Here is a 72089-nt window from a genome sequence, read left to right on the forward strand (position 1 = left end):
CAACACCTAAGACATGCAATTTATGACAGGATGGCATCAGGTTCACTGATGTTAAGCTGAAGAAAGCACTTTAACATCAGGGGAAAGAGATCATTTATGTGAGAGACACAGTGGGTTAGACATTGATCTGTCACCTCTGAGGCCTGGGTTTGAATTCAGCCCCCATCTGTTGGTTGTTAGAGTCCTATGTGGAATGAGTTTGGCCCAACTTCAATTTTGTTCCTAGTAGGCAAAATACAAGAGTACAAAATAAGTCCCTAAGTTGGCACCATGTGGGCAATCTCACTCAGAGACGTGACAGGGATTGCTGATGTGGAGAGTGGAAAATCACATCGCTGTTAGAGGGTTTTCTGAGGTTTGGGCTGAGGACCATTATTGTGGGAGATAAAGAGTGCCTTACTCTATAACTGACTGTACTGCCCCTGACCTGGAAGTGCTTGATGCTGGGTGACAAAAATGGCCCTAAAATCTACACTTTAATGAGCACAAAACTCAAGACATACATTTCTGGGATCAAGGAGGAGGGAGTTCCAGAGAGTAGGTCTGAGACAATTCGAGGCTCTGCTACCTGTGGTGGAGTAAAGGCAGGGGGATACACAGAAGGGTCTGAGTCAGAAGACCAAATTATGCAGACTGGGACACGGGCTGGGGTAGGTAGGGAGGGGAGGGGCAAGGTGATGGAGGGATTTATAAACATGGATGAGGATTTTGACCTTGATTCATTGAGGGGACAGGGAGGCAGTGGAGAGCAGGGAGGATAAACATGCATTTATTTAATATTCCTCAATGTGTCAGAGCACTTTGCAAGGGGAGGATGGGCTATCAAGCAAGACATAAAGGAATTTTGTGGGAGAGCAATGCCTCAGTTGAAGAGATGGGAGTTCTGAAGGCTTTTGAAGACAGGGAGAGAAGTAGCAAGACAAAGTGGTTTTGGAAGCAAGTTTGAGAAAGCAGGGGGTTGTAGGTGAAAGGTCGGCCTCTAATGGGGAGCAGAGTGGGTGGTGGGACAAGAGGGTGGAGAATGCGGCCTGGAATGTGTGGCTGGAGATTATCTAACAAGAGTGGGGCGGGAACATGGAAGAGTTTGGAGACAAGATCAAGGATCCTGAAGTTCATTCACTGGGACACAGGACGCCAGTGGAACTGAGTGAGGACGGAGGTGATGGGCGTGTGGGACATTGTGCTCGGAGGCATTTGTATTTTAGTTTTCTTTTCCCTTCTCTTCTATTTCAGATCTTCACATGGACCTCGGAGCCACTCCACCGAAGGCAGTGGGAAAGCTGGACACCAAGCAAGTTCCACTGGGAGTATCTCAACTGGGAGGTGTTCATACTTGGGAACATTTATTACCAAGCCAGCACTATTAGGAATAAAATGTAATCCCTCTTTTCTTCCCCATTTTCTTACTTTTTCTCTTCTCCTCTCCTGAAGGATCCAACTCAGTTCCAAAGTCACCAGCCACCCCATCTAGTCCAGTGCCCATTTGGCCATCCTTTGTGCGTGAGCCCAGTGTCAGTGGGTTATTCAACTGTGTGAGGCATCACTGTTCAATCCTGTCTGACATTTGCACGCTTTCTGGTCACTGGACAGTGATCAAGAGCTTTTTTTTTTACCTCCATAGCCCAGAGACACTGAGAACACTACCATACTTGGCTGAGATCAGCCAGCTCAGCACAGACCAGAGATGAATCTCGGGAGCTTCCTTCTCTGTATGCCTTAGCACCACACCCACGCCGCACATTTGCCAAATGAGCAGCACCTGGTGACAAAAGTCTGCTAGCAACCTCTGGCCAACGGTTAAAGGCAGTGAAAGCTGTCAACAAAGGAAAAATAAAGGACTTTAAAACCGTGCTGGTTTGTGGGTGACCTGATAAGGGAAGGAATGGGCTTTGGCCGCACGCTCTTTATGGTCGAATAGCTTGCCGACGCTCAACACTGAGGCTCAAACGTGACGAACGGCCAGTTTGGTGAGGTAACAAAGAGCTGTTTGCAACTGGCAAGCTGGTCCCCAGTACAAACTAACATGTACAGGAGAGGAGGAGAGGGGCAGGGACAAACAATCAGTTCTTGTAACTAGATATTAGAGTTCATTGTGTTTTATAGAATCTGGGGCCTGGAGCTCTCTTTAATCTAGCTCTTCTGTGAAACTATGAAATTCATTTTTTTCCAAAAACGTTTGAAATCAAGACTCCCACAGTTTCATAAATTCCTTGATTCCAAACTCCATACACATGGTGCACATGCATCTAATTAAGGTGATTTATGGGTCGTATTGGTAAAAAAAAGGGAATAATGTGGCAATATATCATGGTTAGTGTCAGTCTTTATTATACCATATTTCCTTTCTATGAGGACACAAGAGAGAGTCTGTTAATCAGCTTGGGATGTAAAAATAGGTAAGAAATAGAAGGAAAAAAGGGCACAAGATCTTTTATCTGGAAAAGTCGCTTGAGGTGCAGACCACAGGGGTAAAGGCAGACTCGAGCGTATTATTGCTGATAAACCTTGCACAAAAGCTATATTAAAAGCATATGGCCACCAGATCGAGGCACCTTAACATCAGCACCACTCAAACCGTTAAAGGATTAGCTTTAATATACTTTCACTGTCTTTTTTTATCGTTTCTCCATTCCAGTTTTCCCAGTTCCTCTGTCTTTTCTTTCTCGCCATTGTTCTCTCCGGAAAGTGTTGACTTTTCGCCAGGGCTTTGGTCAAATTCCACCAGTGGCCTTTATTCACTTGACTGTCGCTGTCAGCAGACTATTTGGCCACAGGGACGCTGAGGGCTAGCCCCGATCCCGTCTCATTCAACATTCACGAGCCCACCACTGGCTAGGGTCGCCGGGGACTGGGTAGGCCTCGGGACGCAGGCCAATTTTCCCCTTCCCGACTCCAGCTGTACTGACACCAATTGAGGTGCCCCCTCCGTACCACTTCAAACAGCTCACTCAGCCGAAACCAGGGACTGAAACTGGGCGGGGTGGGGAGAGGGGGCGCGGAATTTGCTGGCAATGTAACGGCCAGTTTAATGGCGCACGCCGTTGTTAGTGTGTAAATCGTCTGGCAATTTGTGGCGAGGAAGAGATACCCCGTGAGTTGCAAATCGCCACAAGTGGCTGGACGATTTACGCCGCTCCTCCATTAGCCTCGCGAAAACAGGACTTTGCTCTCGAATCTCCCCTGAGTTTCAAGAAATTGCTGAATTTGCGCCGTTAGAACGAATCAAACTCGCTGCAGAAAGTTAGGGCTGGTGTTTAACGACTTAAGGACCCTTTTAATGAGGAGATTTTTATACCTGCAATGCCACACAATCTCTCCGGCCCAGAAAGGCAACAACAGAAACTGTGGAATCTCACCCTTTGAGAGGCTTTTAAAAATTTTTTCTTACTTTTCCTTTCGGTCTTTTTTTTCTCTCTCTCTTAAAAGAAAGAAAGAGAGAGAAAGAAAGAAGTCTTTCTTTCCCTCTCTTTATTTCTCTTTCTGTACCCAATTTGACTCTAATTCACCCTATTTCCTTCTCCATCGTTCCTCTCTTTCTCTATCCTTCAATCTCATTGATTAAGGAGATAGACTGTTGGTCCTGTCTTTCACTAATGTCCCAAATGCCCCCTTTGCCCTCGCGCAAAAAAATTTCCGAGCAGAAGGGTGAGGAAACAAAATCTAACAAACGGGGCACGTTTGCCCCACTCCAGCAAAATCTGGGCCTGGGATCTTGACCAATGAGCGTTTGGTCTGGGGAGGGAAGAGATCAGCCATTGACGTATGTTGACAGGAATGAAGATTAATTCCCAGTGCAGCAACTTCCCAATCTCAGCTCTGGCATCGTAAGCATGGCACTGAATCATGCCACGCACTTCGACAGAAAGCCAAAGGAGAAAGCAGCAGAATTCAAATTAATTTTTTTTAAAAAAAGGTTAAAGCGAGTCTTCCCAGAGAGCGACAGCGCAGGCACTGAGAATGAAGTTGACCCATCGAGGGGCGTCTCCTTTAAACGCACATTTGATCCCGTTGGATGCGTTGCTGATCTCTGCTTCTCGTGCTGAGCAATCAGGAGCGGCCAATGTGGAGGGGGAGGGGGAGGAGGGGCTTTCTCTGTGAGCTGGGAACAAGAGACTGACTAATATCCAGCCCGGTAATGTAACCTTGCTTTATTTTCACCATTAAGAAGGACCCTGGAGAACTCATTAACTTCCAATTTGAAATCCAGGCTGAGAAAATGTTTGCAAAGTTACTCCCTGCCCAGAGAATTGGATTTGGAAAAAAAAAACTAAATTACAAATGAGTCACTGTCAGGGCCCTCTTCAAGAAGCAGGATTTCCACCAATTAGGATTTCCTGATCTTGCTTTCAGTGCTCACAATTCATGGGGATAGAAAGGAGTTGGAGCATGTTAGCAACACTGAAGAACTCTCAACAGTGTTTTCAAAAATAAAATTAATCTCAACAAATTCTGATTAATATCCTTCTGACCATTTAAAAAATATTTTAGTTTCACCAGTAAGTGCAAATGGCATCATTGGCAATTCAGGTTTAAATGAGTCAATGAGCCGACTGTGAGGGAGCTGAATTATCAGCAGCGAAGAGTGTCACAATCCCAGGGACGATTGAACATCAACTGAGTGTGTTCATTCAGTTCCACCGATGACTGGTCTCTGCAGCCTTTCCAATTCAGCAATACCACAGGTGCCATTTGCACACCTTCCAACTCAGCCATATTTTGGAACAAACACACAAACACCCACACACACACACACACTACAGAAACACACTCACACACTACAGAAACACACACACACTACAGAAACACGCACAAACACTACAGAAAAACACACACACTACAGAAACATACACACACTACAGAAACACATATGCACTCACACTCCAAAACACACATACACAGTACAGAAACACACACTCACACATACTACAGAATACTCGCACATACTCTCACTTCACACACATGCACACACAAACATGGAGACATGCACAGATGCACACACACACACACACACACACAAACACTGTCACACATGCTCACACACAGAATACACAGACCTCTCTTTTTAAACAAGAGCATTTCAAAAGTTAACCAAAGTGGACAGAACAAAACAAAAGGATGTTAGTATTAATTAAAATTCTTTCGTTCAATTTGCTAACCCCTCTCCCCACCTTCCCCAGATTAGCACAAGATTTATTTACTAAATCGTCCGAGTTATCCTGCAGGTACATGTTTGAGAGACTGGACACCTTCCTCACTAGGGGGAGCCCATTCTTCTTTCTTCAGTTGAAGCCTCTGATTTCCCATGTGGCAGGGAGCCCAATCCCAAAAGGAGCACCGGGGGGGACGGGGTCAGGGGGAGGAATGGGTGCAATGCCCAATCCCAAAAGGAGCACCGGGGGGGAAGGGGGAAACAGCTGCGGTGCCCAATCCCAACAGGAACTTCCCCAAGGAAATAGAAAGACCAAACAGAAATAGGACAATCATAGCAGACTGAACTTGTGCACCTCCTACCAGGCAATTACAGTTCGACACGGACAAATCCCTAGAAGAGGTCCCCTGTCTGCCTGTCATCTCGCACAAGGGGATTCAGATCACAGAGGGAGGTGTAAGGAAGAAGGCAAAATAATAAATTTTAGAAAACGGGGAATTTAATCTTCTATTTTTTTCAAAAAAATATAAACTATATCTGTTTTGCAGATGTTGGATGATGGGAAACATACACGGTGTCCATGAGCTGGAGAGGAAATCCCATATCTTTATGGTCAAGGGTGTAAACATCACAATTCGTCCTGTCACATGCAGCACTGGCGCTAAGAAGTCTGGACCTGAAAAAATCCATTCCTAACATCAGTCTGGAGTAGGGTTGCCAACCCTCCAGGATTGACCGGGAGTCTCCAGGAATTGAAGATTACTCTCCAGGACACTGCTACGAGCAAACTCGGGAGAAAAATCATAGGATCACTTAAAAACAAATTATGTGTGATTTTTTTCATTTTCTTTGAACATTTATTAGTTACAAAAATATTGGAAATGGGATAAAAAGGCTGTTTGACTGACAGTCGAGCGTCATCCAATTGGGTAATTAAGAGCATGTTTGCTTTCCGATTGGCCATGGGAAAGCAGAGAGGATGGACGTTTTGGACGACCACAGGCGAGAGTGTGGGGGCGGGGCGGTTGGAGGTGGGAGGTCATGTGAGGAAACCTCCAGGAATATGTCCAACCAGAGTTGGCAACCCTAGTCTGGAGTTGGAGTCAGCAAGTGTTGGGCACAACTCACTGTGAGGCACGAGAATGGCCAACGTAATCCAAGCGGACCGATGGTCCAAGTGAAGAAATCCCGAAGGCCTGTTCCCATTTACGGAAAATCCTGATTAAAGCAAAGTTGCTGCCTCTTTTTTTAAGTTTGGAGTCCTGGGTGAAGGGTCAAGGCCGAGGAGGAAACTGGACCAAAAAGGGTAGGAGAGCAGATGAGGTCAATCAGGAAGTAAAGAACTAACCCTGGGTTTTAAAAGTCTGTAGCTGGTAGGAGAAAGGCAGGACTGAAGCAGCTGAGGAGTTCCACAGTTTTGAGGTCAAACGAGTCCATTTTAGTAAGTCTCTCATGTCCTATCAGAGATCCATGGTTTATTGTTTGTGTCATTAAATCAGGAGGATCTTATATCAATTAAAACACAAAATGAACTGTAGATTTCTGAGTTGGCTGATCACAGTCAGACGTCAGACGTGGGTGAATCAGTGCTGAATCAGTATCAGGCCAAGGAAGGGGAAACATAAGAAATAATTGTGATGATGTGGAGATGCTGGTGATGGACTGGGGTGGACAAATGTAAGGAATCTTACAACACCAGGTTATAGTCCAACAGTTTTATTTGAAAATCACAAGCTTTCGGAGGAGAAAGCCTCCAAAAGCTTGTGATTTTCAAATAAAACTGTTGGACTATAACCTGGTGTTGTAAGATTCCTTACAAGAAATAATTGGCCTGAGTTCCCACCCTAATCTTTATCCAATTACCACTGGTATGTGTGTGGATGTTGGGTCAATTGTGTTCCCCCCAGTCAAATAGCCAAATGACATTTGCTGTCTATGCTCACACATGAAGAATGGTCGTGTGGGTCAGGTACCAAAGGAACCGACCACCTGTGGAACTGAACCCAGGAAAGGTCAGTGCCTTCGAGGGGTGTGAGTAAGAGGAGAAAACAAAAGATTAAAAATTGCTACATTTCATGGAGAAGGTTTACTGTCGGTTTTATATCACATAGGATGTATACTGTTGGTGTTATGGAGGGGTGTATACTGTTGGTGTTATATCATGGAGGGGTGTATACAGGCTGTGTAATATCATGGGAGGTGTATACTGTCGGTGTTATATTATGGAGGATGTCCTGACACTGAAATAGGAAAGTGTTCCATTTTCCAGCATTGATATCCTTAACTTTGATAAACAGAAAAATTCACTAGATTGCTTTTCATCAAAAAGGGAAGTGGACTCTCCAGAAAAATATGTTCTGAAGCTCACACTACAAACAACAGATAGCTGGAGTGTTTGCAAGGGCCGTAATCCCTTTTCACGGTTCAAGTGCTGGTTATAAAGCACTTTCTGATGACATTATCTAAAACCTCTCGATTACTGACTTGTAAACAAGGCCCTGGTATCAGTTGTTTTAAATTACAAATCTTGTGTCAGGCTGTGCCTGTCACCGACAGCAATGATGTGTTTGCACTGTACCAGGGTCATTTTGTGAAGCTCCACTCCAGCCCTGGAACCTCATTAGATGGGAGAACAGGTCAGAGATGGGACTATTACACAATAGGCCCAATTCTGCAACCCATGGCCCTCTCTAGTGGAGTGTTATAAAGGGTAAGGTAGCGTAGTGGTTATGTTACTAGATGTAACTAGTAATCTAAAGGCCTGCATTAATAATTCAGTAGAATGTAGGTTCAAATCTCACTGTGGCATTTGATAATTGTTTTTTAAAACTTTGGAAAAGTGATCTTGAACGCAATTGGATTGTCGTAAAAACAATGCCCTGGTTCACTAATGCCCTTTAGAGAAGAAAACTTGCCATCCTTACCCAGTCCGGGCCTGTACGTGCCTCCAGTCCCAACCAATGTGGTTGATTCTCAACTGCCCTCTGGAGTGATCCAACAAGCTACTCAGTCAAAACAAACTGCTACAAAGACCACCACAAGGATTGGAGAGGTTCAAGAAAAAGGCCCCCCACCACCTTCTCAGAGCAACTAGGGATGGGCAATAAATGCTGGCCTTGCCAGCGACGTTCACATCCTGAGAATGAATTTTTAAAAATGACTCTTATAATATCTTGCAAAACAAAGTCTGGAAGACACACATTGAGGGATATAAAATAGTAAATTGTATGGGTAAGATAAGCTCAGACTATTTCCTGACCAACACCACCAAAAACAGATTAATTGGTCATTCGTCGCTTGCCATTTATGGGATCTTGCTGTGTGCAAATTGGAAGTGAATTTTACCCACAAATAATCCATTCAATGTGAAGCACTTTTGGGTGTCCTGAGACATATTGAGATGTGATCATAGAATCATAGAAAGTTACAGCACAGAAGGAGGCCATTTGGCCCATCGTTTCCATGCCGGCCGAAAAAGAGCTATCCAGCTTAATCCCACTTTTCAGCACTGTAGGTTACAGTACTTCAAGTGCACATCTAAGTACTTTTTAAATGAGGTGAGGGTTTCTGCCTCTACCACCCTTTCAGGTAGTGAGTTCCAGACCCCCACCACCCTCTGGGTGAAAAAAATTCTCCTCAGCTCCCCTCTAATCCTTCTACCAATCACTTTAAATCTATGCCCTCTGGTCATTGATCGCTTTGCTGAGGGAAATAGGCTCTTCATAATTTTATATGCCTCAATTAAATCTCCCCTCAGCCTCCTTTGTTCCAAGAAAACATATGAAATGATATGATATAATATATGATATAATATGATATGATATGAAAGCAAATTGCTTCTTTTGTTACTTCAACATAAACCAGATAGGTGGAACCAAGGACAGAAATTTAAATGAATGGAAGATGGGGCTGGGAGATTTCAGGTACTGGAGGTGTGATTAACCATGTGGTCTAGGGTTGCCAACTCTGGTTGGACGTATTCCTCGAGATTTCATCACCTGACCTCCTGACTCCAACTACCCCGCCCTCACTCTCCGGCCATTGGTCGTCCAACATGTCCGTCCTCACTGCACACCGCCTTACCCCGCCAATCAGAAAGCAAAAATCTCTTCGTTACCCAATGGGATGATTCTTGACTGTCAGTCAAACAGCCTATTTTCCCATCTCCAATATTTTTCGAACTAATAAACAGAGGTGTTCAAAGAAATTGAAAAAAAACATTTTTTTATACCCCTATGATTTTTCTCCAGGGTTTGCTCGCAGTAGTGTCTTGGAGATTAATCTTCCATTCCTGGAGACTCCAGGCCAATCCTGGAGGGTTGGCAGCCCTAATGTAGCCTTTTCTTGAGTCTCTGCTCAAGTTTCTTACTCGGGTTTAGTAGCACGGCCTACTCAGAGACTTCCCCAGCCATCGCGGAAGGCCTGGTGGCCAGAAATGAGAGTCGCGGCCATGCCTGTTGAGCAGCTGTACTTGCGATGGGTACTCCTGGTGTCACACCATGTGAATGGGGCCGATTCCACAGCACCGGGAGTCCAGGCACCTCGCAGATACAATTCTACTTGAACAGGTTCCATAATACGAAGGGGGGAGTAACAGAAAAAAAAAAGAACAGAATCGTCGACATTAAAAGAGAGCATAAAATATAGGCTTCCCCCAGAACTGACAGCATCATTCTTTAAACCTTTCAAAATACATGTTTCTTTTACATGTATCACAAAGCATCCTTCCTTAGGGACCATAAATATAAGATAGTCACTAATAAATCCAATAGGGAATTCAGGAGAAACTTCTTTACCCAGAGAGTGGTGAGAATGTGGAACTCACTACCATAAGGAGTGGTTGAGGCGAATAGCATAGAAGCATTTAAGGGGAAGCTAGATAAACACATGAAGGAGAAAGGAATGGAAGGTTATGCTAATAGGGTGAGATGAAGCAGGGAGGGAGGAGGCTCGTGTGGAGCATAAACACCAGCTTGGACCAGTTGAGCCGAATGGCCTATTTTCTCTGCTGTAAATTGGAGGTAATTCTATGTAATGGGGGGAGATACACTCGGTACCTGATGGAGGACCCACCCAGCCCCACTCTGGTCTTCCCCCAGTCCTATCAAACAAGCCCTTTCCAACATCTGCTGTGCAATGCTCACGGTGGCTGAACAGAGCAATACACAAGGGGGAAGGGAGCAAACCCCAGTGGCACCATGGACTACAGATGGAGGAATCTCTGGTGGTTAAAATCACTGATATGTAAATCTTCCTCTAGAATCTTTCTTTGTAAATCAATCGTCTTGACAGTCCGTTGGCCTCTTGTAGCCTCTTTTTTTTCTGGCTGCGAGCTCTGAGACGGTCTCTGGCTGTCAGAGCTTCTGGCCAGCAGGGTTATTGAAAACAGCTGACACACTGCAGAGGGCAGTCTGCAGTCACTAAACATGCTATCCAGCTGTTTCGGACTCAATCCGTGAGGATTTCTCCCTCATGCTGCTGACTTGTCCCATCTATTTAATTACAATTGTTATGTAAATCAAGCCAACTGCAAAGGCAAGCTGCTCCGTGCTCTTTGCCAGGGTCGCAGAGAGACTGTATGGCACTGGATGCAATCGTAGAATCATCATAGAATGATGCAGCATAGAAGGAGGCTATCCAATTAGTCCCACTCCGCCGCTCTTTCCCCATAGCTCTATAATTTTTTCCCCTTCAACTATTTATCCAATTCCCCTTTGAAAGTTATTATTGAATCTGCTTCCACCGCCCTTTCAGGCAGCGCATTCCAGATCATAACAACTCGCTGTGTAAAAAAATGTTTCCTCATGTCACCTCAGGTTCTTTTGCCAATTACCTTAAATCTGTGTCCTCTGGTTACTGACCCTCCTGCCACTGGAAGCAGTTTCTCCTTATTTACTCTATCAAAACCCTTCATGATTTTGAACGCCTCTATCAAATCTCCTTTGAACCTTCTCTACCCAAGTATCTGGGATTTTATAGTTCGATTTCACAGCCATAAAAACTCATAAATATCTACATGTCACTCGGGGAAACAATTTCCAGCTGCTTTCCAAAGGCTGTACTTATTTCACATGTGTGAGCTGTGGCTTGGTGGGCAGCACTCCTGCCTCTGAATCAGAAGGTTGTGGGTTCAAGCCCCATACTACAGACATGAGCCCACACTCAAGTGCTGCACTGTTGGTGGTGCCATCTTTTAGATGAGATGTTAAGCTGAGACCCTGTCTGCCCTCTCAGATGGATGTAAAAGATCCCTTGGCCACTACTGGAAGAAGAACAAGGGGGTTCTCCATGGTCTCCTGACCAATATTTATCCCTCAATTAGCATCTCTAAAAAAGATTACCTGGTCATTATCTCATTGCTGTTTATGAGTCCTTGCTGTGTGCAAATTGGCTGCTGTGTTTTCTATGTTACAAGTGACTACACTGTACTTCATTGGATGTCCCGAGGTTAAGGTGCTGTATAAATGCAAATCTTTCTTTCTATATATGTATTTGTATGTGAGAAAGAGCACTGACTTCTGAGGAATAACACTGTTCACCATGTCTCCTGTCTGAAAAACATCCATTAACCATTTAGTCTTTATTTTCTGTCCTTTCGTCAACTTCCTATCCATATTGCCACATTCCCTTTAATAAGGTGCACCTTACTTTTATCAACATGCACCTTGACAAACGCTTTTTAAAAAAAAATCCATATACAAAGCATTCACTGAATTTCCAATACACTCCTTCAAAACTTTTTTAAAAAAACATTCAAAGAGTATTTACTTGGAGATCAGTTGATTTTAAATGACTTTTCTAATTTTTTTTTAATATACTGTGCCTAAAATAAAACAAGGGAGGGGAAGGAAAGGGAAATAAACTCCTCATTTACATTCGCTTTTGGTTCACAAGTCATTTCCCAAGTTTTTGGTTCGAGTCACAGAGAGGGTAAACAACACCGCGGAGGCTACCGGGAGTTGTAGTCGGCGGAGTCCGAGTTTGCGCAGTGGCGGCTGTAAAGGGGGCGGTGAAAACAACTACAACTCCCAGCGTGCACCGGGGCGCCAAGCCTCTTCACTTCGCCCAGCTGCGGGGTTTTAATGGTTTATGACGGAGTTCGCGTCGCATAAAAAAAAACTTTAGCTTTTTAAAATAAAATAAACTCCGGGGCCTGCAGCAGAGAAGTTTGTGTTTTAATTTTTTTTCCCCTCTTTAAATTTCTAGTTTTAATTGTACTTTTATCTTTATTACTGTATTGAGTAAGTGCGTAGCTGCGTGTTAAAGATTCTGCCTTTTACTTTCAGTTTGAACCTGGTGTCATCATCAGCGCTGTTTCGAAGAGTTTACTCCGGTAAGTTTGTAATAAGACTTTATTCTCTGGATACTATGGTTACTGACAATAACTTTGTACATAATGGTGTGAGGGGGGGGAGAGAGAGAGAGAGTGGGGGAGGAGAGTAAAACTTTTAAATATCTCCCAGGTACAGCTGGAAGTTTTCTTTCGAGCTCATAAAACGAAGATCTGGCTTGTGGTGAGATGCAATTGTTATCAAATGGTGATAGTTCTGAACGTGTTTTATTTTTTGCTTTCTCCCCTTCTGAATGCGTTGGCTACTTGCTGGGATACAGTTCCATGGCTAACCGATCCCTTCTGGTACTCTACCCAAGTGATATTTCCTTAAGTAACCCTATCCATTGAGCACCATGGGAGCAGGATCAAGCCATTCAGCTCCTGGAGCCTGCTCCACCATTTTATTAGATGATGGCTGATCTGTCCGTCCACTCTCTTTACCAGCCTTTGATGCAATCCGCTCAATACCCTTGCCCAACAAAAATCTGTCAATCTCAGTCTTGAAAATTTTGATTGATCCGCAACCTTTCTGGGTGAGGGAATTCCAGATTCCACCACCCTTTGCGTCTGCAGGATATTCAACTATTGAGAGCATCACAGCCTTGCCCGATCCTGCCCTCACCCTCCATCCGCACATACTTCCAAACAGGAATACACTGATGGTGACCTGGAGTGGGATTTTTAGCTGATTTTTCACCGTCCCTTCCCCTCCGTGTAAGGTTGATTTCTTTTTATTTCCCCCTCACGTTTGCTTTCCTGTATGTAAACGACCACCCCGATGCCCGCTGACCTACATCGGCTGCCAGTCCGGCAATACCTTGATTTTAAAATTCTCTTGTTTTCAAATCGCTCCACGGCCTCACCCCTCCCTATCGTTGTATCCTCCTTCAGCCCTACAACCCTCCGAGATTTCTGCGCTCCTCCAATTCTATCTTCTTGCGCGTCCCCAATTTTCATCGTTCCACCATTGGCGGCCATGCCTGTAGCTGCCTAGGCCCTAAGCTCTGGAATTCCCTCTCTCTCTCCTTTTAAGATGCCCCTTAAAACCTACCTCTTTGACCTTGTCCTCATCTCTCCTGATGTGGCTCGGTGTCAAATTTTGTTTGATAATGCTCCCGTGAAATGCCTTGGGATGCTTTACTGCGTTAAAAAAGCTACATAACTGCAAGGTGTTGAAGTAAACAAAAGTAAATTTGGAAATTATTACATTATTGTGCTCAAAATAATATACATTTGTTTGGATAATAAATCTTGTGAACTTTTCCGTAGAACAGTTAGCCAGTAGTGTTGTGTGCAGCTCATCATTTTGATACTGGGCTAAGAACAAATCCTGTTGATTTGATGGTTTTGCTATTTCTTCCTTGTACCCAACACTGATTCCCCTCCCAACTGCCAATCAGTGAACCCCCAGTCGGGCTGCTGTAATCTCACTAAAATGATGATTTTACGATTTATTCTTTTTCACACCTCTGACGATGGCTCACAATATTTCCAAGTTAGTTTACAGATACCCTGCAGGTTCTGTGAAGCACCCTGTATAAACATTATGGCCCATGTACCGTGTATTACAGGTGCTAGTGAATGATGAGTCTTCAATGTGTTTGGGGAAACTCTTATTATTCACCACTATCTGCAGATATCTGCTATTTGATTAACATTTTACTACATAAACTCTAGGGAGCTCCTTCTGGACGCCACTGGCGTAATAAATGAGAAAGAAAGTCTAGGGGAGTATTTTCTTATTTAAAGTGCTGCTCTTTTTTTTTACAGAGGAGCTCACCTGAAGGTTATTTTGATTTTTTTTTAAATGTCGATTTATCTGTTGGCATGGAGACCGTGGGGTATGGTCTCCCTCCCTGCTGGGCCACTGCAGTAACTCTATGGAGGGATGTATTTGTGCTTCCCAGAGCTGCTCTTTTGCAAATAACAAAAGAGAAGAGACATGACTTCCAACCAGCCTGACCCACGTGTATCACAAAACGTCTAGGGGTCGGGTGTCACCGGAGCAGCCCTCAGACTGGTTTGAACTCCAGGCCCTGCTTCTGTTTTCAATGAATCCGTTCTGGGGAACTCCTGATAATTGACAGCATCAGCACAGCCTAGCAGTGAGGTAACCCTAATTGAGGGTTTCCTTGCCAACGGGCAGTAAGACTATCTGATTCCTCCCCTTTCCGAATGCAGCAGGTCTGAGATCTGAAACTAAGCAGAGTAAGGGCTGGGACTGTTTTCTGTGACTGAGTATGGCCGTGGTGCTTTTTATTGTCAATTTTCAATGATTTTTCATAGTTTCTCTTAAAATCGAGCACCGTTAGACCTGCCCTAATGCGCATTCATCTCAGAGCGTGAGTGCAGAATGGAAATGTTTAGCAGTAAAAAAAAATCTGGGCAAAACAAACAAGTAAAATTTCACAGATCGTGTGATCTCAATATCCGTTCATCTGCAGTGCCATTTTCAAACTGCTTAGTCCTAAATTTAAAATATGAGTATAGAAGAGCATGTGCTGATTTAGTTGGCCAAACTTAATTAGCATGTTAAACAGAAATGGGATAATTTTAAGCTTTCCCTCCCGTCAGGCAACTCGCAGGATCAGGTAGAACGCTGGTTTTACATCACGTTCAATATTGACTTCAATGGAGAGTAAAATCAGGCGGGGTATAAAGCCAGTGTTTCACCCGATCCCGTTAGTTTCTCAATGAGCAGATTAGGTTAAAATTGCCCCCAGAGAGTTTCGGCCAGAATTTACCGTTGAAATAACGGTGAGGCTAACGACGCTCGCCGTTATTTATGCGCAACTCGCACAGCAACTTCAGGCGAGGGCAGATGCGCGGTTAAACGCAAAAATCCAAAAGTTGGGGTCGGAGATGTGCCGCTCCGCCGTTAGCTTCCTGAAAACGGTATCTTGTCTGCCTCACCATTCAGATGCATTGAACGGCGTGAAGTTCCTGTATTTGCGGAGTAGATACAAACTAAATTCACCACAGAAAGTTCGGGCTTGTCCACTTCAGACCAAGTACTCTTTTAACGGTGTGAAAAGTCTTAATTACTGCCAAACAACCACTCTGGCCCTGAAAATGATCTTTTACAAGTGTGGAGTCTCATTCCTTCAGATTTTAATTGTTGTTGGACCTGGTTTTTGAAAAATTTAATTACATTTTTTTGAACTTTTTCTGTCTTTTTTTTTTCTCTCTTTCTCAATCCAATCTTTCTTTCCCTCTCTTTATTTTGCATTGTGTACCTGATTGACATTGAATTCGCTATTCTAACTGACACGTCCTGGTTCAGACTTTGCATTGTTCATTAACGATGCTTCAGTCTCTGGTTAAGGAGATACACAGTTGCTTGCCCTGTTCTCACAGGTCCTAGATGCCCAGTAGAGGGCACAGTGCTGTTTCAATCTCTCACTTACAGCAACTTGACATGCAAAAGCTCATGGAAATTAAACAAGGGCAAGAGCAAGCCTAACTAACAGCAGGTGCTGTTTGTTTGCCAGCTACAGTAAATTCTGACCTCCAGTCTACCCTGTGACACATGGCGCTTTAAACTGAATCCTTAATTTTTTGCAAATCAAACCAGAAGGAAAATCTCCATAACCTGCCCAATCTGTACTCTCAATTCAAATTATAATGATACACCTGTATGACAATCAGAACCACTCGGAACTAAAACAGAAAATGCTGGGAACACTCAGCGGGTCAGGCAGCATCTGCGGAGAAAGGAAGAAAAGTTAACACTTTGTCAGAACACCGGGTGGAACCAGTTTAAGAGCGTTCCACGAGTGTTTTTTTGTTCCTCTTCTCCACCAGGGAATCCTGCTGATGGTCGGAGACAAAAGCCTCGTACTATCGATAAACACGTTTTCTTTTTCTGCGTTCCTTCAGGCTGAGCACCATGAACGAAAGCCAAGGAGAGCCACACACCGACACCTCGTCACTGTATTCCAGCACCTTTGCCCAGGTTATTTTCGTCAATGTGGAAAAATTGTACATGACGGACACTCCTGTAAGATGCAACTACACACTGACACCCAGGATTAATCCCCATAAGAAGGATTGGATTGGAATTTTCAAGGTAGGATTTTTAAAACTTTTTGAAAATATCAGGGTCATTATTTTGTGCTTTTCAATTGAAAATGGACAGAATCCTGGAATATGACCCCCAAAACACTGGGGTAAATCCAGTAATTGCATATAATAAAAATTGAATTTTAAAAAAAATTCATTCTCTGGATGTGGGCATCGCTGGTAACGCTGGGATTTATTGCCCATCCCTAATTTCCTTGAGAAGGTGCTGGTGGGCTGCCTTCTATTTGATTTATTCACCAGAAAGCAATGGCCCTATTTATAAATGGACAAAATGATGGAATGCAATCCCCAAAACACCAGTAAAAATCCTCGAATCCTACATCATAAAAATGGAATTAACCACTTCAAAACAGCGTCCCTGTTCCCCGTGTATCTAAATGGTTTTCAACTTTCTTCCCTGCGGCATACTCCTGGGAACCCCCCCACCCCCGAAAATACCGATATGTCCCGTCCTAACTTCCAAAAGATCATGTCAGCAACACCCGTGAAAATAATGTTAACGTTGCAAAAAATATTTTTATTACTAAATGCACCGCAACAGAAATATACAGAAATTAACGACCAGACTGAAATCTAATGACCTTCTAGATAACCTGGATCTCCTCGTGAAGCCCCAAGGATCTAGGAACTTAATCATTTATCTCACTTAGGCTAGTACCAACTACAAAAGAAAAAGAAAGACTTGTATTTATATAGCACCTTTCACAACCTCATAATCATAAAATCATAGAAAGTTACGGCACAGAAGGAGGCCATTTGGCCCATCGTGTCCGTGCCAGCCGAAAAAGAGCTATCGAGCTTAATCCCACTTTCCAGCACTTGGTCCGTAGCCCTGTAGGTTACGGCACTTCAAGTGCATATCCGAATACTTTTTAAATGAGTTGAGGGTTTCTGCCTCTACCACCCTTTCAGGCAGTGAGTTCCAGACCCCCACCACCCTCTGGTTGAAAAAAATTTCTCTTCAGGTCCCGTATAATCCTTCTACCAATTACTTTAAATCTATGTCCCCTGGTCACTAACACTTCTGCTATGGGAAATAAGTCCTTCCTATCCAGTCTATCTAGTCCTGTCATAATTTTGTATACCTCAATTAAATCTCCCCTCGGCCTCCTTTGTTCCAAAGAAAACAACCCCAGCCTATCCAATCTTTTCTCATAGCTAAAATTCTCCAGTCCTGGCAACATCCTCGTAAATCTCCTCTGCACTAGAGAGAGTGCAATCGCATTATTTCTGGAATGTGGTGACCAGAACTGTACACAGTACTCAAGACGAGTACCTCAGGACAATGAAATAATTTTTTTTTGGATTGGAGTCACTGTTGTAATGTAGGAAGCCCTGCGCAAATTTGCGCACAGCAAGGTCCCACAAACAGCAATTAAATAAATGACCAGATAATCTGTTGTAGATGTTGGTTGAGGGAAAGATATTGGCCAGGACTCTGGGGAGAACTCCCCTGCTCTTTCTCGAATAGTACCATGGGATCTTTCACATCCAACTGAGAGGGCAGACAGCGTCTTGGTTTAATGTCTCATCCGAAAAATGACACCTCCAAAAGTGCAGCATCCCCTCAGTATTGTACTGGAAGTGTCAGCCTAGATTATGTGTTCAAGTTTCTGGAACGGGGCTTGAACCCATGACTTTCTGACTCAGGCAAGAAAGGCACTGACTCTGTGCTTCCACTGAGCCACAAGAAATAATTATGTACTACATAATTAGCACTGACAGTGGATGTTTTTCCCAACCCGATTTCCTCTCCTCAACCCACTAGCCTAGATTTTCTGATCATTATTAACCACTTTATTTTAAATGAGTTAATGGTAGCTTTACAATAGCAGCAATCAGAGCATCTCATACACCAGAACTCAGAGGTTATACCTATCAAAAAAGGTTGAACAGGCTGGGGCTCTCTTTTGTGGAAAAGGGAAGGCTGAGGGGTGACCTGATAGAGGTCTTTAAAATTATGAAGCAGTTTGATAGGGTAAACATAGAGAAGATGTTTCCACTTGTGGGGGAGACCAAAACTAGGGGCCATAAATATAAGATAGTCCTTAACATATCCAATAGGGAATTCAGGAGAAACATCTTTATCCAGAGAGTGGTTAGAATGTGGAACACGTTACCACATGGAGTAGTTGAGGCGAATAGCATAAATGCATTTAAGGGGAAGCTAGGTAAACACGAGGCAGAAAGGATATGCTGATAGGGTTAGATGAAGAGGGATGGGAAGAAGCTTGTGTGGAGCATAAACACTGGCATGGACCAGTTGGGCCGAATGGCCTGTTTCTATGCTGTAAGTTCTATATAATATTGGGGTATAGTTCCACAGGCACTGGCTGGCCTCCAGGACTTCACTCAAGTAGCCAGTCCTCGTGTGTGAGTCACGTCAGTTAGTATCAGCAGGCTATTCACCTTTGAGGGACATCACAGCCAACCTGTAGTCGCCCAAAGTCCAACTGTGCATTTTCCAACAGGAGTCACTGGATACTGATCCAGAATGCAAATCCCGGCCGATTTTTCACCCTCACCCCCAATGATACCATCCCTCCTGTGACTCGTATTAATATCAGATAACTGAGCACAGATTTGATATTGAACCTGAGGCTTTTCGTTTATGGCTCCATTGAATTGGATGACTAGGGTTCGAATGTGGAATGTGTGATTCGGGTAACTGGACACCAATGATAATCTCAGAATGGGTTTAAGACAATAACCGAGATCGAGCTTTTGGGAGCAGGAATGTCCCAACAGTTTATAACTCTTGACCCAAATTCTCAGGAGTCCCACCAGATGCTGTCAGGAATGAAAGAAAATCCTCTCTGGAGTTCACACTGCTTACAGACCTTGAACCTCCAAATGGCATTTTTTTTAAATACTCTTCGGCCAGGAAGGTTAATTTTCTAAGAAAAATGGTAGGGTTGTTTGTATTTCAGTCTGTAGTGATGGTTTCTCTCGGTTTGTTATATATCCTAGACCTAGAGTTTTTTCCCTTAATCATCATTTTCATATTGTTTTGCAAAGATCAGAGAAGGTGTCTTGTAAAACTCTCAATTATCTATTCTAAATATAAACCAACCAAACCTTGATTAGATTCCAGCCTGTGACTCATTTTCCAGGTATTCTTTATTTTATAAAGGAAACATCTAAATTCCTCGATTAGATTGTAGCCTGTAACTTACTCCTGTTTGTCCAATATCTGTCGGGCATCCATTATCTATCTCTCTATCGGATATCCATTACCTATATCTATCTAGCCATCCATCTGTCATGTATCCATAACATATCTATCCATTATCTACCATGTATCCACTATGTATTACCTTGAGCACGTAATCTAGGCTGGCACTTTAGTGCAGTATTGAGGGAGTGCTGCATTCAGAGGTGCTGTCTTTCGGATGAGATGTTAAACCAAGGCCCCTTCCACCTTCCAGCCAATAAAGTATTTTGAAGTGTAGTCACTTCTGATGTAGGAGATGCAGCAGCCAATTTGCGCACAGCAAGGTCCCACAAACAGCAATGTGATCATCACCAAATAACATGTTTTAGTGACGTGGAATTAGCCTCTCTGAACTGCTGCCCACTCCTCTTGCCTCTTCCACTGCTGTCTTTTCTGACTAGGTAACAAATGGATACTTTGAGAATAACCCCAGGATCCTTTTGCTTTTGGGAATAAACTTCTGCATGCTTGATTTCTTCCCCTAGATACACTTTGGCAGCTGTTTGAAGTGAGATTTATTTTAACATTTTTTCTTTTACTCGAGGTCGGTTGGAGTACCGCTCGTGATTACCACACTTTTGTTTGGTCCCCTTTACCGAAGGAGGACAGTCAGGTGGAGCGGCAGCAGCAAGTGACGTTTGAAGGTAAGCTTCTTTCAACAGAGAACCTTGAAAGCATCCCAAATATCCAGCATCCTTTTTGAGCACTGGGATCAAAAGGAACCAGGATACTTCAGCTGGCAAGCAAGGCCTTCAGATAGCCATGCAATTTTTTTAAATTATTGGTACTCGGGATATGGGTGTCGCTAACAAGACCAGTATTTACTGCCCATCCCTAGTTGCCCTGAGTAGGTGGTAGTGGGCTTCCTTCTTGAGCTATTGGGTAACGGTTTGATACAACTGAGTGGCTTGCTAGGCCACTTCAGAGGACAATTAAAAGTCAACCACATTGGTGTGGGACTGGAGTCACGTACAGGCCGGTTAAGGACGGCAGGTTTCCTTCCCTAAGGGACATTAATGAACCAGTCAGGTTTTTACGACAATCCAACAGCTTTGTGGTCACTTTTACTGATACCAGTTTTTTTATATCCAGAATTCTTAAAACTAAATTCAAATTCTTAAACTGCCGTGGTGGGGTTTGAACTCGCATTCGGTGGATTATAAATTCAAGTCACAGTCTTCGGAGAATTCCCCAGATCTGTTGAAATCTCTGAAGTATTCTTCCTCAAGATTTCTCTCTTTCTCCTCTTCCTCCCCTTCCTGATATAAGGATGTTGCCTAAGCCTCTATGACCTCCAGCATTGTAGTACAAGCCTATGGGTCAAAGTGTAACCAACCCTTTAACTAATGGCATCTCTCAAGCCCTAACACACAAGCGTGCAGGGTCTTCACACCACCCTGTGGGAGAACTAGTGTGTGAAGCGTTTTGAGGGTCGGAAACCAGAGGACACAGATTTAAAATAATTAGTTTGCAAGCACTTCCTGTTGCGGAAAACCAAACTGGTCAAAAAGTAAATACTTTGAACCGGGAGTTCCTATGTGTAGGAAATTAGGATGTTCTGTCCACAATTACATTACTTCATGTTATTGGTTGATTGATTATGAAAGTAAAGGGAAGGGGAGTAATCAGATTTCTGTTCCAGTAGGTTGAAGAATTGAGAGATTGGAAAGGCGGCACTTGGTTCTTGTCTGATTTTTGAGTAGTATTTTAATTCATTGTTACTGAAGATCGTAAATAATAATACTTCATCATTATGCATGCACGTGTGCGTGTATATTTTATTTCTCTTCCAGCTTATTATCTCCCAAAGGATAATATTGACTTTTACCAGTTCTGCTATGTCACTCAGAAGGGGGAGATTCGTGGGGCAAGCACACCTTTTGGGTTCAGACTGACCAGTTCCAGTATGTCTGAGAACCTGGACAGTGATTCCAGTCAGGAGATGCTCATCATCACGACACAAGTGAGTCACTTTTGTTATAGCACAAATATTTTCTCAGTTATCTAGTTTTTAAAGCTCAGCGCCCTTAAGTAGGGTCAATCCGAGGGAGCTACATTTGGTACAAAGCAATTAATCTCTTAAGGGATAAAATCACCTTGGTTACATTTAGGGGGATATCATTTTTGAAATCTATTTTTGGTCCAGCCCTACAACACTCCTAGATCTCTGCGCTCCTCCAATTCTGGCCTCTTGAGCATCCCTAATTTTCATGGCTCCACCATTAGTGGCCGTGCCTTCAACTGCCTAGGCCCTAAGCTCTGAAATTCCCTCCCTAAACCTCTCTGTCTCTCCACCTTTCCCTCCTTTTTAAGATGCGCCTTAAAACCTACCTCTTTGACCAAGCTTTTGGTCACCTGTCCTAATATCTTCTTATTTGGAATGGTGTCAAATTTTTGTCTGATAATCGCTCCTGTGAAGCGCCTTGGGACGTTTCACACAGGAACAGGAGTAACCTGTTCAGCCCCTTGAACCTATTCCACCATTCAATTAGATCATGGCTGATCTGTCCTTACTACGTTAAAGGCGCTTATGTAAATGCAAGTTGTTGGAGATCTGCCATGGACAAAAGCAGCAGGTGGGGATAAACGGCAGAATGTAGCAGCATATTAAAACCACTTTTTATTGAGGCCCACAATATGGGGTACCATCAAAGTTTAAGAGAGTATGAGAGTTAAATGAAGTAAAGGTTATGTGCCATAAGGATTGGGTTTTAAAAAATGTGTGGATTGTTGGAAGAAGGGAAGAGTAGTGGAGGTTTTGAGGTCCTTGGAATATGTTAGGGTAGGAGGTGCTGTGATGGATCTTCGTTTGAACACGTGAAACCGAGCTTGTACTACAGCGTAGTTGGAACTTGGCAGGAACTAGTTCGAAGGAGCCGTGACCACAGTACTGCAGAGACTGGATTTGATGGAGTTAAAAGAAAAAAGAGTTGTGTTTACTTTCCTTCATACTGTAGAGAACTCCTGATTTTAGTGGGATGTTTCTCAGTAAATTAATTGGTGTCAGGAGTCAGCTGTGGCAGCAATGAATAAATTGAATAATTCCAGTATCAATGAACTGTGAAATGTACGGCCTGCTCCTGCTCCTATTTCTTATGTTCTTATTGCAGTGATTAAAGTCGCCTGGGTCCCCGAGTCGGGTCTGTACAGTACATTCCTTTGCAAACCTCCCACTGACGTTGCTGAAATTTTGTAGATGGTTGTTTTAAGAGCTGGAGGGTTTTGTTTTCAACATTTGCTGAAAGTTAGGCTGGACTGCAGGGTTTCTTGGTGTGACCGTTAGCTGGGGCTGCACATTATCTGTTGGGAGTCAAAGACGCAAATGTTTTAAATCAGTGATGCTCATAAAAACAGCCCTTCTGCCTGCCTTTCCTTTATCTGTGACCCTCAGCATGCTTGCTGCTGCCATATGTTTCTGGGCCTCCATTCGTGCTTCTCCTCCGCTGGAATGTTGACTGTGCTGTTCCCTCACTTTTTCTTGCTCGCCAATAAAAGAAAGCCAAGGAATGCTATTAGGAGACAGGCCTATCTCCCATTTCCATATGGCAAGTAAATGGGCCCCATTAAAATAGAACTATTGGTGCTATGGATACATCCCCCCCACCCCTTCCTGTGAGGAAACAACTGGGCATCTACTTGGCAACTGGTCATGGTGGGACGATGGAATTTGGGAGATCACCATGTGAGGAATTCAGGTGTTGACCCATGTCCCATCACTGCAGCATTTCTGAGAGTGGATCTTGAGCAAGACGTTGGATGGGGTTGTGGCATTCGACAGGAATTTAGCGAGTAACACTGTACTAAATGGTGGGAATTGGCTGTTATCTTGTGTGCACGGTAAATCATGTACCATGTGTAGTTCTTAATAAACAGGTTTAATTTTACTTCTGTCTCACATACACTAACTTATTTCCTGGTAATTATCGGTACATTATTACTCCATAAACTTCCAGTGATTATATTACAATCATTAGTCCTTGAGTGTGGGCATCACACGACTGTTGCATGGAGGATCAATAACAATCTCAAAGTCATTTAACCGACAGTTAAATGCCGTGATGGGGGCGGAGAAGGAATTGTAGATTTTTTTTTTAGAGCCTAGGTGGGCTGACTGGCCTTTCATTAACATTTATCTTGTGCTCTCCTCTGACAATTGCTCAGAGGAAAGCATTCTCGAATGAAACTGATGTACAGGCTTTGCTGTGTGTGTGTGTGTGTGTGTGTGTGTATTGGAAAGTGCGTGTGGACAGGATTGGGCTGGACTGTGACACCCCCTTGAGATTGAGAAACTGACCAACACTCAATATCTAGGCACATACACAAAGATTAGGCCCGGGTGAGGCACTCATTGGATGCTGGCGACCTTTGGGCTTTCTCTCAGCAAAAGTCAGTTCCTTCAGGAGAGGAGGTGAGAAAATTGGAGGGAAAGACTGAGATACGGATTTCCAGGTGCAGTTTCATCTCGGGGGGGGGGGGGGGGGGGTCACGTGGTTCTTATAAATTGCTCGGACTTTGGCTTATGACGATGACAGCAACAACTGGCATTTATATAGCACCTTTAATGTAGCAAAACGTCCCAAGGTGCTTCACAGGAGCGTAATCAAACAAAATTTGACACCAAGCCAAATAAGGAGATATTAGGACAGGTGACCAAAAGCTCAGTCAAAGAGGTAGGTTTTAAAAGGAGCGTCTTAAAGGAGGAGAGGGAGGTGGAGAGGTTTAGGGAGGGAATTCCAGAGCATGGGGCCTAGACAGCTGAAGGCACGGCCGCCAGTGGTAGAGCGATTTTAAAATCAAGGATGTGCAAGAGGCCAGAATTGGAGGAGTGCAGAGATCTCGGCGGAGTTGTAGGGCTGGAGGAGGTTAGAGATAGGGAGGGGCGAGGCTACAGAGGGATATGAGAATTTTAAAACTGAGGCATTGCCAGACTGGGAGCCAATGTAGGTCAACAGGTATGGGGGTGATGAGTGAACGGGACTTGATGCGAGTTAGGATACGGGGCAGCAGAGTTTTGGATGAGCTGAAGTTTACGAAGGGTGCAAGATGGGAGGCCGGCCAGGAGAGCATTGGAATAGTCAAGTCTAGAGGTATCAAAGGCATGGGTGAGGGTTTCAGCAGCACATCACCTGAGGCAGGGGCAGAGAGGGGCAGTGTTACGGAGGTGTAAGTAGACAGTCTTGGTGATGGAGCGGATACCACGTCAATGAGATTATTCTTGGTTGTCATTTCCAGGTACCGATTATTCCCAAATATTTATTTTTATTTACAGTGCCAGCCTGCAGTCACCAGGGTTATTAGCTCCAGTACCTACAATTTTCACAGGGAGATAGTTGGGTGTTTGTGAAAACTCCACAACGATTCTAATGTGTCTCATATTTTGTCTCCTGTTTTCCTGAAACATTTCTGCAATAGGACAAACTTGAAGAAACAGAAAGAGAGAAAGATGAGTTGAAGGACAGCAACCTGAGACTAATGGAGGAAAACGCAACCCTAAAGAAAAAGATCGAAGAGCTGGATACGCAGGCACAACAAGACAAGGAAGAGCATTCTGCAGCACTGGAGATGAATAAGGTACATTGGAACTGTGCTAATGGCTGTGCAGCTAACAATCTTGGGCACTGCAGTTGTGTCAGGATTTCTCTGTTAAATATTCTAGGAGTTGCTCAGTTTCCAAGAGGATTTTTTTTAATTGCAAAAATAAATTTTAAACAAGGTATGAATTTGCATTTAAAGGGCTTTTCCTCTTAAAAAGATCTGCACAGTTTGGTATTGCTATAAAATCCCTTTGCAAAGGCTTGTGGAGGCTGAGTTGCTTGGAATATGGTCCTTTTGCCAACAGTATCTGGTTCCAAGAACTGCACAGACCAATCTTGTATCGTTGGCTCCTGACTCACGTTGGCCTGATTATAGCTGGTGGCAGCTGCAGAATAAACTCTCTGGATTTTTACAGTGTTTTTTAAACCAGATCTTCCTGACTGCTGTCAGTCGTGCTGGGGCCCAGTTAACGGGTTGTTCTGATTGATCCCTGTATTGATGTCATGATGTTGTGTCATGACAACACGTGGATGATACGTGAGGTTCTGATGTCCTGGTGCCGGTACTTTGTCCGTGAGCACTGGTCAAATTGGTTACTGCCAGTCTGTGTAAGTGCAATATACTGGGATCTACTTGGCACTGATTCACATGGAAGACTGGCTGTACCAATCGAACGTAAATATGGGCAAGCAGCACACTTAGGTTTCCCTCCTAAGACCAGGCCTGCAACATAAAAACAGCTGAAAATCTTCCCATTGTGTCTGAAGTGAAGTAATTCGGGGACAGTTTCAATCCAGCTCTTAGTGAGTTCAGGTCCACAGCACAAAACTCTTCATTATTCAGCACAATTTGGCACTCAACTGACCGTTTTTTTTTTCCAGAGACCACAACATAGGAACAGGAGGAGGCTAATCAGCCCCTCAAGCCTGTTCCGCCATTCAGTTAGATCATGGCTGATCTGTACCTTAACTCCATTTACCCGCCTTGGTTCCATATCTCTTAATACCCTTGCCTAACAAAAGATCTATCGATCTCAGTTTTGAAATTTTCAATTGCCCCCAGTCTCAACCATAATGATGTTTGATGAGGAAGATGTACATGTCACACTAGTATACGATGCTTTTCTGAGGTTGGGCAGTGTAACGGGAGCTGTACCTCATGTCCAGTGTGTGCTACTGGACATAGGAGCTCTTACTGGAATAGTGTAGAGGGAACTGTACTCTACATCTAACCTGTACCATACCTGACTTTGAGTGCACTGTGTGAATTAAGTGGAAAAAGTGTTCCATTCCCTAGCGCTAACTGCCAACTTGATGAGCAGAAAATTCACCAAAAAAAAAAATTAAAACCTACACAGATCACCTTTAGTGAAATTTTATGCGGCTTAACCACAACCCCGTTTTCCAGTGCCCCACCATTGGCGGCTGTACCTTCAGCTGTGTAGGCACTAGGGTCTGGAATTCCCTCCCTATCTCTATCCACCTCTCCTCCTTTAAGACGCTCCTTTAAAACCTACCTCTTTGACCAAGCTTTTGGTTATCTGTCCTAACGTCTCCTTTTGTGGCTCAGCGTCAAATTCTGTCTGATAATTGCTCCTGTGAAGCGCCTTGGGACGTTTTACTATGTTAAAGGCGCTATATAAATGCAACTTGTTATTGTTAAAGAGCAGGAGTTGTGGAACTTGAGATCTGAACACTGATAAATAGTTTTCAACTTGTTTTTGCGAACTAAATAATTACTTTGCAACTGAATGCTCCTTCCTGTGAGCTGCTTCCTTGGTATCAAACCACAATGTTTTACAGACACCTCCCTTTAGTATATAGGCAGATACTGTAATATAGCCTCTTCACAATTAAAAATATTTTAATTAATGGAAATCAGAAATAAAAACAAAGTGCTGACATGAACCAGCTAATGAGAAAAGACAGGCTAATGCTTTGGGTTTAGATTCCGGTAAGAACAGTTCTGACAAAAGATCTATACCCCAAACATAAACCTATCTTGTCTCTTCACAGAAGCTGACGGACTTTGCTGTATAATTCCAGCACGTTTTGCTGCTAGTCTATCGATACCCTGTTATTGGCCCACTATGCAGTGGATGCATTTCTCAGTGTTGGAATGGTAATTTTCCTCCCCTCTTCTTGTACACAACAGAAGGACATGATGACGATCGAGAAACAAATGTTGGAACAGAAGGTGGATAATGAGGTGGAAACGAGAGCACAGAGTGAAAAAGTAGAACAGCTCAGAAAGGAATTGACTGAAAAAGAAGCAGTATGTTCAAACACACAAAAGGAAAACCAGGTGAATGTAGCTTGATGTTGTTTGTAAATATAACTGAGGTTCCTGACTCTATATATAAAAAAAATCACTCACTGGCTACAGGATTGTTCATCAAACTTAGCGTAAAAAATTTGCCACACATTTTTACGTAATAAAGCATCGAGACCATTCTGTGGTGCCTGGAAAACGGAACCTCCAATGGGGCCTGAGAGGGCTGAGCGAAACCTCACTCCTGCCTTCTACAGGTACACTTATTAAGAAAAAAACTTGCATTTATATAGCGCCTTACACGACTCAAGGATGTCCAAAGTGCTTTACAGCCAATGAAGTACTTTAGAAGTGTTGGAATGTAAGAAACGTGCAGCAAGGACCCACAAACAGCAATGTGATAATGACCAGGTAATCTTTTTTAAATGATGTTGGTTGAGTGATAAATATTGGCCAGGACAACGGGGAGAACTCCCCTGCTCTTCATCAAAATAGTGTCCTGGGATCTTTTAGAATCATAGAAAATTTACAGCACAGAAGGAGGCCATTCAGCCCATCGTGTCCATGCCGGCCGAAAATGAGCCACCCAACTTAATCCCACTTCCCAGCACTTGGTCCGTAGCCCTGTAGGTCATGGCACTTCAGGTGCACATCCAGGTATTTTTTAAGTGTGTTGAGGGTTTCTGCCTCTACCACCTTTTCAGGCAGTGAGTTCCAGACCCCCACCACCCTCTGGGAGAAAATATTATTCCTCAGCTCCCCTCTGATCCTTCTACCAATCACTTTAAATCTATGCCCCCTGGTTATTGACCTCTCTGCTAAGGGAAATAGGTCCTTCCTATCCACTCTATCTAGGCCCCTAATAATTTTGTACACCTCAATTAAATCACCCCTCAGCCTCCTCTGTTCCAAAGAGAACAACCCCAATCTATCCAATCTTGCCTCATAGCTAAAATTCTCCAGTCCTGGAAACATCCTCATAAATCTCCTCTGTACCCCCTCTAGTACAATCACATCCTTCCTGTAATTTTATGTCCACCTGAGAGGGTAGACGGGGCCTCGGTTTAACGTTTTATCCGAAAGACGGCACCTCCAACAGTGCAGCACTCCCTCAGTACGGTACTAAAATGTCAGCCTAGATTTTGTGCTTAATTCTCTGAAGTGGGACTTGAACCCACAACCTTCCGACTCAGAGGCGAGGGTGCTACCCACTGAACCACGGCTGTTGCCTGGTAGTGTTGTTCCACTGTAGATTGGATTGCTCCCCATCTGACCCTTTGCAATGTTCTCCTGTTTCCTGAACACATTGACTCTTGCTGGGGTGTAGGCCTGTGGGTGCCCGCTGATATTTTATCTAATTTGCATTATTCCCTTGTGAGTGTAGACGGGCTGTTCACCCATGGAAGGGAATCACCATACTCCTGCCAATGCCACGCACCTGCCCTTTTCAGCAGGGTTTGTGGCTAGCAATCAGGAGTGGGAACCCTGGCTGAATATTTTTTTTTGGTTCTATTTCCCTTACATTTTGAGCCATGGTTCCATGAATTAATGTGGCCCAAAGCCCCATTTTGTTGGTTGTCATATCACTTGTTGTCAAGATCATATCCTTCCACCTCCTAACATTGCCTGTTTACACTCCTGTCTCTTCCCTAGCCACAGCTAAAACCCTAACCCACGCCTTCATAAAAATCCATTCATCTAATGCTCTCCTCACTAGCATTCATGTCTCCATCCATCACCAGCTTCAGCTAAACCAGAACTTCTGCCCAAATCCTCTCCCACACACCCTGTCACCTCAGCAAGTCAATTTCACGATCTCCATTCTCATTTTCAAATCCCTCCATGGTCTTCACCCCACCTGACCAACCTTCTCCAGCCATATGTCCTGGCCTGCACTCTCCAACCCTCTGACTTTGGGCTACTGCTTTTCCCCAGCTCCATCTTCAGCAGCTGACCTTTCAGTTGCTTCCCCCCGCTCTCCGAAATTCTTACCCAAAGTCACTTTGCCTCACTTGCTCGCCCCCCTCCCTTCGAAAGCTGCCTTCGGTCTCCTTCACCGTCCCCTACTTCCTCCTTGACCGGCAAGTGTTGTCTTTGATCCTTGCTTGTAAAGCTCAGTACCACATCACACAATGCCGCTACCCGTATCAGAGAGGCACAGGCTGAATTATAACTTCTGTTCATTGGATTTGTTTCCTTTTCCTTTTTTATAAGGACTTGCTGGCAAAGATGGGGTCAGCCCAGGCCACTGTCGAGCAATCGAAACAGAAATATGAGAAAGCTGTAGATAAAGTGAAACAACTCAAGCAGGAAACCGAGACGCTCAAAATGGAGATCAGCACAAAGGAGACCAAGTTGACGAGGTAAAGAAAGGACTTGCTTTATATAGCATCTTGCATGAGTTCAGGACAGCCTTGTAATGAAGGGAAACCGGGCAGCCAATATGAGCATAGGAAGATCCCACAAACAGCAATGCGATAAATGACCAGATAATCTGTTTTAATGATCGAGGTTGAAGGATAGATATTGGCCAGGACACTAGGGAGAATGCCCCTAGTCTTCGAATAGTGCCATAGGATTTTTTTTACGTCCGCCTAAGAGGGCAGACAGGGCCTCGGTTTAATGTCTCATCCGAAAGACGGCACCTCCGACAGTGCAGCACCCCCTCAGTACTGGCACTGAAGTATCAGCCTGCATTTTGTGCACAAGTCTCCGGAGTGGGACTTGAACCCATGACCTTCTGACTCGGAGGTGAGAGTTCTACCCACTGAGCCAAAGCTGACACATATGGTAAGGTGTATGCACAATGCATCTATGCATGAATATTGCACTCAGTACTATTGCATTAGGTGTCCATGTTGTCAGGAAGAGGAGCCCAGTGCCAATGGTTACTAATTAAAGATTCTTGTTGGAGCACTGATTTAAACTAGATTGGATTTTGCTCACTTTCTGATTTGAGTGGCACCAAGTGGGGGACGCTGTACAGAGACTGCCAATCAGGAAAAGGAAAATTGATTAAGTGACCAGGCCAGTAATTGACATCTCCTAGCTGCTGGCCAAAGGGATTCTGGGAGCGTTCTGGGCACATTCTGCCCGCCTGCCATTCCATGTTGGCCTGAAAAATCAAATAGGGTAACTTATCTTGGAAAAATATTGTAATTCCTACCGCCCAGAAAAGGCTGGAAGGTGCAGACCGTGTGACTAAGTCCCCAGCTGTTTGGTTTAGTTGAGTTTCATGCGGGCAAAACTGTCCCAAAGTGGAATAAAATGGGTGTTCTACATTTTTACAAAATGGCAGCTCATTGGATTACCTTTTCCTGAATGGACGTACTTTATTCATCCCAGATTAGTGAATATTTTACTTAATTTTTTTTTTAATGTCTGTCTGATTCTGCCACATGCCTCTTGTATTTTGATTGATAGTCTGTCGGAAACAAAGCATCAGATTGAGAATGAGTTGAGAATTGCTTTGGACAAGCTTGAACTAGTTCAGGTAAGGTGCTTTCAATTGGGGGGGGAAAAGGGTTGTGTTGACTTATTTCTGAGTGATGGAGAATTTGTGGGAATATTTGATGGGGATGGTGTTTCTGTGGGTAAGCTTCAACACATTCCAACCAGCTCCTTTCGAGATCTGCAAAGCTCCATTTTAAGGATGAGTGGTGGTAATTTCAACAACAGCTTACATTTATATAGTGTCTTGAACATAGTAAAACAGCCCAAGGCGTTTCACAGGAGTGTTCTCAGACAAAATTTAACACTGAACCACAGAAAGTGATATTAGGTCAGGCGACCAAAAGCTTGGTCAAAGAGGTAGGCTTGAAGGAGTGTCTTAAAGGAGGTGGAGAAGTTTAGGGAGGGCATCCCCGAGCTTAGGGCTGCCAATGGTGAAGCAAAGAAAATCGGGGATGCGCAAGAGGCCAGAATTGGAGGAGCGCAGGGATCTCGGAGGGGTTGTAGGGCTGGAGGAGGTTACAGGGAGAGGGAGGGGCGAGGCCATGTAGGGATTTGAACACAAGGATGAGAATTTTAAAATGAACGTGTTACCAGACGGGGAGCCAATGTAGATTAACCCTATATATGATGGTGCTTAACCACTGAGTTACCCTTTCTCTATTTTGTGCCCATTTTCTCTCACCCCTCCTCTGAAAGCATTAACTCTTTGCTTGAGTAGAATTCCACAAGTGCACGTGTCCTTGAGTACCTCAACAAATGGCCACTCGGCATGTGTGACTTTTCACCGTATCAAACAAGCTATGCAATTGTGACAGGGTGACTGATTATCCTGATCCCCCGATCTCACCTGATGTTCATCCAAGCACTTGCAGAGGTTTCTCTGGACAGAAGTCTGGAGTGGGGCCCCTAATTAAATTTCCCTTTGTTGCCCAGCGAGGCCAAATTGTAACAGAAAGCACCACCCCAGCTGGGATCAGATAACTCAGCACAGATCAGGGATCCAATCTGGGACTTCCTAGCCTGTATGGCTAAGGGCCTGTACAACCTTACCCAGATGAGAACAGGAGGAGCAAAGCAAAGAGCCTCATTGTGTAGTCATTGTTTTTCTTCCACTAAGTGAATGTGATTTATTTTTTTCTCTCCTCTTCCCAGTTTGACTTCGACACCCAGAAAAAAGAGAACGAAAAGTTAACGGAGAATCTGAAGAAAATGGCAGAAATTGAAATTCAAATGCAGAATCACACAGCCGAGATTGACCACTTGCGCCGTGCCCTGTGTGAATACGAAAAGCTTAAGGCGACCAACCGTAATAGTGCAGGACAGGTACCGTCAACTCCAACCCAGTCCATCACCCAAGCTACAATCCTTCAGCGTCTTAGCATCAGTGCTTCCTTTTTTTAATTAATAAATTATTTTTTCCTTCCGGTTATCTCCCCATCTCTACTATAAGTGTTGACGTTTGCTGGGGTTATGGGTCCACAGGCTCTGGCGCTCCACTCCACCCCCAATCATTCTTCACATCGGGGCCAAATCAGTAAATGTGTGCAGGCTATTTGGCTATTGAGGGCATCACAGCTGAGTCTGATCCTGTCCTGGGCTGATGTCCGTTCACGTGTGCTTTCCGCCAGAGATCGCTGAAGAGTGAACTAGAGTGGGAGTCCTAAATGACTTCTTATTTTCCTCTCTTTAGTCTGGTGGCTCTTGTGTCTACTTGTAGCATTGCAGCTGAGATAAGCTTAACCCGGCACAGGAGAAGGACTGTATCTGTTTCCATTGGTGGGAGGGTTGGTAACCAGAGGACACTGATTTATGATAATTGCCAAAAAAATCAGGGTGAGATGACAAGAAATTTTTTTTACGCAGTGAGTTGTTATAATCTGGAATGCGCTGCCTGAAAGGGCGGTGGAAGCAGATTCAATAGTAACTTTCAAAAGGGAATTAGATAAATACTTAAAGGAAAAATTTGCATGGATACGGAGAAAGAGCAGGAGAATGGGACTAATTGGATAACACTTTCAAAGAGCCGGCACAGGCACAATGGGCCGAACGGCGTCCTCCTGTGCTGTATCGTTCTAATCTGTGGCTTTCTTGGAATGTATAGCTCTCGGTTTTTCACTGGATTTAACAATTGAGCCATTTTGGGGGCACTTTTTAAAAACCAGAAAACCTCACTTGATACGTGTCTGGCTCTCCTTTATACCGACAGCTCCAGGAGCAGGTTGAGAATCTTCGCCATCGCCTGAAGGCCACAGAAGAGCAGCTGCAGCTGGCCCAGCAACGGCAGCTTGAGACCACTGCGGAGCTGAGGGCAGCAGAGGCTGACCGGGAGAAGAGTGATGCTTCCCTTCGCGATGCCCACCAAGACATTCTGCACTGGAGAGGCAAATTTGAAAAATTGGAGCAAATCTTTTCAAAGAGTGAGGTAACCACAGCCAGAAAGAGGTGTGGGGGGAAGTCATTTAAAATATTCTCCGTTGACTAGGTTGGTAATTACGATACTAGACTGTTGGCTTTTACGACCCAGGTTTGACTGCACACTCGTTCTTCAGTTAAAGAGGAGAGGAAACTTTTTTAGTCTTCAGCTGGCTGCCCTAGGTGGGTGGGTAGGAAGGTTGCAGATGGTCGGGAAAATACTTTGTGTCTTCGTATAACATTCCTTTTGTTGTTTTAAGTTGGATGTTAACCTGTTCATTTTACATGGGTTAACAGTCCCACTTAAATAGCACATAGTAACTTTTAGGCTGTAGTTTCTGAACCCAGGGCAGAACCTCAGAAAGAAAGCAATAGAAAGAACATGCATTTATGAAGCGCCTTTCACAACCTCGGGACATTCACACTGCTTGACAGCCGTTGAAGTACTTTTGATGTGTGGTCACTGTTGTAATGTAGGAAAAGCGGCAGCTAATTTGCAAACAGCAAGATCCCACGAACAGCACAGTGATTATGACCAGATAATTTTAATATTTAATGGTGTTGGTTGGGGGATAAATGTTGGCCAGGACACCAGGGAGAACTCCCCTGCTTTTCTCGAAATAGTGCCATGGGATCTTTTACATCCGCCTGAGAGGGCAAACGGGGCCTCGGTTTAACGACTCATCCGAAAGACGACACCTCCGACAGTGCAGCACTCCCTCAGTACTGCACTGGAGTGTCAGCCTAGATTATGTGCTCAAGTCTCTGGAGTGGGTCTTGAACCCACAACCTCCTGACTCCGAGGCGAGAGTGGTACTCACTGCTACTGAGAGGCACCAGCCCTGGCTCAGAGTGCGTGAGTCAGAGAATTGGAGCTACAACATTGAGCCCTACTTCCTACACACGCTCCCGTCTAGTGACCCTCGTACAGGGAACGCAACCTTAATGAATTTGCTCTGAAGTGTTCCATTCGTCCGACTAGTGGAGTGGTATTAGAATATATATGGCATCAGGATGTGACAGAAAGTCCATTTGATGATACAAAGATGGGAGGGAAAGTAGAGAGTGAAGAGGACATAAAAAACCTACAAGGGGATATAGACAGGCTGGGTGAGTGGGCGGAGATTTGGCAGATGCAATACAATATTGGAAAATGTGAGGTTATGCACTATGGCAGGAAAAATCGGAGAGCAAGTTATTATCTTAATGGCGAGAAACTGGAAAGTACTGCAGTACAAAGGGATCTGGGGGTCCTAGTGCAAGAAAATCAAAAAGTTAGTTTGCAGGTGCAGCAGGTGATCAAGAAGGCCAACGGAATGTTGGCTTTTATTGCTCGGGGGATAGAATATAAAAACAGGGAGGTATTGCTGCAGTTATATAGGGTATTGGTGAGCCCGCACCTGGAATACTGCATACAGTTTTGGTATCCATACTTAAGAAAAGACATACTTGCTCTCGAGGCAGTACAAAGAAGGTTCACTCGGTCAATCCTGGGGATGAGGGGGTGGACATATGAGGAGAGGTTGAGTAGATTGGGACTATACTCATTGGAGTTCAGAAGAATGAGAGGCGATCTTATTGAAACATATAAGATTGTGAAGGGGCTTGATCGGGTGGATGCGGTAAGGATGTTCCCAAAGATGGGTGAAACTAGATGTAAGGGGCATAATCTTAGAATAAGGGGCTGCTCTTTCAAATCTGAGATGAGGAGAAACTTTTCACTCAGAGGGTGGTAGGTCTGTGGAATTTGCTGCCCCAGGAAGCTGTGGAAGCTACATCATTAAATAAATTTAAAACAGAAATAGACAGTTTCCTAGAAGTAAAGGGAATTAGGGGTTACGGGGAGCGAGCAGGAAATTGGACATGAATTTAGATTTGAGGTTAGGATCAGATCAGCCATGATCTTATTGAATGGCGGAGCAGGCTCAAGGGGCCGATTGGCCTACTCCTGCTCCTATTTCTTATGTTCTTATGTTGACCAATCAAGCCCACTTCTGTAGACAGTATGCAGTCCAGCATGTAATAGACTCGGTGAAACCTATTGAATCCCTTGAGGGAAAGCTCTGTATAAACATTCACTAATCCCCACCCATAGGTAATCAAGCAAAACAGTGATGGGCTGCTGCCCATGGCACTATTTCAGTCCAATTGATACCTATCCCCATACCTCTGATCGTGCTGACAATCAGATACATATCCAATCCCTTTTTAAAAGAGTTAATCAACCTTTTGACATGTCAGCAAGTTAACGGAATTAAAGGTGTAAGTTGTACACCTTAATTTTAACACTGTATGACCACCATAGTTTGAGAAAATAATAATTAGATCCTATTTCTCCAAACTAGAGGCAAGAATCCTGGCTCCTGGTGCTTGATATGTAAACCAATCGTACATCTAGCCCTTTTTTTATGAATTCCCAAAAGTGACAGAAATAGCAGTTAGAAATTGTGATGCAGAAACGACCTCCGTTCTTATAGAGAGCCTTCCACTGTTACAGGAGATTAACTTCAATGTGTGATTGTATGGAAGGAGTAAATTGCTGTTGTGACTCTTCCTTGCTATCCTGAGAGCTCAGTACTAACCAGCCAAGTTTTCATTCCAAACTAGAACACATCAAGCTCTAAGCTGAGGACTTGATGACTTGGGCAGCAATCTGTCTCCATAGCAGCGAGTGTTGAGGTGGAAGGAGTGTTAAATATGAAAATATTTAGCTTCCAGCCACCCATCCTTGCTAAAGTGTTGATGTTCCACAATTTTCGACACATGCCCCAATAGTTGTGGATCGAGTTTTCGTGGTTTGCCAAGTTAATGCGTAACTTGCTGTTGTCTCACTAGGCAAGGTCAAGTTCTCTGCTTTTGGGGTTGTAATGAATGGCCCTGTACATCAGTGCTGCCTCTGCCTGTTGATGCAGTTTGATGGGGTAGGTCATAATTCCTACACTCTGTAATTAGAAGAAAGAAAGAGCTTTCCGTATCCTGGTACTTTCTATCTTGAGCCTGTACGTCAGGGGTTGAGTGTTGCACGTTTTGTTTGTGCAATGATACCGTTTGTCACTTTCCATTCATAAAAAGGTTTTAGCATTGAGTCGGATGGGAAACAGCTTATTCCCATGTTTCTGGGTTAATCCATCACAAGGCACAAACCTCAGGAAAGATATACTGACCTTCAAAGGGGTACAATGCAGAGTCACCAGAATGATGCCAGGGTTTATAGGGTTAAATTATGAGGACGGGTTGCATAAACTTGGCTTGTATTCCCTTGCGTTTAGAAGGTTGAGGGGTGCTCTAATCGAGGTATTTAAAATGGTTAAGGGATTCAGTAGGCTAAATGCAGAGAAACTTATTTCCTCTGGTGAGGGAACCCAGAACAAGAGGAACATAATCTTAAAATTAAAACTAGCCCATTTAGGAGTGAAATCAGGAAGCACTTTTTCACACACAGGGTAGTAGAAATCTGGAACTCATTCCCCATAAAGGCTGTGGATACTGGGGGTCAAACAAAATTTTCAAGACTGAGATCAGTAGATTTATGTGACGTAAGGGTATCAAGGGACGTGGAACCAAGGCGGATAAATGCAGTTAAGATACAGATCAGCATTGATCAAATTAAATGGCTTGTTCCTAACAATGGTGGACATTGTCTTTTGATGCAGCCCACGATGCTGTTTAGGATTACTTGTTTTCCACTCCATTACTGATATGCCAAGGGAGAAGTGGTACTCCTTGCTGTTTTTGGAGTGTATAAATTAGAAAAGTCACTTATAATATAATTTATAATCGATTAAAAGTCTTTTGAAATTCCGAAGGGATAGTTGCAGAGAAAATGTTTTTACTTGTGGGGGAATACAAAACTAGGGGTCATAAATATAAGATAGTCACTAATAAATCCAATAGCGAATTCAGGAGAAGCTTCTTTACCCAGAGTGGTAGGAATATGGAACGAGCTACCACATGGAGTAGTTGAGGCAAATAGCATCGATGCATTTAGGGGGAAGCTCGATAAACACATGAGGGAGAAAGGAATAGAAGGATATGTTGATAGGGTGAGATGAAGAGGGGTGGGAGGAGGCTCGTGTGGAGCATAAACCACTTGAGCCAAATGGCCTGTTCCTCTGTTGTACATTTTGAAGTCATTTGTGAGAGGGTTTGATTCAAGTCAATAAGCGTTGTGGGTTTAGATCCACCCACATTTTGAAATTTAAACCTGTAAACACCTGTGTGTAAATTCTTGGTCATAACAAGTGTGTGTATATTGGTAACAATTTTGGGTGTGCCGAGAAGTGTGATGTATCCTTGTGTTTATAGGGGGTTTCAAAATCCAGGATGCTACCTGTTGTGTATGCGCGGATCTTTTTTAATAATGAAACTTGGTGAAGGACCGATGCTCGCAGTTGAAATGAGCTGGAGAGGAAACCAGATAAATTGAAAAAGTAGTGGTTCCCTGCCATAAAGCTTGTAGATTGCAGGACTAAGAGAAGCCTAAGGGAAGTTAGGACTTTTGAAGTCTCAACTTCAATACCGCAAGAATGCAGAAAGAGGGTGTACGGTTCCATGGGTTTCGAGAGGAACAAGTTCAGAATAGCAATGAGCGCCAATTAAATAGACAAGAAAGGTCGCCTGTGTTCAGTAAAAGTGTCATGATCGCATGTCTCTACCAGAGATATAAACTTCTCCCCATATCAGCTAATCCATTTTGGCAAGTTAATCGTCCTGCTCTAACCTTGTGATAGTGCATGTACTGATGGAGTCACAGAAACACAGTGCTGTTGCTGAACTAGAGTTAGCTGGCATTTTTATTATTTGAAAAATAAAACACAATTTAAAGACTTCTTAGCTTCGTCAGTTCAGATTACACATGCAGTATATATTTCTAAAGTGTATATAGATTGTATGACTGAAATAACACTCGGGGTGGCTGATTTTATAGGATGACTGTCTGTCTGCTGAGTGACCTGTGCGCCGATTAAACCACATGATAGAGTCGTTCATTTCTTTTCTCTGTGTGAGTCACAGTGTACTCGACAGAATTGTCTCCAGCACAGATCCATGTCTTGCTCTGATAATTTGAGCCATTTCTCACTGGGCGTTACTGAATTGATTATTTACATATACTGCATATTTTTTTGTATTTATTCGTGGGATGTGGGCGTCATTGGCAAGGCCGGCATTTATTGCCCATCCCTAATTGCCCTTGAGACGATGGTGGTGAACCGCCTTCTTGAACCACTGCAGTCCGTGTTTATTCTTATGTATATCAGAATATACTTTGTGTTGAGTCGATGTCCTCTAGTGCTTTTAGAATGAAACCGCATTAGATAAGTTTCCATTGATGAATTATTTTGAACTTTTATTGGCCTATAGTCCAATGTCCAATGCTATCTCATTGAGTAGTCTATTTTTAAGAGTTCTGATTGGTTAAGACCAACTTCACTATAGTATAGTCACAAATAAGGATCAAATTATGCACTATCTGGTTTATTTCTGCACACTCGCTGAATTAGTGTAGTGTGGAATTCTTAATCCAAATGCCGCTGTCAAATATTTGCATTTTGTGTCCTTCCTTTGTCCTCGTTGTTCTGCCTCCAGTCAAGGTAGGTGAGTCCCTGTCGACACCAGGATCAATTAGCATCGAACTCTGCCTTTGTGACTGTAACCATGCATTTCCATGCCTCATTGCCATGATTCTGTTTAGTTTCATTGTGCTGTTCATAGAATCACACAGCACAGAAGGAGGCCATTCAGCCCACTCTGCCTGTTGAAAGAGCAATCCAATTAGTCCCACTTCCCTGCTCTTCCCCCCCAAAGCCCTGCAAATTTTTTTCCTGTTCTCTTGAGTGAATGTTTTGCCCTTTATAGGATTGTAGCTAAACTCTGGAGGGGAAAAAAAACACAACTTCTCCAATATTGGTTCACAATATAAAAATAAATTACAAGATTTTCTCTTCTCCTGAAACATTGACCCACGCTGGGATCCAGTTCCCAGTTACATCTGGTACCTTTGCCCAAGTCCCTATTCTTCATGCATGACCTGAGATGGTGCATCTCAGCAGCCTATTCAAACGTTGGGGCATCCTAGCTGACCCTAATCCCACCCTCATCCAATATATCCCCACTCGAGCACTTTCCAACAAGGTCTCTGGACAGTGATCAAGAGCCGCAATTTTAGTTTCAGTCTATTTTTCTCCCCATCTTCCCCCCACCCCCCCCCCCCACTTCCCCAACGACCATTCCCCTTTCAGTAGATGAGGCCAACCAGATCGCCACTACTGCAAGCTTAGTTGTGCAACAGACGACCATCCTGGGATCAACCTTTTGATTTGGTTCCATGCTCAACAGTGCACCAATTGGCTGAGCCATCGAGGGGAGCCCATTGTCACACGTTGATCTTTCTGTTAATTCGACGAATAGGAACTGGCGCAGAAGCCCTAGTTAAAACTGTAGAAATATACATGTGTCCATTGTGCTTATAGGGTTGTCCTGAGGGGGGCAGCACAGCAGACCATCCACTCCAGAAAGAGATTGCAAGTTTAAAGACTAAGCTACTGACAGGAAAGTCTTGCTATGTACAGAAGTACAAGGAGTGCCAGAAACTGCACAAACAGATCGACAAGTTGAAAGCTTTGTTGGTAGGTTGAGACCTCCAGTCTGAGATTAAGCAGCTTACGTGAGAGTTACGGGCTGAAGCCACCGTTTCGCTTTATTTGAAACAAACCTTTTTACACACATCCCTCTTTCCCACCCCCCCCCCCAAATATCCCAGCAACACTGCTGTGGTTATACCTGAGATCAGGTGTTCCTTATGGCTGCCATGTGCTGGGACTGCTTGATATATTTGTGCCTCCAAGGTCTCATGTCAGGAGAGTCTAAGTCCTAAAGCGTTGTTTGCATATAATTTTATTACTTATGTTAATTTTGTGCCCATCGTGGTGAAGTGTGTAATCGCCAGGGAAATGGGACACTTGCTGATGTTGGGCGCCAGACATCAGCATTAAGTAATTTGAGGTCAGGTTAGATGCAAGAGTAAAGCTTCATCAGCCGTGTCCTAACAATGAACCTCATCCGCAGCCAGAGAAGACAGCTCCTCTTGTGCTAGTGAGACATTTTTCCAGTTCTCTCTCGCCAACCTGTGACCATGCTGAGTGATAATTGCCAATTAGAGGCACTTTGTGTCATGAGTCCATAACCACTAAGAACTGGACTGAGACTGACTCAGCACTAGTTCAATAAACATACACAAATGTATAATTTTTTTTTTTACTTGGGACCAGTTTTGTGGAAAAAGCAAGAGCTCCTTGTCGTTTCCACCTTCAGGTGGGCTCTTACTTGAGAACAGCTGACCCCTAGCAGGAGATGTTCTGTACACCATCAACTAAACCTGCATCTGAGGAAATTTTCTGTTGGTTCAGGTTTTCTGGGGAATCAATTGAGAGAGGCCTAAAGAAATGAAGGTGGGGCAGAATTGGGTCCAACACTGTTCTCTCCTTCCCTGTGTCTCAGCATTAACGGTCCCAAAGGTGTTTGGGCAATCTTGGTCCAGTTCCTAGGAGACCTGAGTCCAGAGGGTAGCAAAGAGCAACTGTCTGAATGCATTTAACGTTCAAGTTAGCACATAAGGTCAGTGTGGAGGGACATGGCCCAGCATCTGATCACTGAATCTCTTGTGGATCAAGGTGGGGGAGAGGGATTGAGTGAAGTGGCAAAATGTTCTATCCCTCTACACTGACATGACAATCCAACGCACAGCTTTTTTAAAAGGATGAACAAGGACTGTGTGGTAGATTTTATGAATTTGTGCTCAGAAGCTAAAAAAAAAAATCAATAATGGGAAAATCTGAAAGTTAGCTGACCCCTTTTTTAATAAATAAAATTGGTTTAAAGATTCCTGTTGGCACCAACCACACACGAGCGAACTGGGGAGGCAGCTCAACAGTTTTGCCATGTCTTTGTAGAGTCTGTCTACTTCAACAATGAAATTGTTCCAGTCTTGTATCATTTTTCCTGTCCCTTCCTTGGGAAGGGGGGTGGTGGGGGGGGGGAGGAATAAAATTATCAAGATGTTGAATTGATCCAGAGGCTCGATGGTAGCATCATTTGCTACCCAACTCGATTTGAGTTTTAAGTTCTACAGCTGACCATGACTGTGACAAAACTACTTCAATCTTGGCCCTTGCCACCCCCATGGAATGCTTCCAAAGCAACTCTGCCCTCCCTCCCGGCTGTGGTGATTTGCATTGAATGTGCGCGTGCGAATAACCTTTTTATTTAGAGCTCTTCCCTTGTAGTTCTAAAATAAAAACAAATATTTGTTTTCTGTGCAACAGGAAGAGAAGAATAAATGCCACTCTCCAATCCAGGAGATTTTTGAGATCACAGAAAATGCAGAGACAGGTAGAGGAACGGAATGATTAGGAAAAACAAATAACTGGAATTTAAAGAAGGACAATTAGTGTTTAATTATTCCAAATACATTGTCATATAAGTTTGGAAGAATCAATACATTTTTAAGAGTTCTCAGAAATAAATCAGCCAGGTTGGAATTTTACAGCATTTCCAGGATTCTAAGTAAAATTGGGTCCATTTTTTAAAATTCTGACGGCCCACGGGCGGACTGGACGGCCCACGGGCGGACTGGACGGCCCACGGGCGGACTGGACGGCCCACGGGCGGACTGGACGGTTCAGTAAGTGGAAATGTTGTCCTAACAGTTTTCTTTGTCACAACAGTATTTATTTAGCTCACTGAGTACCTCTTATGGCAAAAGCCTGTTACTGCAGCATTGCAACTCAATGTACAGTGCTTGGTCCTATCAGGGCTGGGATCAGCCTGCCTACAAAAATAAATTACAACAATAACATTTTTTTTCAAATTGGAATGTTTTCTCTTTTTTTTCCCCCTATATTACTTTGTGTCTTTCTTTCAGTAGGTCATGATCCTTAAAAAGAAAGGACATGCATTTCTATAGCGCCTTTCAACAACCTCAGGGCGTCCCAAAGCACTTTGCAGCTAACAAAGTATTTTTGAAGTGTAGCCACTGTTGTAATGTAGGAAACGTGGCAGCCAATTTGTGCACAGCAAGGTCCCACAAGCAACAATGATAATCTGTTTGTGATGTTGGTTGAGGGATAAATTTTGGCCAGGACACCGGGAGACCTCCCTTGCTCTTCTTAGGAAAGTACCACGGGCTGTTTTAAAACCGCCTGAGACTTGGTTTAACATGTCGTCCAAAAGTGGCACCTCTGACAGTGCAGCACTCCTTCAGTACTGCACTGGAGTGTCAGCCTAGATTATGTACTCAAATCTCTGGAATAAACCCATGATCTTCTGACTCAGAGGTGAGAGTGCTACCACTGAGCCACGGCTGACACATGTTCATCAATCGAGGACTTGGTCCCATTGTACAATACCTGTTTGATTCTTAGCAGGAAGAAAATAGTGGGAATCCAATAGGCCTCACTAAGGTTTGCTGTAGTTATGGATAATGTAAGAAATAATAACTTCATTCTTGGGGGTTTTAATTTCCCAAATGTTTACTTCAGCTAAGGCAGAAATGCTTCAAGTTTGGAAAAAATGAACAGCAACAGACTTTGTTTCTCAAGACTTCAAATTTTCAATACCTCTTTTATTGTGAGAGTTGACTGAGAACTGTTAGTTGAGTCATAAGTTATGCATGTTGCAGTGACTTTGAAATTGGACTCCTTTTCTCCACCTTCCCCATCACAGTCTCCCTATTTCATAGAATCATTCAGTTCATTGTGCTTGTGCTAGCTCTTTGAAAGAGCTTATCCAATTTCAAACTTCAAATTCACATTCTTTTATTCATTTTCCCCCACACCGCCCCTGTCATTTTTGTGTCTTAAAATGAGTCGGTACTCCCTCTTCAGTCTATAGTCTAAACTGATCCATTTACTGAACTCCAAATAGATTGAATTTTGAAAGCAAATCAGAAACCGCTGGAAATACACAGTTGTTCAGTAAGTACTGGACCAGTTCTAATGGAAGGTCCCATTCTAATCGTTAACCTATCTCTGCCGAGTGCTGTCATCTATCTCTCCCTTTCAGATGCTGACTAACCTATGTGTTTGCAATAGACAGATTTGAATCTGGCCAATTTTAGTATCGTTGTAGATTTGGACAAACACTTCAGAGTTTTAAGCTCTTGTTTCCTCGTGTCTCTGTTGACCCCCTTCTCCTATTATGCTGTTTCCTTACCTTGTGTTTTTTGCTCTACAAAAAGCAGCAAGCTCAGGGGGGGTGTTTGTGCAGCAGCCTGGGACTGAATTAGCTGAAATAAAGACAAAGCTTGGGGAGAGAGCAGAGAAGGCAATGGTGAGTGACTTATAAACCGGTGGGTTTGTAAAGATGATGCGGATTTTTCGTTGGTTTACATGTTGGTGCATTTGTGCCTTTTGCTCATATGCTGTTCACAGGAGCAGATAGAATCTCAGAATCATACAGCACAAAAGGAGGCCATTTGTCCCATCGTGCCTGTGCTGGCTCTTTGAAAGAGGAATCCAATTAGCCCCACTTCTCCCCACACTCATTTTCCCTATACCCTAGCCCTGCAAATTATTCCTTTTCAAATATTTATCCAATTCCCTTTTGAAAGTTACTATTGAATTTGCTTCCACTGCCCTTTCAGGCAGTGCATTCAAGATCGTAACAACTCACTGCGTAAAAAAATAATTCTCATCTCCCCTCTGGTTCTTTTGCCAGTTACACTAAATCTCTGTCCTCTGGTTACCGACCCACCCACCAGTGTAAACACTTTCTCCCCATCTACTCTTATCAAAACCCCCTCGTGATTTTGAAGGTTGATGATACGGTGGGGTAAATGTTTGTTTGGAGTGACAGCCCATTGGAGTGATTGCCCATTGGGAGCACGGAGCAGTCTGGGAAATCGGGAGCACCATGCCTGTACTCGTTTCCGCACTCCCATCGAGCAAAACTCAACACTGGTTGTGGCATCTCTTGGGACGGGGGGAGGGGGAAGATTACCCCACTGAAGAAATGCCTGTTAGACGTAGCAATCTTTATAGTATAAATAGATTATTGATCATGTATTAATGGGAGCCACACCATTATTGGCTCGGTATGTGAATGGCTAAACTTGCCCAACAGGTAGGGAAGTATTCCAAGTGTTTACTCTGACACGGCCCCAGTCAACTAAACAACTCTTTTGGTTTAGTGACAATAAAAGTGAGCCGGACTGGTGAGAATATTTTTTTAAAGAACCTGATGGGGAAAGTCAGGTCGTTTCAAAGAACATTGGACCAGTTTTTAAAATCTCCTTAGACGGAGATGTGCAACTGTCAAAGGATGATTTAAGCAGTTTAATCCAGACTGCTGTTGTATTTCACTGGTTTTGTTTTGTTCATGGCTGTCCCAACATTTCTCTGGGTTTGTGGAGTACCACAATCACAACTACTTGCATTTATATAGTGCCTATAACATAGTAAAATGTCCCAAGGCGCTTCACAGGAGCGAAATTTGACACCGAGATACTGGGGCAGCTGACCAAAAGCTTGGTCAAAGGGGTAGGTTTTAAGGAGTGACGTAAAGGAGGAGAGAGAGGGGGAATTCCAGAGCAGAGTGTGTGCATGTGTTTTATCGTTGATCAGAACGTTCTTCAGCATTGGGTGACCTGAATAAGAGATTCCTCCTCTTGATAAACTTGGACTTCACTTTGTGAAAATGTGACCTTCGGTGATACATTCCGGCAGAAAGGAAATTGTTCCAAATAATTGAAATGCATTTTGCTCCTTTTAGGTTAGGTTCACAGAAATAGAGCGTCAGCTTGAGGACAAGACTCATATCGTTGACGTTCGCACAATGGAAGTGGCTGCTTTACAAGAAGAAATCAAGGTGGGTGCTGTGGGCTTTGCATTCAGTGCTGTATCTACGTCAACAACCACCTCATTTATATAGCGCTTTTAACGTAGTAAAATGTCCCAAGGCACTTCACAGGAGTGTAACCAGACAAATTTTGACACCGAGCAACATAAGGAGATATTAGGACAGGTGACCAGAGGCTTGGTCAAAGAGGTAGGTTTTAAGGAGCGTCTTAAAGGAGGAGAGAGAGGCAGAGGGGTTTAGGGAGAGAATTCCGGAGCTTAGGGCATGGGCAGCTGAAGACACGGCCGCCAATAGTGGAGCGATTAAAATCAGGGGTTTGCAAGAGGCCAGAATTAGAGGAGCGCAGAGATCTTAGAGGGTTGTAAGGCTGGAGATAGGGTGAGGCCATGGGCTGTCCCAGTATGTATGAATGAAGTATAAAAACATTGAGCTGGGTGCTCTGTGCCTCTTATGGTACAGGGGCTGCCAAGTGTGGTACTGAGCCATACAGCTCAAGAGAACTCCGTCCCCAGCCTGTGTTGAGCTAGCTGATCTCAGCTGGATTGGTGTTAGGAGCACTATAATTGACCTCTGTGTCGTGTGACAAGGGAGGGGAATATCAGTCACAGTTCCCATTGACCCCGTTGCGAAGTGTCAAAACCCAGACATTGGAAAGAAAAGAAAATGCTTGAAATTATATCGCGCCTTTCACAACCTCAGGACGTCCCAAAACGCTTCACAGCCAATGAAGTACTTTTTGAAGTGTGGTCACTGTTGTAATGTAGGAAACGCAGCGGCCAATTTGCACACAGCAATGTGATAATGACCAGATAATTTATTTTAAATGATGTTTGGTTGGGGGATAAATATTGGCCAGGACACGGGGTGAACTCCCCTGCTCTTCTTTGGAATAGTGCTTTTATATCCACCTGAGAGGGCAGATGGGGCCTCGGTTTAACGTCTCGTCCGAAAAGACGGCACCTCCGACAGTGCAGCGCTCCCTCAGTACTGCACCGGGAGTGTCAGCCTGGATTATGTGCTCAAGTCTCTGGCGTGGGACTTGAACCCACAACCTTCATGACTCAGAGGCGAGAGTGCTGCCCACTGAGCCACGGCTGACACCGTTGGTGAGGGCAATTTTGGGCTTGGCTGTTACATTCCCTGCAGTCAAATAATTTGCTGCCACTCGTAAAGAAAGGCGACAGGTACGATATATCAGAGAGGAGCCAGTATCTGTGGGCCTGTACCGCCAGCAAGAGGAGGCAATTATTTTTTAATGTGATTCTTTTTCCGAATATTCCTGCATTCAGTTGCGAAAGCCAGAGAGATGTTGCTATAAAGTACAAGTTGATGTCTTTTACCCAGTGTTCAGCACCAATATGGTTGAGGTGCACCTGATTTCAGGATTCTGCATTACCAGATCTCCCAAGTCTGAGAATATTGTTTCATCAGGTTATCTTGTCTATTTCAGAGGGTTTTTTTAATGTGTATATATAAATCTGCAACATCATTGATTCAAACAGAAAATAAATTCCTGAAGTCTGAATTTCAGATACTTGAAGGGGAAAGAGCAGGGTAGTGGGACTAGTTGGATAGCTCTTTCAAAGAGCCAGCACAGGCAAGATGGGCCAAATGGCCCTCTTCTGTGCTGTACGATTCAATTAATTGATCCAGACCTGGACAGTACGATCCCAGTTCTGATCCATTTGCACTTGGATACTGTTTCTCAGTCTGAAACTGTGTGAGCCAGTTACGGCAATTTGACTTTCGTTCACAGAAGCTGAATAAGAAGATTGACGATTTGATGGTCGGCACAAACCACCAGAGTGGAGCTTTCCAGCTGGAACACCCTAATCCCTACAGCTTGACTGTTCCAAAAGTCCATTCCAGGCATTCAGGACTCGTGTTCGGCAACCCGTACTCTGATTGCGGTAGGTAATCCAACATTTCCTATTCACTGTCCCTTTAGGGCTTGCTCGTTCTCCTGTTTGAAATCTTTACTGTGATTGTGGTATGAGTTCAAACAGATCTTGTCCAGCAGCCCTCACCTGTAACGTATGACTCATCCACATCATTTACTAGCTATCGAGAGTGGTGCGGTTTGTTGTGGTTTTTTTTGTATGTTCTCACTCTTCCCTTGGAGAACGATGTGAAGTGGTGGAAGGGTTCGCAGGCTGATTAACGGGCTGTCTGGCCCCGATGTGAACGCACCTTCCACAGCTAGTGATTTATAGTGATTTGAAATTGATGAGTGACGTGTGTGTGTGTGTTTTTTTTTCCCCCCCCCCTCCTCACGCAGGGTTAGGGAGATGGGGCTCCCCCGCAAGATAGAGGGGTGGGGGAAAGAAAGGCTGGAGTAATGGCGGAACTGCGTGTAGAGGCAGCAAAAAGGACGAGGAAACTGCTCATTCAGCTCAGTTGTTAACCTGACCGGTGAGGAGAGGGGAGGCAGCCCACTGTGCAATTATTTCAATAAAGAGTCCAAAGTTTGACACTTCTGTCTCTGCGCTTTTGTGTTTTTCCTGTTTCCACTCCTCCATCCACACATCGTTTTCAAAGTGATGAAGCCGCCTGTTGATTTTAAAGCGACCTGATCTGGAGTGTTTGTTGTTGCTAAAAGACACTGAAATAGTGGATAGTTGTTTCCTGCTCCTGAAATAACTTCATAAATATTCAAAAGAAGCCTGCCCCTCCCCCACCCAAAAAATATTTTTGAACATAATAATTGTCGCCACCTCCGACCCTAGGGAGCCCCTAACTCATTGGAGAGGGACGTCTTCCCCCTTTCTCTGTGCCTCCTGGAGTTTATCTCTTTCCAGCTCTTCCTAGTTCAATCCCAGACCCATGTGGTCCAAGGCATATACAGCTCAGATGTTCTGCTAACCAGGAAACTTTCAGACATCTCCCAAAAAAAAGGGTTTCATCAATTTAGCTGAAAAATCAACCTGGCAATAGGCTGTCAACTTCCGCCCTTGTGCGCGCTCTCTCTCTCTCTCTCTCTCTCTCTCTCTCACCATCTTGCTCGCGCTCTCTCTCGCGCTCTCTCTCTCTCTCTCTCTCTCTCTCACTCTCACCATCTTGCTCGCGCTCTCTCTCGCGCCAACTTGCTCTCGCGCTCTCTCTCCCTCTCGCCCTCACTCTCTCGCCATCTTGCTCTCGCGCTCTCTCTCTCTCTCTCTCTCGCGCTCTCTCTCGCGCTCTCTCTCGCGCCAACTTGCTCTCGCGCTCTCTCTCCCTCTCGCCCTCACTCTCTCTCTCGCCATCTTGCTCTCGCGCTCTCTCTCTCCCTCACCATCTTGCTCTCGCCCTCACTCTCTCTCTCGCCATCTTCATGACAGTTTGTCTATTGACAGTCCCCTCAATTTTAATCTTTATTCAGAGTGTTGAAAACGTTTCTTTTGAACATCACAATCTAACAATTCAGTTTGGTTTCCAGGTAAATCACTGAGCTATAAACCACATTCACACATTCTCTTAAAAACCCAGCGTAGAAAAATCCTGACGGATACTGGGTCGTCCAATGATTTGAAGGGTAATTCCAAGTCACTGGAAGCTCCCTCAAATGATCAGCTCTGGCTGGGTCTCAACAAGTCAAATCGTAGCAGTTCCTTGGAAAGTTGACCTTGTGTTTTTTTTTTAAAACAAAAAGTCTTGCAACAAAATATCAGCTGTGTCAAGACAGTGTCATCGTTGAATCAAAGGCGTTTAAAAATTGTATGCTGCACATGTCTATGAACAGAATGCAGTGATGTGAACACCTCACAAACCCTCCATCATGGTTGATGCACAATCCACTATTATCAACAATTAATCCTGGAGTGTCCAGATGATCACCCCCGGGCCTAGATGGATGTCTGGTCTTTGAAGTGGGACCTCTCTTGCTCCTGCTTGTTCCTGTGTTTGTCTGTAGCTTAACTTGGGGGAAGTGCTTTTGTGTCTCTCCAATCACTGTGTTGAAGGGTCAGCGTTTTGTAATTTTTTTTAATTTCTGGGCCTCCAGACCTAATATGCAGCTAACCCACAGAGCAAAGTCTGGATGCCCCTGATCCGGATCCAGTCACAACAGACCATTCCTTGTACTGCATTTTCTTGTGCCCCAGTTATTCCTGCACAATTAACACTTCAACACAACAGCCCCATAACTTCAAAGATCCAATTGTACTTGCAACTTGTCTAGTGACCTACTACAAGTGATACTTTTAATTGCTTTTGATTGTCTTTTTCTTTTGATCCTCCAGCTGTCAAAGGATCGCAGACTGGTGGAAGCATTGACTTTGCTGACCAGGTAAATAATCTCTTTTTTTAACCAACTTTTTATTTATTTCCTCCTCTATCTCTCCCGCCTGTGGTGTAGCACTTGGCCTTCCAGCAACTGCTTGACACAGGTTGGGAATTGCCTCTTGAACCCACTCGTTCCCCTCACTGTAATGCAGGGTGTTGGAAGCTCAAGGGACCAGTTGCCAGCTTCTCAGAACATCGTAAGTGCTCTGCGAGGAGACTTGGCCCAATAGTGTCAATGTTGGGGAGAGATGGTTCCCTTTCATGCAGAAGACCCAAGATTGATGTTCTGACTGATATTTGCACCTGCTGGCCCTCAGTGAGTTTGTTCACTGCTTGCAGTTTTGCAGTACGTGGCTGTATACTCCTCGGCTCCTCTCATGGCATTGTCAGCGTGGTACCAGGACAGACTGTACCAGGTTTGGCCCCTGATCTGTGCTGAGTGAGTTGATCTCAGCCAAGGTGGCGGTGGAGCAGCTTCAATGAATCTCTGTGGCCCTGGGTTATTAGAGGGGAAAATCTAGCAGCAGCCGATGGTGACGATTGGGAGACCCCTCCTGGAAAGTGTTAGATAGGAATCGGTGAATGCCTGGTGAGGACAAAGTGAGGCTTGACTGTGATGTCCTTCTCTAGAGTGAGAGAGGGACACACACACACAGTGTGTGCAATGCGGCAGACACCGTCTCTGTGCATCATACGTTCACCATTAGACGTGCAGGTGGCATTGGGACCAATTATGGTAGTCTCGCATGGTCTTGTGCTCTTTCTTCTGTTCTCCCCATCTCTCTCCCTCCTCCCCCCAACTCTCTAAGAAATTCAAAGCATTCATTAAGCATTTTTCAAGTGTTGGTTTTGTGATGGTCTTCCCTGTGGTTGCATTTATGTTGCGTACGAGGACGATTATTCCCAGTTATTTGGGGCTGTTGCAAACAATTCTCTCTGAGAAATCCCAAAATACATAACCACAGTATTCTCTTTGCTGAAACAGGTACCTTATTCTGGGGTTCAGGAAGGCAGCAGCCCTCTGGTATGTACCCTAACTGGGCATTCTGCATGTACAAGTCTGGACAGTGAGTTAGCTGACTGGGGAGGGCCATTGCTGGCAAACTTGAGCCTATTCTCAACAGACATCCACAAGTGGTCACTTGTGATCAGGAGCAAGAACCTTGGTTGTGTTTTATTCCTCCTACCCTCCCCTGTTCCGATCTGCTAACACAGGCCAGGGTTCAAACCGGGCTCCTTCCTCAAAAGAACATAAGAAATAGGAGTAGGAATAGGCCATACGGCCTTCCCGAGCCTGCTGTGATCATGGCTGATCTTCAACCTCAACTCCACTTTCCTGCCCGATCCCCATATCTCTTGATTACCTTAGATTCCAAAAATCTATCGACCTCAGCCTTGAATATACTCAACAACTGACCATCCACACCCCTCTGGGGTAGAGAATTCCAAAGATTCACAACCCTCTGAGTAAAGAAATTCCTCCTCATCTCAGCCTTAAATGGACGACCCCTTATCCAGAGACTATGTCCCCTAGTTGTAGACTCTTCAGCCAGAGGAAACAGCCTCTCAGCATCTACCCTGTCAAGCCCTCTCAGAATCTTATATGTTTCAATGAGATCACCTCTCATTCTTCTAAACTCCAGTGAGTATAGGTCCATTCTACTACATCTCTCCTCAGAGGACAACCCTCTCATCCCAGGAATCAATCTAAAGTAAGGACTCAGTAATTCTACAATACACACCCAGACATTGCAGGTCAGTAATTCTTAAGAGGAAGAAAAATCCAGTAATGTGCTGTGTTAAACATCCTGTGCTGTGACGGTACAATTGTACAGTGCCTTCAGCGACTCATTCACCAGCTGAAAACAGTCCAGCTTTTATTCTAATGTGCTTTTTGTTCAAACAAGTATTTGTGGATATGCAGCGTTTTGAGGGGGAGCGGGGGTGGGAGAATGACTGTGGCTGCATTCAAGAATTTCAGCAATGTTCTCTAGAAAATCTGCACATTTGAAACCGGATCATCCCAAGATACATTTCAGCAAATTCCAGAGCACTGAGCCATTCTGAGAGTAGGTACAATCAGAGGTGGTTTTTGCATGGAGAATGGGGAGAGTTTCTCACCTTTACAATGCAGGTGACCAAAGGAGTGAACAAGCTAACTGTTCCTTTTTCCCCACACAGGAGAATTCACAGGACATTGAAGAGGAGCCTCCTGCAGATAGGTACAGGCAACATTATTGTGATATTTCTCTTCAATTTTTTTTCACTGCACTGCCCGGTATTCTGTAACATTTTTCTTTTAAAAATGTAATTATTTGGTGCCTGGTATATTCATAAAATCCTATGCTTACATTTAAACATTGTGAAATGTTTGCAGCCAAAAGTGCCCAGTGTGTGAGGTCCTCTTCCCACTCAACTTGGAGGATTTTGATTTCGAGCAACATGTCCTGAAGCACTTTGTTTACGAGTGTCCTGTGTGCGAAACAACCTTTCCCGAGATCAGACAGACTGCGTATGAAGACCATGTGCAGTCCCATTTCATGCAGCACAACTGAGGGGCAAATAACAAACCAGTTTGAGTTCTACTTTATAAAGGTAGTAACATTTTCCAGACTGAATTTTAATTTTAATTTTTTTTTGTCTCATTTCATTTTTGTTTTATTTTGTTCATTAAAATCTTATCTCTGTTCACCCCAAGTAGTATTGCACATTCAGAGGGGTGAGCATGTAACCTGCTTTCGCATCTCTGCCAATATTGGCCTAGGTTCAGCCACAAGCAGGGACTTAAGAACGGATGTGTGACTTGCCTGGCGTGCGTGTGTGTGTGACTTAGTGAGTGAGTGCATGAGGAATCAATCCAAAGATGGATTGGTATGAAATAGTGACCTTTTAATAAGCTTTTTCAGTTGAGCTAACTGCAAATCTTAGAACTCTTATTATTTAAGTCTAGTAGCAAACTAGAGGCTAACTTGTGCGACTAGATGCAAAGTTTTTTTTTTAAAAAAAAGAAAGTCGGTTACTTAATGCTGGGTACTTCTGACCTGCAGCCTGATACTTACAAGCATTTTCCAATTGTAAAGCTCCCTGATCTGACAACCATTAAACTTGAAGGGACACCTTTGGCAGCAGAATAATACATTGTGCATGACATGGGGTAACACGCCTGTGCTAAAACAGCGTCTCATCCGACTGACTTAGTGCGTGATTGCGTATATAAATCTCTTGAGTATTCAAAGTCACAGATGCACAATTCACCTGGAACACTTTCCAGTCTGCATTTAAACTCTGACCTCAACTTGAGTTTACTTAACGCCACACAACCTCCTCTTTCCCCCCCCCCCCCCCCCCACTTAGCAGAAGAACACATTATGCATACAAGATATAATGCTCTTCAGTATAGTATATATCATAGCATACATCCCTATAGAACTGCAATACGACTTACTGTGAGCAGCACAACAGGAGATCTGTTAGTAACTAGATTTTGCCGCTTATTGGCTGTTTCACTCTGTCCATTTCCTTTCCCAGTGTGGATGGGTTACAGGGGTTTGCATTTATAGAAAAAAATTTGTTCTGAATTTCTTGTGATCGCATTTTGAATTGTACATGATCGGGAATATTTATATAGATCATAAATAAAATCATCTAATCAACTTGATATTTATGTAACTGCTGTGTAGATGTAGTTCTTACCTTTTAAACAGTTTATGAAATCTCCACCATATATCTGGAATATTGAATGTAGGGCAGATACTGTACAAGTTTATTCCTAATCATTGTGAGAATGGCTGGTGGAAATTTGGTTTGAATGTTGGAATTGAAATGTGCCTGTTTATGAAATCTGACTTGAATTTAACAAACAGCACATGTATGTTGTAATCTCACTTATTACAAGGTGGAATTAAAGATTGCTCAAAATTAAAGAAGGTCACACTGTGACGTTGGATTATTTCGTTTTTCTCAGAAGTGAGCCTAATTTCACATTTGGTGAATCCTTATTCTTCCGCGGAATGGGGTTACTTCAGGTCACAATGACCCGGAACACTCAAACCAAGCAGCCATATGGAGCTGTCTTTTTGAATTGATCCCTCCCCACTTTGCTCACGGTTTTGTGTGTGTGTGCGTGTATATCCTTCTCCTGACCATGCCAGCTCACACTGGGAAGTGGTTCTGCCCTGCTGGTAGCCCTCGTGGCCATTCTTCATGTGTGACACTGGATGGAGTGTCGACTATCACCCTCTCCCCACCCCCCCACCCCCTGTCCTACAGCCCAGGGACACTGAAGCAAATTGCAACAGTGCGTCTGTATGGAGAGCTGCTAAATCAACACGGATCACACGTGGAAAAATAACTACTTTCACATTGAATGTGACAATATTAAATTTACACCTTCAAAATAGAGTGAACTTTTTTAAAATGAGTATTATCCTGTGTGATGCTACAAAAATAAATGATTTCAAAGAGTTCTGCACAATTCCTCTGGGTCACATTCATTTCAGCCTGGTGGCTGGTAACATGGAAGAGTTATTGACCCTGACAAGATGTGAGAACTAATTTAACATATATAGGTGGTGCTGAGTTACGCCTTGGATTTATGACTACGGTATTTCAACTGATAATTTAGCTCCAGAACAGCCCAGCTTACAAAATTCTTCACAATCAGATCCCCAGTATTCAAACAATTTTTCTTTTTAATTGTAGAAACGAGTGGAACAAAACTGTAGACTGTTGATGTTAATCACTGTTGATATTAATCACTGTTCTTGCTTAAAAGGAGGGGTCCTGGTGACTCCGTCACAGTTACAATGAGCCAAACCACCTCCTTCAGCACTAAGATTTCAGTGCGGTCTTTCTGTAATTGAAGGCTGGTTGTGGTGAAAGTCGATTCACAGTATATTCAGGACTCAACTGGGATTTTATTTGTAAAATGAGATAACGAGCAGTATATTTGTGCTTTTCTCTCTCGTCTAAAAGGTAAGCATGTTCTGGTGAGTTGCCACAGAGTGCCTTGATGCTGTGTTGAGCTGTTCTTTCGAGCCAGGCTGGGAGTGGAGCTCCCCCTGCTGTAACATGATGGAGCTTCGCGCCAGTCACATCCAGAATGAGGTGTGTCCCCTCTCCACAGCCTCGCCGTTCCCATTCATCGAGTTGCATCAGAGAAGCTCCACATAAATTGTCTGATCCATGCCTTCTCTGACCAGCCATTCCATTCCAAGCAGCAACTTCAGGTGACAGCCAACATACAGATATTTCCTTTCATAATGTTTACCAATTATAGGGCAATTTGTTCCCCTTTTAAGAAAGCACACGAACTGTTTCCTTGTGATTGCACATGCAGACCTTTTCGGAACATAGGAACAGGAGACCCATTCAGCCCCTTGAGTTTGTTCCGCCATTCAATTAGATCTTGACTGATTTGTATCTTGACTCCATCTACCCGGCTTGGTTCCGTGACCCCTAACACCCTTGCCTAAAAATCAATCAATCTCAATTTTCAATTGACCCCCAGCCTCAACAGCTTTTTGGGGGAGAGAGTTCCTGATTTCCACTCCCCTTTGTGTGAAGAAGTGCTTCCTGACATCACCCCGAACGGCCTAGCTCTAATTTCAAGATTATGCCCCCTTGTTCTTGACTCCCCTCACCAGAGGAAATAGCTTCTTTCTATCTAGCCTATCGAATCCTTGCATCATTTTAAATACCTCATTTAGATCACTCTTTAACCTTCTATACGCAACAGAATACAAGCCTAGTCTATGCAACCTGCCCTCATCATTTAACCCTTTTAGCCCCCAGTATAATTCTGGTGAATCTGTGACGCATCCCCCTCCAAGGCCAATATATCCTTCCTAAAATGCGGTGCCCAGAACAAATAAATAAATGCGCACAGACAAACGCACATACACGAGCTGCAGTTTGGTAGCGTTCTCACCTCTGGGTTAGGGAGTTGCTGCTTTGAGCCCACTACAGGGCTTGAGTGCATAACCTTGGCTGACACGTCAGTGTAATACTGAGAGTGTCAGAGTGCTGTCACAAATTGACTGCTTTATGACCTGGAATGTTGCTGCCCTGGCTTGTCTATATAACTGGTTACTGCATTCCGATAGTAAGTAATTGCGTGAAGTGGTTTGGGATGTTTCACTGTAGTGGGTGTTGGATGAATTATTTGTTACTCTGATACTATGAATGCCATCAAGGGGATTGGGAAGTATAAATGGGCCCATTTTGTATCAGTGCCAATCATACAGCTCTCCTGTCTGGGATAGATAGACACTGTTTTAGAACAGACTGAGCTAACAGAACTGCAAACTCACACAGAAGAAGCTGCAGCCACTTCCTCACACCGTCTGAGCCCGACATGGAATTCCAGCCTTCGAATCATTTCCCAACCTTGGGTGTGTGTTTCCCTCTTTCCCCATTATTTCCTCTTCTAAGGGTGCTGATCAATGCTGGATACCCCTCTACAGAGTTCCCTTCTTTGATCACTGTTCAGTGACTCCTGGCAGAGAGTGGGTGTGAGATGAGGACACAATTGAGCCTGGTTGTGATGCCTCCCATGGTCAAATGGCTGGCTGACACTTGGCTCACAGATGAAAGAATGAGCATGTGGATGAACTACAAGATGGCTGTTGTACCTCATCCACATGCTCATTTGTTCAACCGTGAGCCAAGATAGAGTTGTCAGGCCATTTGACCCTGGGAGTCATCACAACCACACCCAGTTGTGTCTTCCTCTAACATCCACTCTCTAGCAGGAGTGATAGGGCAGTGATCAGAGCCAGGAAATCTGGTTCATTTTGCCTCTCCCTAGCTAAGGATCAGGTCAATTATAGCCCCGCCCCAATGTGCTGCCCCAGTTGCGATCAGCTAATTCAGCACAGATCAAGTACTTAATGTGGAATTTTCCTGTAGGTATGCACATTGCCACATGAACCAATGCATTAACCCATTGAGCTAGTGGATATGCCCCCGCTCTTGTAGTTTTCAGTGTGTCTTGTAATGTATTGCAAAAAAAATCGTGCATTTATACAGCACCTTTCATGGCCTCAGGACGACCCAAAGCACTTTACCACCAATGAAGTACTTTCAAAGTGCAGTAACTATTGTAGGAAACGCAGCAGCCAATTTGCACACAGCAAGGTCCCACAAACAGCAATGAGATAATGACCAGATAATCTGTTTCTTGGTGATATTGAGGGAGAAATAGCGACCCAGGCCACCAGGGAGAATGCCCTGCTCTTCTTCAAATTGTGCCGTGGGATCTTTTACATCCCCCTGAGCGGGCAGATAGGGCCTCGGTTTAACATCTCATCTGAAAGACAGCACCTCCGACAGTGCAGCACTCCCTCGGTACTGGCGCTGGTAAAGTCAGCATAGATTTTGTGCTCAAATCTCTGGAGTGGGACTTGACCCTACAACTTTCTGACTCAGAGGCAAGTGTGCTACCAACTGAGCCACAGCTAACACCATTGCAGGCGATTCCCAGTCCATATTCATTATGTTTACATATATTTCTCTGTGACCTGAAACTAAAAACACGAGGATTACTGTAGGATCGATTACATCACATCTGATTCTTCAGCTCCCTGTCTCCATGGCAGCCATACTCTGCTCAGTGCATTTATGCAAAATCAACACCGCACATGCATACAGCTCGCAGCTCAAAATAATTATAATGCAATTTTTTTTTTAAATCATCAATAATAGCATGGTACAACCCACTGGAGCACCAATAAAAAAGAAGTGAGACTGTACCAGGTTTCAGCTGGTAACACATTCCAGCCTGTGTGTCATTCTATGTGCAATACTTTTCTGTACAATACTGTATACCTTGTGTGCAATTTTCCACATCCATGTACAACACTCTATTTCCTCTGCAATACTCCACACCCTGTGTGTAATACTCACATTCCAGCTTGTGTGTTATCCTGTACTTGACACACTGTATCTGGCTCCCTATAACTTGCCAAAAATAAAACGCAATGAAATTATGTTTTAACAGATGAAAATAAATGTGATTTTCTACTTCACTGAAATGGTTAAAAGTGAAAGAAACGTGGGGAGAGAGGAGCACTGTTGGACGATCATAGGTTGACTGCAGTTGGTCATGAATCTGTCCTTCAATATTTTTCATATTATGGCTTCAATGTCAAATGGAAAAATTGCAGTAAGTGCCCATGCTTTTTCCAGTTTCCAGTGCGGTGCAGGCTGATTAACTTCAAACACTGCCTGGGAATTTCTGGCTAAATCCCTTCCAGTGTAAAGGTGGGCCTTTAAGTGCATCTGCAGATGCCACTGCCTCAGATAAGAAGCAGACAGCTTTGTGTGACAGCTTTTAATTGGATCACAGGGAAAAGAGGAGGCAATAAACTCGGGATCTTTTGTCGAGCTGTAGAAACAAGCTGTTAAAAAACCGAGACAATTTTTTTTGGGGGGCTGTGGAGTGTTAAAGACAGCCAGCTCTGACAGCTGCTAATAGAAATAAATGCTTTATATTTTAGTGTGACCAGTCAGTATCACACCCAGAGAGAAAGGGATTTATAACATTGCTTGTTATAAGAGAGAAATTATATTTCATTTTTTTTTGGGAGGGTGGGTGTGGTGGTTGAAAGCTAAAACATTTTCCTAAATTTGAGAGTTCAGGTAACATCCTTTGTTCTGGAAACTTGGGTCCACACATTGCTGCTGGTTCATTAATGGGACATTAACAAAGGACTAAAGCAGAGACACTTTTATGATCATTTCTGAGAATTATTACACCCCCGCCCCCCCCCCACCCCAGGCTCAAGATAACGTGTCGGAAATCCCAGTCTGTGCTTTTAACCTAAGAATCCAGCACATTCTCTACATTGGAATGAGGCTCAAGGCTGAGGCGTGAAGTGAGATCCAAGTTAATAAATTTGATCAACCTCCTTTTCCCTCTCTACCCCTTTTCTTTGCTGCTTCTGTCTCCTCTCCCATCCTCTCACACTCAGTCTCTCTCTCGCCCTTTTATCCCCTTACACTCTCAATCTCTCCCTCTTTTCTTGTCTTCTGTCTCCTCTCTCACTCCTACCCTCTTTTTTTCCTTTCTATTCCTCTGATACATTCCCCCACTCTTTCACCTCCTGTCTCCTCCTTTCCTCTGCCTCCACCAGCCTTTTCCACTCATCCTCCCACACACTCTCTTCACTCTTGCATATTTTCTATCACTCTGCCACTCCCACTCTCTCCTTGTGTCTTCCTCTTCTCCCCCGCCCACCATCCCAGCCTACAACAAGCTGGCTCATTGCCTTTGCTTTTGTGCACAGTTCAAGAACAACCATTTTCAGGTTCTATGAAGAACAATTTGCAATTTTATCGCCCAAACTTTGCTTTGTGGTGTGGGGTAGGTATAAATACCGTTTTGCTTTCAACTGTTCAGGAAATTTAGGAATCGTTTTTTTCTATCCAAATGCTTTCATTGGACAGCCAGAGTGTCAGGTTTTACTCAACTATCCACAAAGTGCTTTAATCCCAGATAACACGGCCTCTTCTCCAGTGTTTCAACATTTGGTTTGGTAAAGTGCCCTTGATTCTGTCAGGATTACTTGCTGAAGTGGCTGGACTGTAATGGAAAGATTTATTAAACACGCGCTCGTGTTCTTTTGCATTTGATGCTCTTCAACGAATCATTAATCTTCAAGGATTTTTTAGGCACCAAAGACACATTTGCCTTTGAAGTTTTCTGTCATCTGTTTTGAACATTTCAACCCAGGTGTCCCTGGGGATGAATCTTCTTATTAACACTGAGCAGGCAACGATACAGATTGAGAAAATTTGTCCAGTTCATAATTCTCTCAATCGGAATATTTCTCTGTCAAAAGAAAGACTTGTGATTTATATCGTGTCTTTCACGGCCTCAGGACGTCCCAAAGCGCTTTACAGCCAATGAATTACTTTTTGAAGTGTAGTCACTGTTGTAATTTAGGAAATGTAGCAGCTAATTTTTGTACAGCAAGATCCCACAAACAGCAATGTGAAAAGCACCAGATTATTTGTTTTTTAGTGATGTCGGTTGAGGGATAAATATTAATGGGGAGAATTCTCCCTGCTCTTCTTCAAATAGTGCTGTGGGATCTTTTGCACTCACCTGAGAGGGCAGGCAGGGCCTCAGTTTAACATCTCATCCAAAAGACAGCACCTCTGACAATGCAGCACTCCCCTGGTGCTGCACTGGGAATGTCAGCCTAGATTCTCTAATGAAGTTTCTGGAGGCACGGCAGACACAAAAAAAAAGTGTTTGGCAAGGCTCCCCTGATGACTTGATTGATAAATGCATTACCCACTGCTGATCTGAGGCATGCAGACCAGAGAGTCGTCAGGTTTAGTCCCCAGTCTGTAGCTGATCTTGAGCCAGCCTTAGTGTCTCTGGGCTAGTGAGAGGGAAAAAATCAGCCAGGGTTCCTGCTCCTGATTGTTGTCCAGTAACACCCACCGAGATAGTACGCAGGTGTGGACAAGAAGCGAAAGGAAGGATCAGGCTTGGCTTCGATGCCCTCCACAGTTGAATAGCCCATCCACATTGACTTGGGTGCTCCCAATACATTACAGCGTTTACCATGCCAACCAAACTTTATAATTTGACTGACAGCAGGAAATGACATGCCTAGCATATATTATATGGTGATGATTTATTAAATGAATAACATTCTATCAGAGAATTGAATGTCACTCATTGGGTGGTGGTAAGGACACTGCAATTGTTCTCAGCAACCCTGAGCTGGGGAGCGGAAATAAATTAGGTGGATTCTCACTCCAGTTCATCGTCCAGTGACACAGAAAGTATCTGCGTGAGGATATTGGGTGAAGACAGGGTCAGGGCTGGGATGGGTCGCAGTTTGAATGGACAGTCGACTCTCACTGTCCAATTCTTGCCTCTTGCGCATTCCCGATTTCCTTCACCCCATCATTGGCAGCCGTGCCTTCAGCTGCCTGGGCCCTAAGCTCTGGAATTCCCTCCCTAAACCTCTCCAACTCTCTACCTCTCCTTAAAACACACCTCTCTGATCAAGTTTTTGGTCACCTGTCCTAATATCTCCTTATGTGGCTCGGTGTCAAATTTTGTTTGATAATCACTCCTGTGAAGCGCCTTGTGATGTTTTACTACGTTAAAGGCGCTATATAAATGCAAGTTGTTATTGTTGTCTAGACTCACACATGATGAGTGGCCATTTGGGGTCGCTGGTGCCCATGGAAACATGGCCAAGCAAGACTCAAAGCCTAGAAGAAAAAGAAAATTAATATTTTCTCCGTTTCAAGCATCGACTTTTTTTTCACACTATTAAAAAGTCGCCAGGATTCTAAAAGATATATCTTTCCACTTTATACTCACGGCACTAACGTAACCTGTGGAAATCATACTCCTTTGAGTATTTAGCAGCTGCCCAGGTCAGAACTTTACACTTGGTGAATGTTGCTGTTTCCATGTTTATCTGCGTGAGTGACTCTAATGTGAAAGGCACGTTCCCAGCCTGGAGATTGGAACCTGGAGCCCAGCTAAAAGCTGAGCCCTGGACTATTACCCATCCCTTGGTAAACAAGTGGACAGAACCTTGGCTCTCCTTCTATCCATTAGCTGCTGCCTCTTCCTCTCGCTCCAGGCTTCAGACAAGACCATGGATCATTAATTCCTACCATGTCTGGCTATCTCTCCATTATCCATACACAATGCACCACTGGGACTCTTCGTCACTTAAAGATACAGGATTCCTCTTGACTGGCCAAGACAAGGTGGAAATCACTTTCCTTTTTTGTGGAGTAAATTTACTCATCTTGAAATGTATCCATTTTTTAACAAAAGATTAATTCAGCAGCACCTCACACTTCCACTGGTCTCAGAATAAATAAATAAGTAAAAAAACACCCCAGTACCACTAAGTAACTGGCACACAGCAGAAACCTGTGCGTTAGAAGAAAGTCACTCAGAAACATCTCAAAGTGCTTCACAAACAATTAATTACTTTGAAGTGCTCTCGCTGTTTTATCGGCAATCACAGCAGCCATTTTGCACACAATAGGATCCCAGAAACAGCAATAAGCAGATTGACCAGTTAATTTGTTTTTTTTTCTGGTGGGATCGGTTTAGGAAGGAATGTTAAGCAGGACATTTGGAGAACTCTTTGTTTTTCCTCAAGTAATGCTGTGGCGTCTTTAATATCCACCTTTGGGACGACACTGCAGCACTGCCTCAATACTGCACTGGAATGTCAACCTAGACTGTGCGCTCCACTCAATGAAATAATCCCCCTCCACCCAATGAAATAACCAATTCTCTCAACACTGCCCCATGACACACTCCCTGGGCAGGTACAGCAAGGGTTAGGTACAGAGTAAATCTCCCTCTACACTGTCCCATCAAACACTCCCTGGGCAGGTACAGCACGGGTTAGATACAGAGTAAAGCTCCCTCTACACTGTCCCATCAAACACTCCCAGGGCAGGCACAGCACGGGTTGAAAGTGACTTTTTCAATTTCCCATACAGCCATCCTCATGTAATCTCTGATTTTACCTAAAGTGCCCCCCCTTCCATGGTCAAATAGCCTGCTGATGCTGTCTAGGCTCACACATTAAGACAATTATTGAGGTGAGGGCACCAGGCCCCATGTGTCCACATCTTTGGAAGAGGGGAGAAACTTAGTGGTAGGAACCATTGTTACTGAGAATGAGTGCAGGTACAGCACAGGTAGGGTTGCCAACTCTGGTTGGGTGTATTCCAGGAGGTTTCATCACATGACCTCCCACCTCCAACTGCTCCACCCCTGCGCTCCCGCCATTGGTCGCCCGATACGTCCATCCTCGCATTGCACCGCCTTCCCACGGCCAATTGGAAAGCCAACAGATTCCTCGTTACCTGATTGGATGATTCTTGACTGTCAGTCAAGCAGCGTTTCTACCCACCTCCAATATTTTTATAATTAATAATCAAAAGTGTTCAAAGAAGGTGAAAAAAAACTTTTTTTTCTGAATGCCCCTATGATTTTTCTCCCGTTTTTTTTTTGCTCGTGGCAGTGTCCTGGAGATTAATCTTTAATTCCTGGAGCCTCCAGGACAACCCTGAAGGGTTGGCAACCCTTAAGTACAGGTGGGGTAACACCAACATCTGGCTTTCAATCTACTGAAAGAGGTTAAAACTCTTTCTCCTCGGGAATAGGTGAAGGAGGATGTAGCTTAATCGGTGATGACATATTGTGATTACTGTACATCAGCAATCATCTCCATGGGTCAATCATTTCGTTTAGCAGGGCTGTGCTGGCGAGATTCTATGCTGCTTTCAAACTGGCTGACGGCCAAATTTGAATATTTTATTGAGCTGGGCTGTTGTTCCAGGGTAACTGGAGCCATTTTTTCTCCTATAAACGATTAGAAATACAGCAGAGCATAGGAAAATACATCACCCCATTAATCAGCTGCTCATCTCAGCCAGAATCCGCTTGCCCATATAAAGGGGACGTGTTATCTTGCAGGATGAAGACATCACCATCTGGAGACATCCAACATAGTCATCATGAAGTCGGTCGTTTTTTTGGGGGTGGGGGTGGGGTTAGAGAAGGAGGAGAATTCTACTGTTGAAGAGTTTCAAACACATGCCAGCCTTGGCTCAATGGGTCGCACTCTTGTCCCCAGACTCAAGGTAAGTCATGGGTTCAAGACCCACTCTAGAGATTTGAGCACAAAATCTTGGCTGATACTTCAGTGCAGTACTGGGGGCGTGCTGCACTGTCAGAGGTGCTGTCTTTCGGATGAGATGTTAGACTGAGGCCCTGCCTGTCCTCTCAGGTGGATGTAAAAGGTCCCATGGTGCCATTTCAAAGAAGAGTGAGGGAATTCTCCCTGCTGTTTGGGCCAGTATTTATCACTAAAGCAGAGTATTTTGTCATTATCTCATTGCTGTTTGTGCGACCTTGCTGCGTGCAAATTGGCTGCGTTTCCTACATTACAACAGTGACTACACTTCAAAAGTACTTCATTGGCTGTAAAGCGTTTTGGGACATCCTGAGGTTCTGAAAGGTGCTGCATAAATGCAAATCTTTCTTTTTCTTTCATTACTGTTCTGGTTTACTTCGATAGTTTAGAGAAGAAAAATTATAAGAATGTTTTCATGTGTGGATTTTGTGCAAAATGGATTTCTTCCCCTTTACAGCTTCCAAGTGATAATCTGTTTTAGTGATAAATATTGGCTGAGACACCAGGGAGAACTCCCCTGCTCTTCTTCAAAAGAGTGCCTCAGGATCTTTTACGTCTGCCTGAGAGGGCAGATTTAACATCTGCATCTGAAAGACAGCACCTCCCTCAGTATTGTACTGGAGTGTCAGCCTAGATGATGATGTGCTCAAGTCTCTAGAGTGAGGCTTGAACCTATGATATTCATACTTCAAAAGCAAGAGTGTTACCCACTGAGCCACAGTTAACAGGGTTTAATGATAGGGTTTGCTAAAATACTTAAATATTTCAGGCAGCCACTTTGAATGTCGACGAATGGGGGAGATCGCACGAGTGGGTTCCTGTCTGGTACTAACTAGGCTTTCATTTTCCCAACACTTGGTACAGGAGTGTCAGTCTTTGTGTCTTCGTGAATTGCTTAGGAATGTATGAAGGAGCCTTGGGAGGGGGTTGGAGTCTAAATGCAGGATCCCATTAGTTTACATATATCCCGGTAGCTGATATGAACAGATCTTGCTGTTCTGATTTATGATTGATCCAACATTGAGACCCCACCTCTATTAACAGCCCCTTTCCAAATCGTGAGTCCCACAAAATTCAAAGAAGACAAACCAGTGAGTGAGAAATTTAAGCACATGGGTCGGACTGCAAGGTCGGAGGCCCAGAAATGCCCACCGGTGCGGTTTGGACGCTTGTGCTATGATGGGCATGGTAGGACCTCCAACACTCAAGCTCACCTGGGTACCGGGAGATGGAGACAGAAGTCACTGGGTTGAGGTGATCATTTCTTTAAGCAATTCAATCATTTTATAAAAAATTATTTTGAACCACACGGAATAAATGAGAGTTTAATGGAAGGGAAAAAAAACAAAACGTAGCTCGTTTTTAAAGTTCATGGGTTAAATCTTGACTTTGTGCAATAGTGTAAAACAAGCCCTTTTTACCTCTCGCGATTTTTATTTCCACTGACTTCATTGGATTTACTGACTATTTATTTAAATCAGGCCCGAGCTCATGACACATGTTCTTGGCACGTGAGACTCCCCCACAGGGGGCACTAAGTCAGAAAATTGCCTCTTACATCTCAATGAGTCTGCTTGGCTGATTTGGCCTTACCTTCATTGAGGTCCATTCCAGGACATGAGCTCATAATCAAGGTAGGTAATAAACACAGGTACTGCAGTGGTTCAAGGAGAAGGTAGCCCACAAGGGCAACTAGTGATGGGCAATAAATGCTAGCCTTGCCAGCGATGCCCACATCCCAAGAATGAATAATAAAAAATAAAGAGTGCTACGTTGCCAGAGGTGCCATCACCTGGATGTGACGATATATTAAGGCCCCACTTTCTGTAATGGCGTAGGTCAATAATCCCACAGCGATATTCAAAGAAGTGCAGGGTGTTCTCCTGGTGTCCTGGTCAATATTCCTCCCTCAACCTAAACAGATTAACTGGTCATTTATCTCATTGCTGTTTGTGAGATTTTCTGTTTCGAAATGGCTGTGCATTTTTCCTACATAACAACAGTCACTGCACCTCAAACTAGTTCATTGTATATGAAGTGCTTTGAGATATTTCTCAGAGACGTGTAAAGAAGTTATAGACATGCAGGAATTTATTCAGCATGAGAACATTCGAGACAACCCCTGAGCAAAGATTTAATAAATTGATACTTAGATAAAAACTTACTGGAGGTTTAAATAAAACAAGAGACGCAGAGCCTAAAGTCGAGGAGATCGGATTTAATAAATCAAGACTGTGCAAGTAGTAATTTAATAAACTGGGATTTAAAGTTTTAATATCTTCACGTTCAAAGTTAAAAGATTTATAAATGGGAGAATAAATAAGGAAATATTAATTAAATCAGGGTGAGATTTATCTGAAAGTTCTGATTTAGAAAATCATGATATTTGTAAAGATTTGGCAAATTGGCATCATAAATCTGGGAGAGAGTTTTGTGTTTGTACCGGGACAGCTTTAGTTCACACTTGGTATCCCAGAGTATTCCCAAATATTGATACTGTAAAGGTTTGGATTTTATATTGCTTTGAAATGTAAATCAATAGACCCAGTAGAAAGACACCCTGCATGAGATTATCTACATTGTTTTTGCTGTGTTCTCCTCTTGACTCAGAGGAAGTTCCTCATAATGGTATATAGTGCAGTGGGCTCGTAATGGGATATAGTACAGTGGGCTCGTAATGGGATATGGTACAGTAATGTATAGTAAGTTATAGTACAGTGGACTTGTAATGGGATATAGTATAGTGGGCTTATAATTGATTATAGTACAGTGGACTTGTAAGGGGATATGGTACATTAGGCTTGTAATGGGATATAGTACGATAACTTGTAATGGGTTATAATACGATGGACATGTAACAGGATATGATGTTCAGTACAAATTAACACTGAATAATTACTGGCTATGAGACAAATGAGGCTGGTTCACTATCCAGAAAAGCAGGCCCACGACTGCCAACGTTCCCAAGATTTGATTTTTTTTTTGGCTACATTTGCTTTTTAGCAGCGCAAGGAGGAAGACAAGTTACGTTGCAGGAACATTCTGGCAAAAACAGTGGTCAGGAGCTGGGCACGCCCGTCAGCGTACGCAAGATGCGAGCAGGCCCTAAGGGCTGAAATGGAGAGTCAGCACAGGCCGGCCAAGCATGTCTGAGGAGAACAACCTCTCCTCCCAACCCCCCTCCCTCAAAATCACAGATCTCTCTGCGGGAACAACAAGACCGTGTCTTGCCAGAAAATAAAAGACACTTTCAGAGACGCGGGTTCGTAAAAAGCAGCAACTGCAGATGGTAAAGTCTCCCTTGCCCCTCCTCCTTGCCTGTTATCTAACTTCTAAGAGGCCTTGTGCATCGCTCTCCTTTTGAACCTTGAAACCACAAGGCTGCCCATTGGTGAACTTTGTTCAAACAGTTTTTCAATGACGACCTTGACCCTCCAACTTGGGAAAGCAGGTTCTTGTCTGAATAAAAAGTAATCCCACTCACTTCAGATCTCTGAGTGTGACTAAGCTAACTCTCAGTAAAATAGGCTTAAGCCTCTCCTCATAAACCCCTCAACGACACGCACACACATTTAACTTCACTCTCACCGCAACGGAACTTTTGCTATGTCAATGTTTGAACTATTGTTTAATTACCTTTTCCCATTTTCTTTGTCCTTTAGATAAAGTGTCTGCCTGGTTTAGTGGCTGTTAAAAAAATCCCATTATTTGAAGGAAAGCAGAAGGTCCACCCAGTATTCTAGTCAACATTCCTCCCTCAACCAAAAGCACTGATCATTCCTCTCATGGCTGTTGCTGGGATCTTGCTGTGCACAAAATCTCTGCCCTATTTCCCTACGTAAAAGCTGTCAAAGTAATTTGTTGTACGTGATAGCACTTCAGGATGTTTTTGGAAAGACTTATTCAGGTGATATTTAACACAAGTATTCCTTCCTTTCATTACTGCAATGAGACTGACAAGCACTCCCCACTGGATCGGCAGGGCTGTAACATGAATGAGGTGGTGACAGTGGGGTCGAGTTTCATAGGAACATAGGAATCGCTAGACGATATAAGACTAAGGTCCATCTAGTTCGTCTTCCACCATCCTGGTAGTCGCATGATACAACAATAATGGAATTGTTGACTGATCAGAGCAATCAATCTCCATCAATTAATCTACAACAGACCCAGACATGAGACAAGGAAAACCCTCTGTGATGGAGAGAACTTTGGGAACCAGAGGTCCAAAGTCACCTGTTCCTCCCGAGCCTGTTACATTTATCACATCATGTCTCAAATTACTCATGGATTGTATCCCCAAATGTTATTTTCTGAAGGGAATCCATCTAAGTTGCATTTGACTGAATCAATACTAACTGCTTCCACTCTCTCCCGAATTAATGAAAATAAAAATTGGGGCGGTTTCTGTAATGTGCGGCCAGTTTTATGCCCAGGTGTTCAGTTGAAAATCAACCCCTGTGACTCTGGTGGCCCCAATCTCTTGAGTAAATGGCGATTTTCCCCCTGCATCATTCAATAGTGGAAGCTGTTGCTCAATGGGTGGTACTCTTACCTCTGAGTCAGAAGGTTGTGGGTTCACCGATGGCAGGAGGGGTAAACGGCTCCTCCTGGCAATGAATGATGCCATTTTTTGTATGCAGGTGGGCAGAGCGTCCAACCAATCAGGAAAGAGAAGTGTGCACCATTGGCATTGAAAGAAGAAAGACTTGCATTTATATAGCGCCTCTCACAACCTCAGGACGTCCCAAAGTGCTGATGTACTTTTTTTGAAGTGTGGTCAGCGTTGTAATGTAGGAAACACAGCAGTCAATTTGCGCACAGCAAGATCCCACAAACAGCAATGTGATAATGAAATTTCTTCACTCAGAGGGTGGTGAACCTGTGGAATTCTCTACCACAGAAGGCTGTGGAGGTCAAGTCACTGAATATATTTAAGAAGGAGCTGGATGGATTTCTAGACACAGAAGGCATCAATGCGTGTGGGGAGAACGCTGGAATATGGTATTGAGATAGAGGATCAGCCATGATCATATTGAATGGCGGAGCAGGCTCGAAAGGCCGAATAGCCTACTCCTGCTCCTATTTTCTATGACCAGATCATTTGTTTTTGGTGATGTTTGTTGAGGAATAAATATTGGCCAGGAGACCGGGGAGAACTCCCCTGCCCTTGTTCAAAATAGTGGCCGTGGGATCTTGTACATCCACCTGAGGCCTTAGTTTAATGTCTCATCTGAAAGACAGCACCTACCAACACTGCAGCACTCCCTCAATACTGCACTGGGAGTGTCAACCTAGATTTTTGTGCTTAAGTCTCTGAGTGGGACTTGAACCCACAACCTTCTGACTCAGAGATAAGAGTACCACCCACTGAGCAACAGCTTACACTATTGGCATTCACCCATCGGCAGAGCTCAGGGTTTTGTTTGATTGCTGGTTTTACACTGGAATACTTTAGGGGTGAGGATCTGCGCTGCAGTCTTTAGAAATTATATATTTTTTCAGAAACAAAACCACACAGAAGTTCCTCGGATTGTACAGTGGTTCGCTGCTGTTATGTTTGTTGTCCGCTCTTCCTGTCTTCTTTTGCAGTCTTGGAATATAAGAATTAAAACGCTCCAGCCTTAATTCAGCACCATGCTTCACAGACTCCTTTAACACAGGGAATAAAACCCAGGCTGTTCCATACTTCCCATCCCATCCCATCCCCCATGGCAGCACATGGAATTACTGTGCCAAGTGGAGATGGATGATGCACACCGTGGTGCAGTAGAGACCTCTCCTGGCCTTTCCTGAAACTTCAGCAAGTGCCAACACTTGGTGTAATCCTTTAACTGCAGTAACCTGAGTGTTAATTGCTTCCTCCGCTAACTAGTTAGCTTCACCGATTGCTCAATCGGTAAATGTGCCACCCAGTACGATATTACACCACACCGGTCCCAGATTTGACTCTTAGCCTACGCTGAGTTTGCTGATCTCAGTCGAGACAGTCACACATGTGCTACAACAACAACTTGCATTTATATAGCGCCTTTAACGTAGTAAAGCAGTCCCAAGATGCTTCACAGGAGCGTTATTAGACAAAAATTAAAATAGGAGTCACGTAAGGAGACATTAGGACAGGTGACCAAATGTTTGGTCAAAGAGATAGATTTTAAGGAGCGACTTAGAGGAGAGAGAGAGGTAGAGAGGGAATTCCAGAGCTTAGGGCCTAGGCAGCAATTGGCCTCAGCATCCTTGGGGTAGGCAGGTGAAATATCGGCCAAGACTACTGATCCTGGTTCTTATCTCTATCTGTACTTGTCCTTATAATCCCCACGTCCAATCAGGTATTGACCCAACTCCTTGTGAAGATGCTAACGCAGTATTAACAGCATTTATAGGAGTCTGCTCCATCTATTCCCACTCTGTAGGGGAGAAAAGTAAAATCCTAACTCAAGTTTACTTGTAGTTTGTTAATTTTGTGCAGGTGTCGTCTGGCACAGTGCTGACAATCGAAGCTAAATATGGACATCGACAGCCTCCAATCACATGGAATAGAAGCAGATTCCAAATTTTGGTTCCTAATTCAGATCCATGGCATCCTCATTATTCCATTATATGGAATTAATTGTAAGAAAGATTGAATTCACCCAAGCTGCAGGATAATTACAGCTGTTCAGAGCCTCACAGATGCCAACAGCTGTGGCTGAAAGGAAATCTCTACTTTCAATGTAATTATAAGAGATGTTAATATTGTTTAGAATAAGATCATCAACAGAAAAACAAAGGGAGAGGTAGGGAGCAATTTCTTTAAGCAGAGGTTTCTTAGAACATAGAATGCCCCACCCGAAATAATGGGGGAAGCAGAATCCAGAATAGCTTTTAAAATGGGAGGGGATAAATATTTAATAAAGAAGCATTTGAAAGGCTATGGGCAGAGCAGAGGAATGGGAGAGCTCTTTCAGAAAGCCGACACAAGCACAATAGCCTGAACGACCTCCTACTGTGCAGTAAAATTCTATAATTCTAATAGTACAGATGTGCTTGCCATATTTTTTTTTAATCCTCGTTAGTTCTCCCCGCACTATCCACATCTGGCCCTGTTCTCCCATCCGCCCACAAGTCTGCTTTCTTGCTCACTCTTTCATTTTCTTTATCCTTTCTTTGTTCTCTCATTCCTCCACTTCCTCACACCCTGGGGAATTTTATTTTTTGCACATGGATTACTCTACCAGAAACTGTGGAAGCAGAATCCATCCTGGTTTTTAAAAGGTAAGTGGATAAATGAATGAATAGGAAAAAAATTGAAAGGGGTATGGGGAAAGGACAGGGGACTGAGTAGGTGGCTCTTTCAGTGACACAGCACAGGTACTTCAGTGGCTTCATGGGACATCCTAAGGTGGTGAAAGGCACTATATAAATGCAACTTCTTCCTATTTGGATCAGGTACTAGTCACCACCTACCTCGACACAAGGGGAGAAAGCATCCAGACTGAGGGTGATGATCAGAGGGTCACAATATAGGTGGTAGAAGGAAAGACTTGCATTTCTACAGCAACTTTCACAACCTCAGGACATCCCCAAAAACTTTACAGCCAATGAAGTACTTTTTGAAGTGTAGTCACTGTTGTAATGTAGGAAACACAGCAGCCAATTTCCACACAGCAAGCTCCCTCAAGCAGCAATGTGATAAAGACCAGATAATCTATATTCTTCTAGTGATGTTGATTATGGGATAAATATTGGCCAGGACACCAGGGATAACTCCCCTGCTCTTCTATCCAATAGCACCCTGGGGTCTTTTACATCCACCTGAGAGGGCTGACAGGGCCTCAGTTTAATGTCCCATCCAAAAGATGGCACCTCTGACAGTGCAGTGCTCCCTCAGTACTGGCACTGAGAGCATCAACCTGGATTGTGTGCTGAAGTTTCTGGGAGTGGGGGTTTGAACCCATAGCTATTACAATGTAATGTGTCTAAGAGAGTGCTACCCACTGAGCCACAGCTAACATCACTAACCTACCAGCCTCCACTGCAGCACCTGATGGGTCAGTGATCTCATCCTTCACAGTTAACATAAGAACATCAGAAATAGGAGCGGGAGTAGGCCATACGGCCCCTCGTGCCTGCTCCGCCATTCAATAAGATCATGGCTGATCTTCAACCTCAACTCCGCTAAAGGCTTATTAGCAATAAATCTTATTGGGGACAACAGAAAAATGACCATAACTGCTGGAAGTGATGGGGGAATGCAGTAAAAAGCTACAATAAAAGGATGTGACTGAATGGAGGGAGACAGCGTTCTGTCTTAATGGACTCAGAGGCTTAGGGCCAGGACTCTGTTCTGTAGTAAATTAATAAATTAGAAACACATCTACTTCTGTTTCTTTTCCCCTTTGTCTGTGAAATGAAATATAGAATGTTCAGTATTGAGATGCAATGGAGTCAGAGCCTGACACTTAACTTGGCTCAATCAATGTCGTCAGATAATGTACTCGGCCGGAAAAACGAGGGGAAGTGTGTTTTAGTGGGTGAGTGCTGATGTGTAGACAGCAACTCAGCTGGTTATGAGTGATGTGGCCTGTGCCGGAGAGGGCAAAAAGCTAATTAAACCACGAGGCAGGGACTTTAATTAAAATCAGCCCCCGTTCCATTTCAGCATCGAACCCTCTGCATCGTTCACTGTGGCAGCTCGTTGTATACGTTTATAAAATTATATTATATTGAATGTGTTTGTTCTGCGTTGCTAATTTATTGGACTTGATGAGCTTTGAGTTTACTGAAAGTTAATTATTTTTCTATTATATATTGCTGTGGCTCAGTAAGTAGCACTCTTGCCTC

At 43.8% G+C, this 72089-nt stretch overlaps 1 protein-coding gene and 1 long non-coding RNA gene across 3 annotated transcripts; both read left to right on the forward strand.

The window, feature by feature from the left end:
- The first annotated feature begins 12200 nt into the window (after positions 1–12200).
- Positions 12201–53489, forward strand: LOC137299833 (calcium-binding and coiled-coil domain-containing protein 2-like). Of its 2 annotated transcripts, XM_067968749.1 has the most exons (17): positions 12201–12315; positions 12436–12482; positions 16362–16551; positions 20324–20423; positions 21573–21742; positions 25192–25350; positions 27469–27618; positions 29800–29948; positions 31009–31078; positions 32191–32361; positions 33245–33460; positions 45217–45312; positions 47060–47213; positions 49521–49567; positions 50549–50587; positions 51745–51785; positions 51941–53489. In XM_067968749.1, the coding sequence occupies exons 3-17, from the start codon at positions 16372–16374 to the stop codon at positions 52116–52118; spliced, it is 1920 nt and encodes a 639-aa protein (XP_067824850.1). In that variant the 5' UTR covers positions 12201–12315; positions 12436–12482; positions 16362–16371; the 3' UTR covers positions 52119–53489. The 2 variants fall into 2 exon arrangements, with proteins under 2 accessions (XP_067824850.1, XP_067824852.1); XM_067968751.1 differs by lacking the exon at positions 50549–50587 and having other exon boundaries at positions 12202–12315.
- Positions 39668–45203, forward strand: LOC137299834 (uncharacterized). Its single transcript, XR_010957994.1, has 3 exons — positions 39668–40076; positions 41772–41838; positions 43688–45203. It is a non-coding gene; the product is annotated as an uncharacterized lncRNA (long non-coding RNA).
- Positions 53490–72089: the final 18600 nt, after the last annotated feature.

Source organism: Heptranchias perlo, chromosome 30 (genome assembly GCF_035084215.1).
Source record: "Heptranchias perlo isolate sHepPer1 chromosome 30, sHepPer1.hap1, whole genome shotgun sequence".
Taxonomy (NCBI): Eukaryota; Metazoa; Chordata; class Chondrichthyes; order Hexanchiformes; family Hexanchidae; genus Heptranchias; species Heptranchias perlo.

Excerpts from the sequence above, each read along its gene's own strand:
- LOC137299833 (XM_067968749.1), top strand. The coding sequence starts at position 16,372 with ATGAACGAAAGCCAAGGAGAGCCACACACCGACACCTCGTCACTGTAT. Across the intron at positions 27,619-29,799 it reads ACACACAAAAGGAAAACCAG|GACTTGCTGGCAAAGATGGG; the intron begins GTGAATGTAGCT and ends CTTTTTTATAAG. Across the intron at positions 50,588-51,744 it reads AGGAAGGCAGCAGCCCTCTG|GAGAATTCACAGGACATTGA; the intron begins GTATGTACCCTA and ends TTCCCCACACAG.